The sequence below is a fragment of the Bactrocera dorsalis genome, chromosome 2 (assembly GCF_023373825.1).
Source record: "Bactrocera dorsalis isolate Fly_Bdor chromosome 2, ASM2337382v1, whole genome shotgun sequence".
Lineage (NCBI taxonomy): Eukaryota > Metazoa > Arthropoda > Insecta > Diptera > Tephritidae > Bactrocera > Bactrocera dorsalis.
The window spans coordinates 106,473,854-106,545,942 of NC_064304.1; the positions used below are offsets into that span (position 1 = coordinate 106,473,854).

At 39.1% G+C, this 72,089-nt stretch overlaps 3 protein-coding genes across 10 annotated transcripts in view; 1 reads left to right on the forward strand and 2 right to left on the reverse strand.

Annotated features, from left to right (window-relative positions):
* Nucleotides 1-10,521: 10,521 nt before the first annotated feature.
* LOC115066653 (uncharacterized) lies at nt 10,522-16,755 on the reverse strand. Its single transcript, XM_049447794.1, has 4 exons — nt 16,393-16,755; nt 15,447-16,231; nt 14,847-14,957; nt 10,522-10,999 (listed from the first exon to the last, which is right to left on the reverse strand). Exons 1-4 carry the CDS (start codon nt 16,633-16,635, stop codon nt 10,846-10,848), a joined length of 1,293 nt encoding a protein of 430 aa, XP_049303751.1. The 5' UTR covers nt 16,636-16,755; the 3' UTR covers nt 10,522-10,845.
* Nucleotides 16,756-33,186: 16,431 nt separating this feature from the next.
* On the forward strand, nt 33,187-40,800 carry LOC105232960 (uncharacterized). 3 transcript variants are annotated; one of them, XM_049448226.1, is made up of 5 exons: nt 33,187-33,302; nt 37,024-38,656; nt 39,999-40,210; nt 40,333-40,443; nt 40,511-40,800. In XM_049448226.1, exons 2-5 carry the CDS (start codon nt 37,112-37,114, stop codon nt 40,701-40,703), a joined length of 2,061 nt encoding a protein of 686 aa, XP_049304183.1. In that variant the 5' UTR covers nt 33,187-33,302; nt 37,024-37,111; the 3' UTR covers nt 40,704-40,800. The 3 variants fall into 3 exon arrangements, with proteins under 3 accessions (XP_049304183.1, XP_049304182.1, XP_029409136.2); XM_049448225.1 differs by having other exon boundaries at nt 33,198-33,348; XM_029553276.2 differs by having other exon boundaries at nt 33,200-38,656.
* A 16,853-nt stretch (nt 40,801-57,653) lies between these two features.
* LOC105232961 (uncharacterized) overlaps nt 57,654-72,089 on the reverse strand; it is a 99,642-nt gene continuing 85,206 nt past the window's right edge. For 3 of the 6 annotated variants that reach the window (XM_049449344.1, XM_029553270.2, XM_019992736.3), the window contains 4 exons: nt 66,097-66,637; nt 65,062-65,219; nt 64,884-64,997; nt 57,664-58,350 (listed from right to left, as the gene is read on the reverse strand). In XM_049449344.1, the coding sequence (XP_049305301.1) occupies nt 58,230-58,350; nt 64,884-64,997; nt 65,062-65,219; nt 66,097-66,567 (864 nt within the window). In that variant the 5' untranslated portion in view covers nt 66,568-66,637 and the 3' untranslated portion in view covers nt 57,664-58,229. Of the gene's footprint in view, nt 58,351-64,883; nt 64,998-65,061; nt 65,220-66,096; nt 66,638-72,089 lie in introns of all 6 variants that reach the window. The other 3 variants (XM_029553272.2, XM_011214876.4, XM_049449343.1) reach the window with 3 other exon arrangements.

A 72,089-nucleotide genomic window follows, 5' to 3' on the forward strand; every position in this document is an offset into this window, starting at 1 on the left:
ACAGCTATCAAAAAAGGCAATTTCAAGGTCACAGGTTTACTACAAGCGCGGCAATAAAATCAGTCTCATTACTTAATTGTCAAACCTCGTATATAGTTAAATATACACATATACATACATATGTATCCTCCAAGGCTGCTTGGACGCGCGCGTGAGCGAAAGTGTGCGAAACTTGCAACCCACACACATACATATTTATATAACACTCTGTGTAGATTCCACATGAGTTCGCTTAAGCATGTGTGTGTGCTTGTGTACTCGCGAATATTTGCATATGCAAGTACGCAAGTTTGTTTGCTACGCACACATACGAGTATGAACATAAATTTCCTTGTCTGCTTTGATGAATATTCATTTAAATTAACCAGCTGTTGACTGTTTTGTAGCCACAGACGAATTAATATTCGCAGCTAACAGCCAGGCGTCAATATAATTTACCGAAAGCAGTTATTATAAAGGATTGCTATAACGCGACAGGGCGCATTAATGGGGAAGAAAGTTAAAGCAGAAAGCTGCAGAGAAGTGTCGACCTTGCGATTATAAAGCGGAAGTCTACAAAACTTGATGTTTTGTTTCGGAGAGCGGTTCTTCCAAAGCTACTCCCGAAAGGCAGCATGCTAAGTATGCACCACTGCAGGCATTACTAGAAGTACTGCCTGAAACAGCCATGGCCCGTCTAGATTTGCCTCAGATAAAAGTCTGTCACCCTGTGTTGTTTCTCAATCCAGGCTGGTACATTCCTAATGAGTCTATGCGTCCATCCTCCTTTTTCTGCCGCATCCCATTGTCTTTGTCACTATTCGAGGCTCGCCTGACTCTCCTTTTTTCGCTCATCAGCCGTTAGACATCTATTCATAGCTTTTAATTTTTAGCTCTGAGCCTAGTCCAATTTTTAAAGAAAGGACAAATCTTAGAATAAAAATCGTATTGAAAATGCATAAGATCTTTCCAACCAATCTCTCGAAGCTTATTGTGAGTCTCAATCGATGTGTGTGACCTGGCGATGTCCGAATATAACGCAGTTCCATTTTTTTGCTAAAGTAAGCCACGTCTGGCCGATTGCTTCTTTCAGATAGCCCGAATGTACAGGTCCCATTTAAGAGTTTGCTTATAAGAGAGCAACTCTAAGTATAAAATGCCCTGCCAATCTCACCAAACACTTATAAAAACATTCCTGATCGAAAATCTCCGCTTGGTAACCGTTTGCGCCAGCTCACTGAGATTCGATCTCGATCGTTTTTCTTGAAGTTGTCGTAAATGAACCACTTTTCACCAGTAACCATCTGTTGTAAAAAGGAACGATTTGATGCGATTCGCAGATAGAATTTCAGTCCACGTGGTGTTTTTATCCAGTATATAAGTGGTTCCGAATGTTTTTTTTTTGCATTGTTAAGCTCCTGGAAAATTAGTCTAATGGTGTGATATCACACGATCTTAAAGGCCAATCGACCGGCCGAAAATGTGAAATTATCTACTCACCGAAGTGTTCGATCAATAAATCCATTGATGTGAAATTATCTACTCACCGAAGTGTTCGATCAATAAATCCATTGATTGATGCCATATGTGGAAAATGGCGTCGTCGGATCTTCTTGGAACTTTTCAAGAGCCCTTAAAGCGAAGTGATGTTACTTGGGAAGGTCGAACGGCTTCAGTACTTGCATTAGCTGTATTTTGTACGCGTTCAGTTTAAGATATCGAAGTAAAATACGCCAAGTCGATCCATACGTCAGTCCGAGTTTCTGCGAATCACACTGAATCGACTTTCCACGGTCTTCGCGTAAACTCTCAGGTACGCCTATTTTCTTCACTGTGTGCTGGACGTGGTCTATTCCGTCGAATGTTATCTAGTAATGAATGCTGGGTCTCAAGATGGGTATAGGTGTTGCGAATCGTACGCTCAGTAGGTCTCTTATGTGGAACATAAGTTGAGCGAAACACATTCTTTACGAAACGTGAATTTTCGTAATAAAGTTGAACGATTTATAAACGTTGTGCAGGCTAAGTCTTTCCACGATGAAATCTCAAACAATACTGAACAAAAATAACATAACAGCTTGACACGAAAAAGACTATTGTAAAAAATACCTCTGCTTAGACCACCCGTTACTTATGCAAGTGCTATCAACTTTCTAGCTAGCACGTCGTCTGAGCCGCACGACCCATACCCTCACCAATTTGACTGATTTTTATGTAAATAAATGTGAATAAAGGATTTATTGCGAATTTCCATCAAAGATTAATTTTGACTTTTACTCAGAACCAATTTGTGTTTAAATGCATAAATATGTATGTATATGTGTCGAAATTGATTTGCTGGCCATGCCATTATCAAAATTTAAAATTCACACATATGCAAAATTGTAGATTGAGTGAAAAAAAATTGAAAAATGAACCTAAAATATTATAAATAAATGGCTGAGTGAAAGTTGGCAAATGAATTGATGATTTATTGACACATTAAGTGAACCTTTTATGCCAAGCTATGCACACGAAATTGCAAATAGATATAAACGTCAGCATACATACCAGATATGTATGTGCATGTATGTACCAACATCTGGCAACACTTACACTTATACACTCACTCACTAATACACACGCACACACTTGTGCAACATTGCGCACAAACTGAATATTGAATATGACAGCCATTAATTTGGTATTTGCTGCAAATGCAAATACTGTTTACCGAGTAACAACATCCCAGATAGTGAACCGCATGTGTGGATACCAAATCTAAAGGAAAAGATAAGTAGACATTGATTTTGTTTAATAACATAAAAATTTCACTTGCACTTACCTTTCCGTTTTTCTGGGCAAATTTTGTGCAAATATAGCTTTTCCCCTTCAATTAACGTGCACTCAATAAATTTTTTTTTGTTCTGCCGTTTTTTGATCGATCAGCTGTTCCCCTCCTCGTGTTTTCGTTTTCCTTTTGGTTTGCGAATTGCCAACCATCGGAAACACAATAAATCAGCTGTTCTTTCTTTTGGTTTTGGCATTGCCAACCATCTTTTTTTGTTTTAAAATTTAAATTTAAAAATATTTAAGTAGTTAAGTTTAGGTCAGAACATATACCTCAAAGGGTGTTCCCAAACTATTCTTTCGCAGAGGATATGGCCTCCGAAAATAGTATTGGGCTAACACCGGAGAATCCTTTCCGAAGGAACTCCAAAATAATGAGAACGCCGCCCAATGGCAAAAAGGAGGAGTCCGCCGCTGCTGGACCAAATAAGCGTGGAGATACTGCTGGCCAAGAAAGCAAAGGGGGCAAACATGAGGAGACTGAAAAAGATGAAACGGCTAGCATCTTTTGCAACCTGAGCAAAAAAATCAAAGATTTAGAAATGATGATGGCCGGACAAAGGCATATAAACCAAGCTATGCGCGATTTAGTAAGCAGCATAGTGACTTTACATGCCAAAATGGAAAAACTGGGAAATCAAGCGAGAAGAGTTATGATAGGGAAACCATCGCATGTACCCACCATTGGAAGAGATGAAAATACCCCTAAAAGAACGCGAGAAGCACCAGGCGATTTACCACCTACCAAAAAGCAAAAAAGTGTAAACGAAAAGCCGCAATTGTCGTACAGTGGAGCAGCAAAATTAACCCAAGAGGATAATACGACTAGATGGGTAGACGTTGTAAAAAAGAAGAAACCTTTGGAAAGGAAGATCAAAACAAAACCAGATGCCATAATCATAACAAAGAAGGATGGTGCGTCGTATGCAGATATTCTGCGGAAAATTAAAAGTGACAGCGGGCTTGAAGTGCTGGGTTCAAATGTAACCCATATTCGTAAAACGTTAAAAGGAGATCTACTTATTGAACTTAAAAATCGAGCAGAGACGAAAGCCGAATCTTTCCAAAGCGCCCTGGAGGGGGTGGTTGGCGAAATGGCCAAGATACAGCCCAAGACCCACAACGTCACGATTACGTGCAAGGACCTCGACGAAATTACAACTCCCGAAGAAATCTGCACAGCACTAAAAAGAGAGTGCGGAATCGAAAGTCTGGAGATATCGAGTGTGAAAAGTCTGCGAAAAACGCGCAGTGGCACGCAAATAGCACTTGTATGCATGCGTGCTCAAGATGCCAAGGCCGCACTTAAAATAGGGAAAATAAAAATTGGGTGGTCGATCTGTCGCCTTCGAGAATTTTCGTCTGTCCCCAGATGCTATAAGTGTTTCCACCTGGGTCACATGGCGCGAAATTGCTGCAGCTCGACAGACAGATCTTCCCATTGCACACGCTGTGGAACCGCGGGACATTTAGCAAAGGCATGCACAAACGCTCCGAGCTGCATGCTCTGCAAAGGAGAGCACTCAGTATTGAGCACGACTTGCCCAAAGTATATCGAGATGATGAAGTCTCTAAATAAATGAGGATACTACAGCTAAACCTTAACCATTGTGCAGCGGCTCAGGATTTGCTAGAACTGACAGTCATAGAAGAGAACATTGATGTCGCTTTACTAAGTGAACAATACTCCCAGCGTCCGGAAAGCACATGGACTGCAGACAAATCTGGTAAGGCAGCAATATGGTCCTGCAAAGGCCAACCTTTCAAGACCAGCTCCAGAGAGGCTCATAACTGCTTCACATGGGCCAATATACAAGGGATATATCTTGTAAGTTGCTATGCTCGTCCCAGCGCAACTATTACAGAATTTGAAGACTTCCTCTTACGGCTCTCTTTAGAAACCAGAGGCAAAACTCCAATTGTAATAGCGGGGGATTTTAACGCATGGTCGACTGCATGGGGCAGCAGATATACAAACCATCGCGGGCGCCTAGTCCAAGAATTCCTAAGTCAAACGAACTTAACAATAATAAACAGTGGAACGCGAAACACGTACCAAAAAGGAAACAAAGGATCCATTATCGACATTATGTTTGCAAACGATTCGCTAAGCAGGCACATTAAGTGGGAAGTGTCCAACATATACACAAACAGCGATCACATGGCAATTATAGCACATATTTCGTACTCCCGAGAGCAGGAGCTTCTTAGCAGAAACCCCTCCCGAAGGCGAAGTTGGAAACAACAAGAGTTCGACCCAGACCTGTTTGACCTAGTCTGGAGTGCATCAAAGGCATCTGGTGACAGCGCCGCCCACTTGGTATCAGCAGTTCGAAAAGAACTCGTGGCAGCATGCGATGCAACAATGCGTAGAACGTCACATCACCACAAGCGGCGGCCTGTATATTGGTGGAATGATGAAATTTCCATGCTGAAAAGCTTTGTCACTCAGCTAGACGGCGTCTACAGCGTAACTGGGCGAAACGAATGAAAATCGCCTTAGGGAGGAATTCAAAAGCTACAAGAGGCTCCTGAAGTCGGCAATTACACGAAGCAAAAAATCATGTTTTGAGAAGCTGTGTAAGGAAGCAAACCTTGACCCTTGGGGTACTGCATACAAAATATGTATGTCTAGATTTAAAAACAAGCAGCAGCAACCTAAAGATGCCTCTTTTATGGGAAAGGTCGTTGAAAACACTAGTCCCGAAACACGACCGGATTTCATATGCCAAACGACGAAAGGAAGCTGTAGAGTCACCCCCGTTAGTCACGGAAGACGAACTATTGGCAATAGCAAGGAAAATCAAAAACGCCAAAGCGCCTGGGTTGGATGGGATACCCAACAGGGCCCTGAAGGAAGCTATAAGCTCAAAACCCCAACTGTTCGCTAAAATGTACAACACGTGTATAAAAGAAGAGGTGTTCCCCGACGCATGGAAAATACAGCGATTGGTTCTGCTCCCAAAACCAAAGAAACCACCGGAAGAACCCTCATCGTACCGACCACTGTGTATGCTCGACACAATGGGTAAAGTGTACGAAAATATAATAAGAAACCGCCTGGAGTTAGCAATCCAGAAAGCCGGCGGATTATCAGAGAGACAATACGGCTTTATAAAAAAGAGATCCACTATTGACGCACTACGAGAAGTCGTTGATACTGCGAAATGTGCAGTAAGTGGCAAAAGATGGAAAGGTGGCAAAAAAAAGAGTACTGCGCGCTGATTACCCTGGATGTCAAGAACGCGTTCAACTCGGCAAAATGGGCACACATAATCGAAGCCCTGGATGAAATACACGCCCCTGAATACCTCATAAACATTATATTGAGCTATTTTAAAAACAGAAGGCTACTTTTTGATACAGACGAAGGTACCAAGAGCTACTCTATCTCGAGTGGAGTACCCCAAGGGTCAGTGTTAGGCCCACTATTATGGAACCTCATGTACGACGGGGTGCTAAAAAGACAGCAACCAACAGACGTGAAACTAATAGCGTATGCGGACGATCTCGTGGTGGTAGCAGTGGCCAAACAATTAGCCGACCTAAGAAACAAATGCAATGAGTGCTTAAATGGCCTACGCCATTGGTTCTCATCTGTGAGTCTGGAGCTGGCGGAGCAAAAACTGAAGTTTTGCTCATAAGCACCAGGAAGGTAGAGGAACAAATAGAGCTCTCCATAGGGGAGTGCGATATTACTTCGCAGCCGCAACTGAAGTATCTGGGAGTAATATTAGATTCTAAATTAAAATTTAAAGAACACCTGGAATATACATCCAGTAAAGCAAACAAAATTTACAATGCGCTATCGAGAATGATGACCAATACAGGCTGTGTGCGTTCCAGCCGGCGATTCCTGATAGCGAAAGCAATGAGCTCCGTAATACTGTATGCAGCACCAGTATGGATACAGGCAATGGATATAAAAGCATATGCTAAACAAATAATTGCAGTGCATAGGCTTTCTGCAATTCGAGTAATAAGTGCGTTCCGGACTACATCTACCGACGCTGCTGAAGTATTAGCCAGCATGCCGCCCATTGACATCCAGGGAGATGAACTCGAGCGTTTATATCATCTATCGGCGCCTAAAACAGTATCGGCAAAGACAGAGGAGAGGAACAAAAGCATTAAAATGTGGCAGGAGCGGTGGAATTCCTCATCCAAAGGGCGTTGGACCCACCGACTGATACCTGACATCCACTCGTGGATAGACAGACGACATGGGGACCTAGAGTTTTCATCTGACCCAAATACTTAGTGGGCATGGGTGCTTTAGAAGTTACCTTTTCAGATTCCACAATGACATTAGTCCGAACTGCCCGACATGTACAGAGCATATAGAAGACTCTGAGCATGTATTTTTTAATTGCCCTCGATTTTCAAATACAAGGGAAAAACTAAAAAACCACACTCGGTGGTAGTTTCACGGTCGATAATTTAACGACACTCATGTGTCAGTCGACTGATAATTGGAAAGCTGTCAGCGAAGCGTCAGCATCCATAATGACAAAACTGAGATTTTTTGAACAAGTTAGGCGTCCGTTAGTCCGCACAATAGAGGAGACTTAAATGTCCTGTCCCTCCCACGAAGTAATACTTAATCGGTGGTTCCGTGGGAGAGTCCTGAGTTGGGAGTAGGTTAGGTTTAGCGGATTAAAGTTCCGCACTCCGGCTTTCGATGCTTCCCCCTACTATAAAAAAAAAAAAAAAAAAAAAAAAAAAAAAAAAAAAAAAAAAAAAAAAAAACTCACTAATACACACGCACACACTTGTGCAACATTGCGCACAAACTGAATATTGAATATGACAGCCATTAATTTGGTATTTGCTGCAAATGCAAATACTGTTTACCGAACTGTAACAACAACAGCAACAACAATATGCCATGGCAACCAGTTTTACGCCGTAATTTCTGCACAGAGAGCGATAAAGTGCTTGCCAACTGCAAATCTTTATTACTTTGCAACTCGAAAAAATTGTTAAACTTACGCTGCACACACACACACGTACAAATATACAAAAGCAACGCCGACATGCACACACATACACCAACTATATATAATTCATTTATGCAATATTTGTAATTGCGCCGCTAAAATACTCGCCAAAATGGGTAGGCTTAAGCCGCAAAAAAGCGATGCTCCTGTTGGTGCACACGGTTGACTTTGGCAAACCTTTTAAATAAATACAAATTTGTTGTTCTTTGTTTAACCGTGAAATGACATGCTTTTGAACTTTTCAACTCTCATTTTTTTCTTCCCGAGGTTGATCAACAAAAAACTTGTGCGTTCAATGGAACTTTAGCAACAAAGAGCTTCGTCGAATCCAGTTTATTTGTTATATCCCCTGAAAAAGATTTCATTTTTTCTCAAATTTATTTATTTGTCTTCATCAGTGGTTTTAATATTCACAGTGGAGCAATTTTTATAACAGTGCTCAACAATTGTTTTGTTTTCTATATGAAATCTTGGAAACATTGTGAAACCCTCGCATTGTCTATACGAACATCTTGTCAGAAGCATGGTAATGAAAATCAAAACCCGATGGAACGAGCTATTTTAGTGCAAAACTGCAAAAGTCATGTGCAAAATGATAGATCGGAAGTACAAAAAATTCCTATTGGCACTCGACAGAAGAGACTGAAGGAACGAGTTGGAAATACTAACTGGTCACTGTCTGTTAAAATTCGCGTAAAGTGCAGGCTTCCTAAACGATGACTACTTCTCTTGTACTTAGCCAGTTAACTCCATCTGGTATCGCAAAGAACCAAACTGGTCTATGCGTGGCTTATTGGCCTAACAGATTAACCTAACCTAACGTATTTCAAGCAAAGATAGGATATCTATTATGTCTAGGTAGGATATCTAATATATATGATCGGTAGACAATTATCAAAGAGTTTTCGAAGAAAAAAATTCAAACTTAAACAGGTGCTAGAAGTGGCAGCAGCTCCGAACAACTCATGTTCTGAAGACTGCGTCGCGAGTTCTAGAATTGCTGTGCCAACCTCTGCGCTTCTTCACAAAAAGAGCCTTTACAATCGCCGGTAACACCCAAAACCAACCATTTTGCGGCAATCTCAAAATCCTCGAAATTCCAACTCAAAGCGACCCGAGAATATGAAGTCTAACTTACGATAGTCCGAACTCTCTCACGGCTGGAACATTAACGGCGAACATTAAATGTCATATACATAAAACTTTTCTCAGTGGCATATACTTGAATGTCCAGGACTGTTCTTCACACATGCAGATCTAATGTTGCCTTCCATGACAAGCATATCCCTAGATAGCGATCTGGGCACTACATTAATGTTTTATTTACTTTTTAATCTACAAGGTACAAGGTAGTCTAATAAGTTTTTTCGTGTTTCTAATCAAATTTCAACTTTCATTTTTTATAGTTATAATACACTTTAATGAACCAAATATATACCATTTTGGACGACCATTTTTTGCCATTTTTCCGCTAAAGACGTTATCCATCCGAAACAAATGATAGACCGATGTTGCAAGATCAGAGCTATATGGTGAATGCATCAACACTTCCCTGCCAAGTGCTCCCAGTTTTTGCCAAGTCTTCAAAGATTTGTGTTTTCTAGCGTTGTCCTGATGGCGACGAAGCCCTTTCTTTTTTTCAGTTCTGGCCACTTTTTTCGATTGCTTGCTTCAATCTCATCAGTTGTTGACAGTAAAATGTACAATCAATCGTTCAACTAGGCTGGAGTGGGCTCATAGTGGATGATTCCTTTCCAATCCCACCAAACACTCAGCATAACCATTCGAGGCATCAATCCTGGCCTTGCGACAATTTATTGAGCCTCACCTCGCTTCGATTATGTTTTTTTTGCACATCATTGTCGTATTTGATCCACTTTTCATCTCTTGTTACCATTCGCTTCAGAAATGGTTCGATTTCATTTCGTTTCAGCAAATAATCGCAGATGTTAATTCGGTCCATTAAATATTTCACAGACAATTCATGTGGTATCCAAACATCGAGCACAAGAACTGAAAGCGACATACCAAATCAGCGATATGTTGAAGTACTTTTCCTTGATGCGGATTGTGGCTAGACGTTCATTCATTATCATGAATCATTGCCTAAGCCAATAATGCAATCAACGAAGAATTGGTTCAATTGAGAATTTTTTCAAAAGATATCTTCACGAAGTTTGTCATGAATTATCAACAAAATTAAATCTACAGTCACCGAACAAATTATTGAAATCGAGTTACTGTAGTCTATAGCAGCCACGAAAAGTGACCAATCATGTATGGAACATTTTCCTGTATGCAAATGATCATAACTACGATGCAACCGAAGTTAACATATTTTATTTTTTTTATCAGAATTTTCCATCCGAAAAGTGTGAAGAACTGTGTACTTTTAGTTGTTTGTGGAAATACTACTAAAATAAATTTACATTTTTAACAACACATATCCTCAGAAGCGCTGCAGTAGCCGCTAAGTAATATGCAAAATATAATAAATATATTTTTAAAGCGAACTTTTCTATGAAAAGGGTGGCAGCACTGTCAAAAAGAAAGCAAGTATATGCTTGTTAAGCGACACCAAACGCAGATAATAAAATGAATACAGCCAAATATGGCCTAAAGAAAAAGCGCATAAAGTAAAGGCAACAACTGCAACAACAACAATGCAAACAGCAGCGCGTCAATACTGGCATGCGGATGCGCTATTTTTAATACTTGTCACTTTTATTTACTGATTTTTATTTATGTTTTATTTACATTGCGTATTTTGTATTTTATTGCGCCGACACACACACATACATACATACGCGTATTTAACTGTATTTACATTTCATTGCGATTGGGCGGCCATATTTTATAAAACATTTGCGCTTACACGCCGCTAGTATTTATTTATTGCACAAGCGCTTGTGTGTGTGTGAAATTGCAATTTGTTCACTGCTTACATGTGTGTGTGTGTGTGTGTGTGAATGCTTATACGCACTGCTGTCTCTCTCTCTCTCTCTCTGACTCCTCTCTCGCCCTCACTCGCTTGTGGTTACTGCATAAATCGTCCATGCACAGCTTCGCTGAAATGTTGCAGAAAACTTAAGCCGCAGAGCGTTGCATAGTGTTGGGCGCAGTCGCTTAAATTGTCATGCGAAATCGCTTTTTTATATGTGGCATGACGACGTGCGGCCGGCAATGCGGCACTGCTTGCGCACACACAAACATTTGTGTATGTATGCATATGTACATTTGTATGGATAATCCGGCGGAGTAATCAACAACGGCAAGTGTGACGCGCATGAAAAGAAAGGAGTAGAAAAAGCAAGTAAATAAATGTTGCATAGTTTGTTAAAATTGCAGCAAATATATACACATATACGCACGTACATACATGCTTCCATGGTTTGTAAGGCCAGAAAAAATTGCAGTGAACCGCGTTGGCTGAGAAAATACATAAAATTGAATTTTATTCGAGCTTCTAATACAACACACATACACTTATGCATGAAAATCTATAACTTGCCCCACACACAACATATACGTATATACATTGGGGTGAGTAAAAACAAAGCGGTTTTTCACTTTGAGATACTACGTGCTGATCTCTCCGGCAGGGAGGAGGTCTTCCACTTCTTCTACTTCCAACGGCCGGTTGTGAATCGAAAACCTTCAAAAGCTGTCCTCTTCCACCCGGACAACATGACCTAGCCTGCGCAGCCGCTGTCTCTTGATTCGCTTAACTATGTCAATGTCGCTGTATATCTCGTACAGCTCATCGTTTCATCGACTGCGGTACTCGCCGTTGCCAATGTGCGAAGGATCATAAATCTTCCTCAAAACCCTTCTAGCGAACCCTCCTAAGGCTGATATTGTTATTGGTGTTAATACCGGTTCCTAGATAGACGAATTAAGAAGAAGATGAACATAGACGAAATAATCTACGACTTCAAGGTAATTATTATCAACAGTGACGTGTAAGCCAAGTCGTGAATGCAATGACGGTCTGTTTGATATCAGGAGATATTTCGTCTTATCCTCATTCACAACCAGACCCATATACTCCTTTGTCAGACTGGTGTTGATGTATATCATCGGAGGACGCCAGCAGCTCTCACTCTTATAGAAGATTGTATCTGCTCGGTTAAGCTCTGCGGCCCCTTGTCTGAAACCTTTTTTGGTATCAACCATCTCGGAGAAGTCCTTCCTTATGCTGACGGAGCTTTTGGTGTTCCTGTCGAAGGTGGCTTTAAAATCGATGAAGAGGTGGAGTATGTCGATACTCCTTTCACGGGTCCTTAGATTTTCCAAGTCTAAACACACACTAATTAGGTCCAATTAGTTTGTTGACGGTAGACTTCATTCTTTCACACACTGTGCTCGAAAAGGCCTTATATGCAATATTAAGGAGGCTTAGCCAAAGGTAGTTGGCGCAGATTGTGAGGCCCCCTGTTTTTTGGATTGGGCACACGTAGGTTCCAATCGGCCCCTGCTCGTCAATTCCATCGTCATCGTTTGGGGTATCGGGTTCGCCATGCCCAGATGTTCTTTAATTGGAGGCTGTTATTTCCTTTTCATTAGGAATGGTTTCTACGTGGCGGGTCCCAAACCCAGCATACAACCTCGCTAGGCGATTTATATAAAACTTTACACACATTTAAATAGCCAGCGGCTTGTTTCAAGACCGACGCCCTATCGCAGCCGCAACTTTGGTGAACAGACACTACAATTAGACTTCAGCGAACCCTTAAATCGAATATGTCTGCATGGCTTCACTGAAGCTTCCTCTCATTTCCGTGACCCCAGCCCCCACACGGGTTGGCTACCGCATCTTACTGAAGGGTTACTCACGTTTCCGGGGTGCGCGGGCAAAACGCAAGAGTACGAATTAGGAATAGGTATACTCATACAACTATAACTGCTTACCCAGAAAAATAACAATATCCACCATCGCTTCCAAATGCTTAAAAAAATATTTCGTTTTGTGGGTGTTGAAGGTAATTAAATGTTCTTCAAGAAAGGTCCACAAAGATTTTGTTTAAACCTAAACATTTAAAAGATATTAACTGTGAAAAGTTATTAAAAACAATACTTTTTTGAATTTAATAACCCACCATAACATACATACATACAAGCTCACTTTTTATTACCATAGTTTTTTACATTCTCTATATATTCCCCTCCCAGCATCTAACCTTCCTCACCCACTTCAACCACGTTTAGCTGCGGCTATTTAAAACCATTTTCCGCCTTGCAACTGTCCAGTTGAAAAATGAAAAAATGCACATCCTTTACTTTGTCCTATTCCAGCATCTCACGTAAATTATGAGTGACTGCTAAGTGTAGTGGAAGTGCCAAGGAACAATATTAAAAAAAAACCGGCGAAGAGTTATATAGCACACGAAGATTGCTTGTGGCTATCTGCTATGCGGTTTGGTATATAAGAGAACATAATAAAGTCGCATTTAATCGAGTTTTCTGTCCGAACTGACATTCATTACGTTGAATTAGAATGGACGAGTGACTGCACGCGAACCGGAGATAAAGAGAACGGCGCGCCGAGTGTTTGTGTTCGCGACAGAGTACATGAGGTTAATAAAGTTGTAGCTCAAATGAAATATAGTGCCATGTTAAAATATGTAAAATTCTTTACAGCATCTGTGACATAGAATATAATTAAATTTAAAATAATAGAAACTAATTCTCACAGCAAGACCTTTCTCAGATTAAATACAACTTAAATTAAAGAAATGACAGCAATTATGGTATACTTCACATCAATTGCATTCCGCTACGTAGCCATTGTGGTAACGGGTGATCCAAGTAGAGGTACTTTTTTCAGTAGCCTTTTTTAATAGAACACGCGTGAGTTGTGTCAAGCAGTCACATTACTTTTGTTCAGTATTGTTTGACATTTTATCATGGAAAGACTAACGCCTGAACAACATTTACAAATCGTTCAACTTTTTTTACGAAAATTCACTTTTTGCTCAACTTATGGTCAACATAAGCGGCCAACTGAGAGTACTATTCGCGACACCATCACCCCTCTTGAAACCTACCATTCATTATTAGATAATATTCGACCGAATAAACCACGTTCAGCACGCAGTGTAGAAAATATAGCAGCCGTACCTGAGAGTGTACACGAAAACCGTGGAAAGTCGATTGCCGCATTTGGGACGAAGAGCAACCTGCAGAAATTCAAGAGCTGCCATTTCATCCAGAAAAAAACAACGGCTTGGTGCGGTTTGTGAACCGGTAGAATCATCTGTTCGGATTTCTTCAAAAACTATGCCGGTGAGATCGTAACCGTCAATGCCGACCGTTATCGTGCTATGATGCTATTTGATACCTGAAATTGAACCTCGTGGTTTCGGCGACATTTGGTTTCAACAAGACGGCTCACTTCCCACACATCGCATCAATCAATAGGTTTATTGAGAGAATACTTCGGTGAGCAGATAATTTCACGTTTCAGTCCAGTGGATTGCCACCAAAATCGTGTGATATCACATCGGTAGATCTTTCCTGTGGAGATATGTTACGTCTAAAGTCTATATGGACAATCCCACTTCGATTCAGGCCTTAAAGCAAAACAGCACGCGTATCATTCCCCAGTTACCGGTCGAAATGCTTGAACGAGTCATCGAAAATTGGACTTAATGAATGGACCATCTGAGACGTAGCCGTGGCCGACATTTGAAAGAGATGACCTTCAAAAAAGTATTTCCTTTCAAATAAATTTAAAGTTTCTGACTTTCTTTTAAGTAGGGAGTTTCGAAATGGATCACCCTTTATCATTAGGCAGAGGACCTTCCGGTTACAATTAAAAATTCATACGTATAGAGATTTGCTAAGAGGTGTCTAAGAACCTATTTTCCGAATACCAAACATTTTTTTGTTCACCCATCCTAATAAGTATATATAGAATCGAAATTTCCTAAAACAGATCAAGCGATTTTTCGTGTAACCCCTTTTTCAAAAATGTGCTTATACATATTCCATTTATAATATATATATAATTCTATATACTATATACTATATACTCACTCGACTAGAACTCGCAGCAAATCGTGAAACAGCGATTGTCCACGAGCCAACAGCAAATGGCGAGCTTCACAGAAGGTGCGCATTATACAGTAATGCGATGGGTAATTATGTCTATTGTTTATGCAACAGAATAGCAAGCCAGCGATTCGAGCAGTAGGCGCCGAGGCACACCGGAAGCGAGCCATATGCGGAAGTGGAATGTAAATCGATGAACCAAAAAATGAACAGAGAACCTGTTTGATAAGGCGTAAGCGACTAAAGGGGGCCGCAACTTAATGAAATCAATTAGCGGTGTAATTACAATGCAATTACAAGTACATGACCAACAAGCGCAACAACAACTATAAACGTTTACATTAGGCAAACAAAGAGAGGTATTGTTGTTATTTAGGAGTGTATATGTGCCCATGGGTATAAATGGCAAGCAATTTTGAGGAAATAGTTAGGTGCAAATGGGTTTGGGCGGGCATGGAAAGGAGTTAGAGCTGCAAGCGGAATTGAGGTGCTGGAAGTGACTAGGAAGAAAAATATGTGTGTTTATCAAATATTTTGTTGCTGTTGTTACCTTTTACCTATCTATAAATATACAAAAATACGTACACTTGTGTCCATTGCGTCAGCAAATCAAAGAAAATGCGCTCAGCATTTGTGGCAAAATGGAATTCATCAGGACGCTCATCAAATCGATGGACAGCATCATCATTGTTTTCCTTGTCGCCCGCAACACCAATACCAATACCAACAGAATCGTCACCAGCGCCAATACTCCGCCGCTTGCGACCACGCCCCAACGTTTTCGAAACGGCCTCACACAAACGTCTGTCGACGTTGTTGTCTTGCCAATTGCCGTAAACATTTCGTCGCAGACACACGGAGTGTTGGTGCAACGCCGGATGAGCGGCGAATTGCCTTGACAATATGGGCGGCGCGAATGTCAATGATTTCGCTTCTTGCAACGCCGAAGGAAATCGATGTTGCTGACGAGCAAAGTATTGTTTTTGAGTTTGTTGTTGTTTTCTGCGTGGTAGTTGTTTTCTTTTTTGTTGTTGTTGCACTTGCCACCAAGTCGGCATCGTGGCTGCCGCTGCAGGCCAATCGTCAGTTGCATGCCACGTTGGTAGCCACATCTCGTCGTTGCTGCTGTTGTTGTAATTGCTATAACCGTTACTTCCGTTAAAGGTTCCTAACTTCGGCGTATGCTTTGCAGCGGCACTAGTTGTGGCGTTGTGTTTTATTGTTGTTGTTGCCGACGAATGCGCTTTCGTCCGTTGAGGCCATAGATCGTCCAACGATGCGGGCAATTCATAGTTGGCGGTGGCTTCAAAGATTTGAAACAGACCACGCGGACGCTCTGGTAAAAACGCTTTCGTACCGGCCATTTGCGCCTGGAAAAGAGTACAGGAGAGGGGGGCAAAAATTCAGAGACAAGTGGCACAACGTTTGTGTGTATGTGATTATTGTAGTGTAAATTTATTTTAATGCATTTTACATACAGTACATACAGTAAAGTACAGTAACTTGCCTCAACTGGCCGTTAATAACTCACCCCCACTGTCGAGCCCTTCTCAAACAGCAAATACCTGCGCTGCCGTCGTAGCCAATTGTGTGGCATGTTGCGTTGACTTGCCGTTGCTAGCATGCTGGTGACCGCAGCTGTTGTTGTTGTATGTGTTGTGCCTGCCGTGTCCGCAATGAGGTTGCAACAAATTAGCAGCTTTGCTAGCAATACCAATATGTTCAACATGCTGGGCATTTGCTGCCGCTTCGAGTTACTTGCAACGTTGTTCATTTGCAAATGTACAGATTTCTGATGGTGAATAGCTTTAAAGTGCTGTTTTCCTCTTCGTTAACGCCGTGTAACGGCAATTAGCAGGCAGTTGCATATGTAAGTTGCAAGTAATCCACCGAATACCTCTAATAGATAGAATAGATTTATTCGATACGTTTTGTGCTTTGAAATTTTCTTTTGTTAATGTTGACTTTTACTACAATACATAGAAAAAAATTGAAGGCATTACTCCAACTTAAAAAGCTGATATTTGTCTTATATCAGAGACCTATTTTACAAATTAAACTTTCGTTAAGTTTAAAAACTAAAAGAAGTATTGCTCGAATCACCAACGAGAGGGGAGAGTGCCATAACTGTCATAGATAATATTCCTCACTATGAAGAAATGAATACAAGAGTCCCAAAACTCTAAACCACGGCCATATCGGTTGATTCTGGTTTCAGAAAAATAAGTACTATTACTTCAATATATAGCCCGGTTGATTCTGGTTTCAGAAAAATAAGTACTATTACTTCAATATATAGCCCACCAAGACACAATATAAAAAAGGAATTGTACACATAACTTATTCCAAAACACCATGGGAAATGCCATGGGTGCTAACTTTGACGCAAAACACTAGCAATGAGGTGTTACGACACCGAAGTAGAGAGAGCTCCCTATACCGGCTATGGCCACTGGATACGACTTCATGTATATTGGTAAATCGACTTATAGACATTTCGACACAATAAAATTGCCTGTCTGATCGACTTTCTCATCACATGACAAATATCCAAGGCCACCGAAGACGATGAAAGCAGTCAATGTCCAACAAGGTTGTTACCGACGAAAACATCAAAAAATTCACAAAATAATTTTGGATGACTGTAAAATAAAGTTCTTCGAGATAATATGCACTCTAAAGACATCAACTGAATGTGTACATCATAACATTCACGAAAAGTTGGATAAGTCAATGCTCTGGGCAAAGCACGTGCCGCGCAAGCTCACTTTTGATCTAAAACAATGACTAGTTGATAATTTAGAGCCGTGTTTGGAGATGTTCAAACGTAAGAAACCAGGGTTTTTGCGTCGATATTTGACAATGGATGAAACATGACTCCACCGTTTCCCTCCGACGTCCAATAGACAGTCATCTGAGTGAACTGCAAACGTTGAACCCGGTCCAATGAGTGAAAGACCGCAACAGACCTCTGACAAAGTTATGACGTCTGTATTTTGGGATGCGCATGGAATAATTTTTATTGACTACCTTGAAAACGGAAGGACCATCAATAGCTACTTTGACATAGCGTTATTAAACCATTTTGAAGAACGATATCACCGAAAAACGGTCGCATTTGAATAAAAAGAAAAAACTGTTTCACCAAGACAACGCAATTGGGCTTCGAATATTTATGCTTTCTTCCTTATAGCACTTTATTCTGAATTGTCAAGCTTTTGCGAGATTGAAACATCTTGGTAATTATGGCTAACCTTCCGAAGTGACTAAGACTATTATTATCTACCTAACAAATAAAGGAAGGCTCAAGGTCGATCCTTCGCCGATCTAAAAGGGTCTTGTGATCCAGGAGTTGTGAAAATTACAATATACCAACCGTCACATCTGTTCAAGTGAGATCCCGCTTTACCTTTGTAGCGAAGATCAGCTTTGCGCCTTAACTGAAGCTAACCTAACCCGACATAATTTAATAGGGAGTTCTCATTCTCTTCATAGTTTTAGAAAAATGTGGTTGTTTTAACGGCAGAGTACATGCAGCAAATAATTTTGAAGACTACTGCCGCGTAGACATTCCCTGGGCGAATGAAAATCCAAGTATTTCATAGTAATTTAAGCCTTCTGCTCCCTGCTTCTACCAGAAAACGCCTCATGAAGAATTAAGTATTCGCTTGTCTATGATTACGCTTTTCAAATTTTATATTCTCACCAAGGTATCTCCATTTTACATAGATTTTGACTCTGAAAATATCAAAGATATAGTCAAAATCTGACACATCCAAGCTCTTCGACTAAAAAGTAATAGACCGTACAGTGTTTATTAAAAAATCGTTTGGCAAACTTTCCTAGAAATCTATTTGTTTTTTTAATTATATAATATATATCTACTTAACGGTACTATGTAGAGTGCACGTATTCAGTTATTTACCATTGTAGTTAGCACTTAACGCAAATGTGCCCAATAGTTTTCGTTGTTGTTGTTGTTAGCATTTAGAACAATAAGTGAACCACTTCTGCAATAAGAGGTTCGAACTAATTTAATTAACAACTAAATTATACACTCGACTTTCTTTGTTCTCCATGCGCTCGCATCACGCCTCGCTTGCGTCTGCCATTCGTGTCGTCACGATGCTGCTGCTGCTTCTCTTTTGTGCGCCCATGTTGCTTTTGTTTTACACATGTATATGTACGTCTACAAACAAAAGCAACAACACAGAGGTGATTATGTTCATGGACGCTTGGACGGAGCGACGGAAGGTCGGTTGGTCGGTTGATTGGTTGTTTGACTACTTGCTTTGCCGGAATTGATTGGATTGGTGGGATTTGAATTGTTTTTGTCGTTGTCAACATTTGCGTCATTTGTCGGGCGCAGCGGAGGGACTTGGAGAGTAAGGGTAATGGTGACAGCATACAAAGACGGTAGGAATATTGGTAAAGGAACTTGGAGAAAACTCGACCAAGCGATTACTGGCAGCAATAACAACAACACAAGTAACAACAACAATCAGAGCAACAACAACGATCAGAATAACAAAACAACATTTACAACTACTTGCCTGCTATAAAAACCATTACTTTCCTTACCAATCACAGCAGCTAGTCACTGCACACAACCCCACCAACAACAACAACCAACGCAACAACAACAAACAATTTGTGGCTAAAGTGGCATTGAAATTGTCATGCCAGAAATCGTTTTTATTGTTTTTTTCGTCTCCACGATTTTGTTTTTGCGCTCTAAACAGTTTGTTGTTGTTGTTGTTGCGCTTTAAGTTGTTGTTCGCCTCATATTCCGCCTTCTGTTTGCAGCAGTCAAGCGTGAAACAAAGAAACTGCGCAGCAGTCGCCGGGAAATTGTAGGCGAACGGCTCAACTCGATTCAAAATCAAAGTGACACTCGAACAAAGTGGATTGCCACCAGTTTCGAATAGCGGTACAGCAGAAATTTCCGTGGAGCACAAAGAAAAGTTGGCTGAAAAGTCTGGCGGCAAGTGAATTTGTGACGCATAGAAGCACAAGGCTGCCGCTGTAAACAAACTCCTGCGCTGTGGTCATACAGCAACAGCAACATATGTATATACAACAACAACAACAACATATATACATACAGCAACGGGAAAACACAATAGCGTTGTCGCCACATCATTGTGCCGCGCCTTTGACTTCCCACCGCAGCTCGCTTGTGACAGCTAATCCGCACATTCCGTTAGACAACAGCAACAGCATACCGCTAGCAAAACTAAAATCTCTGCAACAATTTCGCGAACAACAGCAACAACAACAGCAGCAGCAAGTTTGTCAACTGGCAACAATAGCAGCAGCGACAGAAGCAGGCCACCAGCGACGATGTTGCAAGTACTTTTCGCATGCAACACCATTGTAAGCCGACGAATACTCGCGTACGCTTTGTTTGCTTTTGTTGCCATTGCTAATGTCGCCACAGGCAATGCCAAGTCAGTCGAGGCGTTAGATTTTGGTGAGAATTTCGTTGTTGCTTCGCAGTCAAATCAGAAACTTGCGCACTTAACGCAATACAAGTGTGCTAGCTGCAAAAACAACAACACCGGCATTTATAATCTCACAAGTGTGCGGGATGTGGCGAAGACGGAACAACTTTTAACACGTCGCAAGCGTTTCTTGGCATTTCCAGTGGGCTCATCATTTGCAGTGAGTACACTTTGGTGCATTTTGTTTGTGACTCTTTACCAACTTGAAGTTAGATGAAGTGTACGCAACTATTTAATATACAGTTAGCGGTAGAATATATCTCTTTGTATATACTGCTATAAGCAAAAATTAGTAAGACTTTGTTAATAATTTTAAACTACTTAATTTAATTTAAAATTCAATATCGTTCCTTCAAAGTAATCCCTCTTGGCCCTAAAACACTTGTGCCAACGTTTTTTTTTTCAATTCCCGAAAGAGTCGTTAAAGCCAATTTCCAGAGTAGCCTGCAGTGCGCATAGCGATTTACGTTTAATACATTCAATGGACTCAAAACGGACGCGAGGGCGGTCATTTGAGTTTGTTGAAAGCCAGAAGTCACACGGAGTTAAATCAGGCGAATACGGTGGTTGCGGTGGTTTGGCGAAAAACTCACGAAGAATCAATGCAGTATGCGACAGTTCATAATCGTGGTCCAAAATCGAAGAGTTGTCGGCCCTTAAGTCCGACCTCTTTTTACGAATAGCTTCCTGCAAAGGACGAATAACGCTGAAATAGTATTCCTTGTTGGCAGTTTGACCGGTCGGAAGGAATTTGGAGTGCACCACACCTCCATAATCAAGGAAATCTGTCAAAATAACCTTGATTTCTGACTTGGTTTGAAGTGTTTTTTTCGGCTTCGGCTTACCTTTGCCATGTTAAGCATAAATCATATACTTAACGCCAGTAATAATATGTTTCATGACATCCTTGTAGTTGGATATCATTGTTTCACAGACGTTAACGCGACGCTGTTTTTAAAAAAAAATGAGTGAGTTTGGAACCAATTGTGCTTTCGCTTTTATTACACATAAATTATCTATCAAAACCGTTTTCGCTGAACCTTCCGATATGCCAGTGATACTAGTAAGATCTCTGACCGTAAATCGTCGATTCACAAGCACCAACTCCTTTATTTTATTAACGTGTTAATCATCAGTTGATGTGGATAGACGTTCTGGATCTGATCCGCCGCATTTTTCGACTAAGAGTGAAAATAGCTCAAAAATTGCGATTTTTTCAAAAAAAACTTGTCAACTGCGACATCTAGCGAACATTTATTTCAACACGACATTTAGGAAATGAAACCATTTCATTGATATGCTTGCAGGAACGCTTGAACGTAGCTATGACTAGGAAATCGCTAAGAAACACGTCTGCACATTGCTAATAATAATGTTTTGATTTCTGTCCATGATATATATGTACTCCACATATGGGTCAAAATACGTCACAAGAATTTGAATATTAAGTCAAAAATGGGTGAGTTTTGAAAAACGTGGAGTCCCAGACATTGTCGGTCATAAGCCGTTCGAAGTTTCCTGATTACCTCAAAATTATCTTCCATTACTTTCTTATTATCACTGACGATATTTTTGACTGATCCAGAGTACTCTCTAAATAAATCAGTATATGTAACTGACTTAGAATTACTGAAGTCGTTACGAGCTGATAATTATTACAATTAGGCCTATTTCTAATAAGAGAAGTCCCTTGACTTTTTAGTTTGACTTAGAATTCGAGATGTTGAGGTAAAGTCCCGGTTTTTTTGGGTATGTAGGTTAAGTAGCTCATCTCAGCAAATCCATATTATGGATTTCCATCTCTCGGTCATACTTAATATACATTACAATACGGTGATTTTAGATTTATTCTATATGTTTTTATTAAACAGTGTACCATCTGTTTGACTACCGGAGTGGTTGGCAACCCTAATTATCAATATTTGAGCATGGGTCTAAATTGGGGTCTCGCCTATGATTTGCCGAATTCCAGTTGGGTGCTGGATCATGCGAACGCGTTGGGTCGAGGAAAGGTCAATAAAGATATGGAGAAGCCAACAATAAAACGGCGGTATCGCAGGGAACTCTACCATAAAGTCGAAGCCATTATAAATAAGTGAGTGCAAATAATATGGATATATTGGTAAAGCAAGCAAATGACAGATTGACACTTAAAGTATGTATATGTGATAGGTAATGATTACAGATAATCCAATAACACTTACAGGCATTAACGTAGCGGAAACCAATACCAAAGGGTTAATAAATATCCCTACAGGGTGCCTCTAGCGCACAAATATACTACTATTTGCGCGTCAGACTGTTTGTTGGTGCGTGCTACGCGTGCGAGTCTTCGATATCGTTCGCTTAATTGCCTCAAGTATGCTTTACTGCGGTTTGGGCGTAATTTTCCAGCCACTGAATAGTTATATTGCGAAAATTAAAATAAACATTATTACTCTATAATTGCACAAGCAAATGCACACATGCGCAAACAAACATATGTATGCATATGTAGTGGCATGTAGTTACAACTGGGAGCATATCAAGTAGCCGCAGAAAAAATTAACAAATGAAATAAATCACTCGATCAATATTGACTTTGTTGTGGCTATTTAATTTATTTATTATTAAAGTGTTTGCATACATGTAGCGGTATCATAGATACATACTATACGAATGCACACATATAAGTCGTGGTATATACGTACATACTATGTACATACATATATTTTGCTTCAATATACTTTTAGTGAATTGAATTACAATTTCAAATGATTTCACGCGTGAATTGGATTAGACAAATTAGTTTCCATACAAGAATTTGATTTTGACCATTCGTTTTTATGGCAGCTTTATGCTATAGTGGTCCGATCGGGAAAATTCTATCTTTGACCTTTCGGCTTAGGTCAAATATGAAAAAATCCACGTCGTTATTTGCAATAAACTGCGACAGTTGAATTTCACAAGCTACTCTTCAGACGAATTTCTCACCATTGAGATCGTTCGCAATAGACCAGAACAGGCACTACTTGCTTGCTGCCAGAACCGGAAGATAAGGTGGATGTGTTATAAAATTTCAACCAAGTTCCCTTAGCTTCCGCGAGAATTTATCGAAGTGTTGTCATGATGAAATACAATTTTTATCCTATTGGCCAAAACTGGCCACTTCTAGGCGATTGCATCCATCCGACTGCCATAGGGGTGCAGTGCTTGGTAGGAAATTCCCTGGCGTTCCCATAAAACACATAACAAAACCTTCCTGATCGTTAGTTCTAGCTTAAAAACATTCTCAAATAATTGGATCCCGCACATCCGCTGTTTTGCAAATAGTTATTAACCGATCTTGCAGCATGCGGCCAAGCGTTTTAAAGATGGAAAATCCTTGCCTTTTATCTAATTCCGAATTCGCGTTTTTTGGCAATCGCTCGCTTAGATTTTATGAGTTGTTATCGGTAGCGTTTCCCAATAATGGTTTGACTCTGTTGTATAAGCTCAGAATGCAGCACGGCTCCCACCGTTGCAAAAAAGATTTCTTTTAATAGCTGTTTTTGAAATACCAAATCGTCTTTCAACATCACTTGGCTTCAGATATATGGTACTCATTCTTGTTGCTTTTATAGTATTTATGTATATGGCTATTTTGAAATTTGTATTCAAATGGCTGCTATAATGACTCACAAAAGTTCTGGGAGCTCTTACTTTTATTCAGCTTGTGGGCGCTGGAACAGTTGTAGCCCGATTTCGACAATTTTTTATCATCATACCTTAAAGCCACTATTCGTGCAAAGTTTTATGTCGAATGTAATGTAGGAATGACAGAATAATAACTCCTACCAAATTTGGCTGAAATCGGTCGAGTAAGTCCCGAGATATGAGTTTCCAACTAACATATATCGCATTTGACACCGGCTCCTCTAAAGCTCTTTTGTACCACTTCTGGTGTAAAATGGTATGTCTTCAGTTGTAGATTTATCACACTTTTAGTGGCTTTTAATAAAACCGTGGAAAGAGGCGGGGTTGTAATCTGAGATCACTCATTTTCACAGGCTGAGTAGGGTTACCAAAATAATTTTCAGAGCGAATTTGGTTATTATAGCTTGAAGAGTTTAGAAGATACGTACAAGTTAAACTTATTAGAAGTCGGAACCACAACAATTTTTTTCAAATCCAAATTTTAAGCCAACAGGCGTCCTTGGTCACTGCAATCCCCTGTGCCAGATTACAGTTTTACAGTTTTACGGTAGTTACTCACGAAGAATGAATGCAGATTGCGACGGTGCATTATCGTCGTGCAAAACTCAAATAGTTTCGCGCAAACGACGCATTCCACTCAAATAGTATTCCTTGTTAACACTTTCGCTAATCGGAAGGTATTCGAAGTAAACCACACCTCGATTTTTCTGGGTTGTACGCATAGATTCAAAACCCATGGCCGGTAATAATATGCTTCATTATATCCTGACAGTTAGAATGCATTGTTTCACAGATGTTAACGCGACGCTGATTTTCGAAAAAAAGTTTGATTTTGAAACTAATCGTGCTTTCACTTTTCTTAGGCCCAAATGATCTTTCCAAATCGTTTTCAGTGATCCTTCCGTTATTCCAACGATCTTTGATTGTTAATAGTCTGTCTGTCTGTATGTATACGAACTAGACCCTCAGTTTTTAAGATATCGTTTTGAAATTTTGCAAACGTCATTTTCTCTTCAAGCATTGTATGGAAAACTTTCGCATTTGACGTGGTATCTTCACGAAATTTGACAAGGGTTACTCCGAAAAAATTGTTCAGATCGGATTACACGCGTTCTCGACCCTCTTTGAATAATTTGTAGCAATAAAAACACTTGCTCGCGGCAAATCATTACCGAAACCCTTTTCCAAAATACTGAACATTACGGCACCAGAAATTTGATGGAACTTCTTTGCTGAATAATTTCACTCATCGTAAGAGTTGAAGAATGTACTTTATGTACATCACATACAAGTACATTAAATTAAAAAGTCTTACTGTATTTTGACCGCAGTAGTATATGGCATTGCCTTCTAAATAAACTATTACTGAATTGACTTTGTAGCAAATATTTATTTAAAATTTTCATTTACGTATTGCGAAATTGATTTAAAAATTCCTAAAGCAATAAAACTTTTAATTTCCTCTCTAGCAAACGAAATTATCTAGCAGCCTTCTAAGAAGGCGATTTCAAAATAAAACCGGCAATGCAGGGTTGTATCACCACAGGCGTGTGTATTTTACCGCTATACCTATGAAAATAAAAAGTTATCGATAAAACACAACAATATATTGTAAATAACGCCGTGGGCAACAACTAAAATATACACATATGTATGTGTTTGTGTGTGTTTGTATATATGCATGTGCTGTTCTAAAAGTGGCAAATGTTTGGTTGTGTGCGTATGTGTGTTTCAAGTTCGTCTAGCTGGGCTCATCAGCTGGCCCATCGTATGCAATCATAAAAATGCCGCCAGCATTGGTAACCAAAACAACAACAACTGCAACAATAATAATAAAGTTTGGTCACCAATCAGGCAGCCAACTGAACAACAGTTCTAACTAGAAATGGCTATATATGCGTGTGTATGTGTGTGTGCATATGTAGTCGTAAATGAATGCAACTGAAAATAAAAATCGAAATCGAAATCGAAATCGAAATGAGCATACACATGAAAATGTAAATAAAATGGGAAAATAAAATAAATAAAAGCATTTGCGCTTGTATTGAAAGTCGCAAAACGAAAAGTTTACCGCCAACACAAGCACACAAGCAACATGGATTGGAATATATGTATTTTATTGGCTTTACGAGCTCTTCCTGTTGTACGAGGCCCGAACATAGCTAACACATGCACACACACATACAAATTTGTTTGTGTGAAATAGTTTTTGCTTTTATTTCCTGTATTCTTGCTATTGTTATTGTTGTACATTATTTTATTACAATTTTTGTTGTGCCTTGTAAGTTTCCGATTCTGTTTTGATTTCATTTTCGCCTTTGCGCCCGTTTCTTCATTTATTTTTTGTCTGCTTATTTAGTTGCTAAAGTGTGGGTATACATACAGAAGTGTTGTTGCATTATTGTTGTTGTATAGTATATGTACTTCCCTACAGACAAACATTTACATTGCCAATTCTCGCAAGTCGCACTTGTTTTGGGTTGTACTAGACCAAATGCGTGGTTATATAGTGATGGTTGTTGTAATTGAAAAAAAAAAACGCCTTGCTTTTGTTGTTGTATTTGCAACCCAATAACCAGGGTTCAAAGGGACCCTCACCGTCACACAAAGCATAGCGTTTTCATGTTTTTGAAATGAATTATTAATCTATTGTGATTTCTCCAAACCCTTCAAGGTGAGAACTGAAACAAGGTAAATTTGGCGCCCATAAAAAATACTATATTTCGATTATCTGATCGTTGACAAATCGCTGAAGATACATAAATGAGAGGCATTTGTCCTACCCTCAATTATGGGGTGATTTTTGCCTACACAGGCATTTAAAGAATGTGCGTTCAACGTCGTCTTCTATCGCGTCGTTGTATAGGCATGACGACTCTTCGACTTTTCTCTGTGGAGGTACTTTTTGAAGCAACCAAACGGGGTTAGATCGCCGAAAAAACAGCCCTTGGTCGGAGGAAATCCGAGTCAATTCCTGTGCTGTCGGCTGTCGTGGGAATTGTCTAGGGTCCAGCCTTACGTCTAGGTAGCTTACTCCTTTTTGTGTCCTAAGAATATGTGCTTATTTAGTAGCTCTGTTTTTTCCGTACCGAGCTGGAGATTGCGTGAGTCGAGCAATGCTTACGCCCGTGTCATGATCTGATTAAGCTTTTTCGCTCCCATTCTGTGACTCTTGCTGTGATTACTGCTGGAATGTCGTCCGCATAGCCAATTAAGTTCGATTCGTCGTTCTTCATTCACAAAAAGTAAAATTGTATATTTCAGCATGTTTTCATATCTTTATCTGTTTTTGGAAGGAGTTTTATTTGCCAATCCTGTTCTGTCATCTTGAAATAAAATTTATTTAAAGAAGGCCCAAAATGCTTACTTTGAACCGCTTTACCTCATACATGGCACCGCAGTAGAATTACTCGCGTGGTCTCAGAAATTAATTGCCGAATTCTACAACGCCATTAGTGAAACAGATCAGTGCTTTAACCTCGATTAAAAACAATACTCAATATTACACGATGTAAGAATCAAGTTCAGGGAAAAGACCAACAATTTGGTTAACTCTATAAACCTGTGATGCAACAAAAGCTTGAAGACCTTACTGTTTCTATGAAATCATTTTAAGACACAATCTCGAAGCAATAATAAATACTACGAGTACACTAAGGTCAATATAATTCAAGTCTAAAGTCCGCTAGACCTTCATATACGTTTTTGAGCATCTTTAATACTAAATCAGTCTGATATAACATATGTAGATTCTCTTCCCTACAAATCATCGCACTACCTTACTTGTGCCTTTATATATATATGTATATATATCAACGCCACTGCCAAGTTCTCGTTCGCTGGACTCTAATTTACTTTGAACTCTAACAGTTCGCCTACAACAAAGACTCTTTGTGCAGCTGTACACAGTGTGGTTGAGGGAACTTGTAGATAGACGGCGCTAGCTGGCCGGGCGAACCACGCCGCACAGAGCCAGCCACACAAAGTCACAACGAGCAAGCTGATTCGCAATCAAGCAATCGGTCGATACAGCGTATATTAGTGGCACGCCCTGAGGTTAATGAAATTTGGTCGTTGTTTTGAGTAATTTTACGAATTGTTTGTACGGTTCTCTCTTTGCGTGAAAAACGAGAAAAAACACAAAACGGAACTGCGAGCCACGGTATCGAATCGATTGCTTTCGGTATTTTACTGCTTTGTTCCCTCGTCATTCACATCAGGTTTGTAGGCTTCCCCGTATGCAAGTTAAAATAACTTAGTTTGTGCCCAGACCTTTCATTCTACAAATCCGCTTTTTATATCTTCCTTTCAATCTCTGTTTCTCTGTTAACATTTGTGTGTATATTTATCTATTTCATTGTGTATCCTCTTGAGCACCATTAATAGCAGTCTAGTTGTTTGGTTCATTTGTTGTAGGTCGTTGTTGTGCTTTGTCCCACAGCCTGCTTCAATTTTTGCTTTCACATTCATTTAGTTTGATTTTTTATTGCGTCCCCTCGTCCTTGTTTCGTTAAACTATAAGACTGGTATGTGAAAAATACAATGCAATAAAATTCAAATTCAAGTACAGGAGGAAATTACCCACGTATTATAACAAATGTACAAAATTTTTGCTCGAAGTGGTTTGAGAAAGGCTTTTGAGACCATGATAGATTTTATTCAGTAATGTAATATATAGTGTTATTCTTCGAGAATATTAAAATTCCACATGAAATTTTAGAATCATCTTCATTCAGGTTATACATTTTTTCATCAGTGAGCTTAATATGGCGCTTAACAAAACTTGGTATTATTGAACACTGATTGGTAAAGATTTAGTAGTGCATGAAATTTATAAAAAAAAAGTCTTATATAGTAGTATTAGTAACTGTTATATATGCTCTCGGATGATTACCGTGGCAGAACTACAATTTTCAATTTTTACTCAGCTAGCGTTTGTAGCCTCGGTCTACTGTTTAATTTTAGTCTATTAGCTTGAAGAACAAATGTAGAAAATAATTAAACATTTTTTAAGAACTTTCCAGCTAGTGAAATAACTTTCGCATTCTCTTTGCCTTCGTCTCTTTCAAGACCAACTAACTATAACTGAAAATCAATTATTTTCTTTTGTTCAGCGCACTCGCACATACACACACCGTCCCCTGCAGGCTTAAAGCGGCTAATGGCAATTGTCGGCAGCTAATTAACTGCAACGAATGCAAACATAACCGCACACAAACGCACGTGACACGCAAAATTGCACACGCATACTGACACACATATATCTGCAGATATGCACGTGTATATGTGTACAGTTAGCAAAGCTCTTTTGTCATGCACTTGACACTTATGCAAATGCCTGCACGCTGCCAAATTGCCGAATTTGCACGCAACACACTCCAGGAGCAGGAGCTTCTATGTATATGAGTAGTGTACACGTGAGTGTGTGTTTGTATGCGTGTTAGCGCTGGCATGTAGTGAATCCGTGCTGCTTGCAAAGTGGCCATGTGCAGAGCTGATGCTTACACATGCAATTCAATTAGTACCAATTGCACGCTTACAACACGCAACACATGTACCTCAAGTTGTTGTTGTTGTTCCTGTTATTATTGTTGTTGCTGCTACTGAAATTTTCATGTTCTTCGTATCGATACTTGTTTGCCCGTGTTTGGGTTGTTAGCTAGCAGGTGACACACCTGGTCGCATCTCCATCACAGTTGGAGCACTTGCATTCCAAATTGTTTTCGTTGCAGCCCATTTGCATTCAAAATTCTTTCATTGTGGTTTTGAGTGTTTCGCTTCAGCTTTCATAGGTGCTAAGTGGGCATGGCATTGCATCATTTTATAGAGTTATAATATGATGAAATGTAACAAAGAGACCCGAAAATGTACCTATTAATTATGATCATGAAAGCATCTTCAAGAAGAAGTCTACATAGCGAGCTTTAAATTCACTAAGTATATTGTGCTTCCGCTTGGTAACCACATTAAGCCTTATTCAACAGCTCATTGGATATGGTAAGCCTCCTAATTTTTTTCCAGCCTATTGCCCAATATGACTGAAGATATGAAGCATTGAGAGTTTTGGAAAATAGCCCGCACTCCGCCGAACCCATTTTTCAATTTTTTAAAGCGAAATCTTATGATGATGGTGCCTTATGAGGATCTTTACAATATTACTAAGCTCACTTTCGCTTATAAATAGAAGCATTTTGATCTGTCCACTATCAACGCAACTTCAAAGTAACTTTGTGATAAGTCCTGCGTTGCTGGTCTTCCAATACCTGAGATGTTCCACTAAGGTACATTGCTTCATATAACCGTTGAAGGAGGTGAATAGTCAGGGGCAGCTTGGAACTGTGTTTCCAGCTACCCCCAAGCGAGCCACTCGTCCGCATCTTCGACTTCTCTAGATGACAGGCTAACCCTACGATACTAACCGAGTTACCTACTGAGCGTCTAGTTACTGCCTGCTTACATAACTACAAGAAGGTTTATGGACTTACTGATTAGATGGAAAGCCCACTTGACCTCTTGAAGAATTGTAGTCGTTTAGTTTCAAGCTATGTTCTGCGTATGGATTACTAAAGAAAAAAACACGTTCCTGTTCCTGTTTCACCCTTTGATGCATCGGTGAAAATGTAGATTTTACCGTTGGAACTGCCGCTCACAAAACATTGGTCCAGTCTTCTCTACTAAGGAAAATAAATGTTGTGTTTAATTCCTCAATCCCTCTCTCCTTTTATCGGTCGCATTGCCAATTTAGCTCGAGTTCATTAACAAGGTCGAGTATGATACTATTCCCGGCTAGCATCACACTTCACTTAAATATGTATTAACCCGATATTGAGGATAACTCCTAAAGCCTTCACTTAAACAAATAACTTTTACATTTTCTTTATAAACGCAAATTTCTGTCTGACGAATGACTTTTTCAAATTTGGCAGTAAAAGTAAGTTCCACGGGCTCATATCAGGAGAACTCCGTAGATGAAGCAGCCGTCAATAGCCTAATTCGGCAGTGATAACAGCGGTTACACCTCCTCCGATGCGTAGTCATGATGGAAAAGCACTATCGTTTGGTAAATTGGACCATATTTAAGGTTAGATCATATTGCAGGTTAGATCAGTCCAACAATTCATCATTGCAGGACTGTGACCGCTTTGCGTTTCTACAAGTAATTACCGTAGATCCCATCTTGCCAATCCGCAAAAATAATGGTCATCATCTTTCTGATAGAGAGTTTTCCTCTTCTTTGAAGTACATTGTATCGAGTGCCTCAGAAATGCACTCATGAATCCATATTTCGTCGATGGCTATGAAACCACACAGAAACTCTTTCGAATTATGCTAACTAAATAGTACACAGCTTCAATAGTTTCACGAGGATTTTTGATTAGCCAGAGTAGGTGCTTCGAAAACGGCTATAACAAAAAATATAACAAAACAATTAAATCAAATTTCGCTACCGTCGTTGTAGGCAAAGAGTCATCAAATGTCACATTCAAGTGCTATGTGATTTCACAGCACGATTTCGCTTTCCGAGAAGAAGAGAATCGCCAATCAATTTCCCAATTTTTCAAAAATACTACACTAGTCATTGTGGCGTTCCTGGTCCACTGGCATATTTGCCGATTAGACAATGACAATTAGTTTCCTTTGAGCCACGTTTGCCTACTTGTTGGGCCAGTCTGGGATTGATTCCACCAAGTCTTTATTATATTTATAACAATTTTGTCGATCTTTTGGGGAGTCTAGTAGTGGAGTGATGCCTGGTCTCGTACTGCTGGTTTGATAAAAAGTTTCGCCAACACTTCAAAATATTTCTGCGCTTGTAGTTCTTGTCAATTACAAGAGTATAAAATACTCGCTGGCCTTTAATTTAGGACTTTCTTGCTTATTTTAATCCTACTCCTGCTCCTAAGTTATAATAAGTTTGCCACGATGAACAAAGAAAGAAAGTCAGGCCCTACAAAGTATATATCGTCACCTGAAATGCAAAATAACGTAACAACATTTTCAGAAATTTACAGTAGCATGAATGAAACACAATATAAAATGGAACATGAGTGAAACAAAATATTAATATTGGTTAAAGCTGGTTTAAATATGATCGCAGAACGAGAAAATGTTGAACATATGTAATATTATGTATGTAATTTGAAGTAGTGAAGCGTAAGCAATAAGACACTGAATTTCGAATTTTTTGATGATACGTTATTTTGCATTTCAGGTGACGATATATAGATAATCACTCGTCATTTTCTCCCCAAGAAGCTGCTCATTTGTCAGAACCGCCGATATCGGACCACTGTAGCATATAGCTGCCATAAAAACTGAACGATCGAGAACAAGCCCTTGCATGGAATATTTTATATTATGAAGTTGACTTTTTTTTGTTTTTAGTTTTGGTAAACTCGCTGTTGTGTTAATGAAACTCGGCACAATTAACGCCAAAACAAATTAGAACCTTTGCCATTGCTCATTCACTAAACGGATACGCGTTAACGCGTGTGTAGTGCGAGTAGAATGGGCTCACTGGTAACTACAATACAGCGTTAGCACAATTTCCCCGCACCACGCTTTTGACCAACTTTGATATGCCGCGAGGCTGGCCTAATTAACACAGCTGAATGTGTAGTTGCCAGCGCTGAAATCAAGTGTTGCTGCAACATACAAATGTGTATGTATTAGTGCATTTTAGCAACAGCAATTGCTGTAGTACAACATTCACTCACCGTTTATCTGCTGCAGTCGCGTTTTCATCACTGCCCTGCGCAGTGGCTTCAATTGCATTGCTGAGTTTCATGTATACTGAGTACTATTGTTGTTGTTGGTTTTGGCATTTGTTCTGCAGAAAAGAATTCGCTTCCACTCTTGTGTAGCGGCACTGCGGTTTTGCAAGGCTCGACAACACCAACAGTTGGCGGCGAAACACCATCATTGTTCCGCTTGTCAACAACAGCAGTTGCAACAACAACAACAACAATCAGTCACGACAATTGCAATACGCAGTGAAATTAACACTGCAACAACAAGAAAACATTGCACTCAGACACACAATTCTATATGAAGGTATGTATGTACGGCGTGTGAGCGTGTGTTAGTGTCCGAAGCAGTCTCCATATCTAGCTCATTGAGTTGGCTTTCCACGAACTAGAAAGTTCGCTTTCAGTGCCATTGTTACTTCAGCGCCTGAACGAATCGCACAACCAAAGTCAAGTGACTTGAAAAAGTTTGCTGTTTTGAAATTTAAGAACCTCGAAGTGTTGCAAGTGAACGCGTAAATAAATTGTCTCAGTGATTTTTCGGGGTATTAAGTTTAACAAGTACTAGAAAACAGTAGATGCGAAGTGGGCTTCTGCTTTAACCAGCAAGGCCATAAGCCGTCAATTAGACAGCCAAGTCTTCATTAAAGCTCTCCGTAGTGCCAATAGGTCTAAGTCTTCTTGCGATAGATTATGAAAGCAGGCAATAACTAGATTCTTAGTAGGTAACTAGGTTAATATCATAGGGAGTCGAGTTGGCTCACTCGGGGGCGGCTGGAAACACAATCCCCTTAAGCTGACCCAAACTATTCAGCTATTCAGGAATACCTCAGATCTTAGAACATCAGCAACAAAAAGCATACCAAAAAATTACTTTGAGGTAGTGTTGATGATGGACAGACCAAAAGGCTTCAACTTCTAGGCAAAAAAGAATGATCATTGTTAATAGTGCTTTGGGTATTATCGTCACTTCTCTGGATCTTAACAATGAATAAAATGTTGATGGATCTGAAACAACGGCCTACATTGACGATGTGGCAGTTTCGATAAGAGATAAATTCCCGAATACCCTTCCTATACTTAAACAATATTAAATGATCGATGGAAACACAATATACCAGCAATTGCATTGGTACAAGGCTAGTAATAGGAAATAAGGCAAGCTACTTGGGTCTAATTCTGGGCAGGAAGCTTTTGTGTAAATCAAATTTGGAAGCTAGGGAAAAGAAATCAGCTAAAGCACTTTACAAGTTTAAAAGAACGGTGAGGCCCAAATGGTTATAAACGCCTCGGTTAGCTCACTTGCTCTACACAGCAGTTCGAAGACTATTTATGACTTACGATATATTGGTAAGGTGGCCAATAAGTGAAAAGAAATACCCTCTAAGACGAATAAAAGCATACAAAGAGCAAACGGTATTGGCATTAAAGGAGCCCACAGCCAACAAACTTGTTCTGTAGATAAATGTCAGAGAATCCTCTCCTTAAAAAGTTTCCGTTTCTTTTCATTACAACGGATTTTCGTGATACTACAGAGTTGAATCTAAATTCGATTCCCAATATTGCCTTCCCTCTCAGAGAAGTGTGCGATGTAGACAAGGGCGCAGCGATAAGCATCTACATATATAGATGGTTCCAAACAAGATAACCGTAAAATCGCCTTCTGTCTACCAAGGCACTGTAATATCTTCCAAGCGGAACGCAGAGCAATTAAAGAAAGCCTTCTTATTCTGAGAAGGAATTTGCTGACAACAAGGAATATATGTATTTATAACCACAGAGAGCCAGGCGGCTTTAAGATCACTAAGGTTTGGTCTAATTTAGTGATTCTTTGGCCTTGACCTCTTGGTGATTCTAACTTTATATTTCTCGATATGTCTGCAGTGGGTTCCAGGACATACTGATATCCCAGGAAAATGTGAAGCGGATGAACTAGCCAGAGTAGGCACCGCCCTACAATTAGACTCCAGAAAAGAAGGACTTTTTTATGATTATGCCTGCTTGCAGATATCTAAACGACAAATGTCTTATAAGTATATGTGAATCTCGGTGGATGCTCAAAAAGCAGGATTGAGATGGAGTCATGTGTAGAAGTTCACGCAAGTGAGGAAAGTTCTCTGATCGCCATTCACTTGGGAGTGGCCAGAAACGATTCTTTTACATATGACTCAAGCAGCTCACGACTTCCGGTCTTTGACCAAGTATCCTCTGGGTAGCCTAAGAACATCCGGGACCCGCCACATAAAAAACACCTCCAATGAAAAGAAATAAACAGCCTCGGATGAGAGACCCCGCTTTTGATGACGACCATGGAAAACGAAATAAGGACTATGATTTGAGGGCATGCACCTGGAATGTCCGGTCCCTTAATTGGGAAGGTGCCGCTGCCCAGCTGGTAGATGTCCTCGTAAAGATAAAGGCTGACATCACCGCCGTCCAAGAAATGCGATGGACGGGACAAGGACAGAGACGAGTAGGTCCTTGTGACATTTACTACAGTGGCCATATAAAGGAGCGCAAGTTTGGTGTTGGATTCGTGGTGGGAGAGAGACTCCGTCGCCGAGTACTATCATTCACTCCGGAGAATGAACGTCTAGCCACAATCTGCATCAAAGCGAGGTTCTTCAACATATCGCTGATTTGCGCCCACGCCCCGACGGAAGAGAAGGACGATGTGACCAAAGATGCTTTTTATGAGTGCTTGGAGCGCACTTATGAGAGATGCCCCCGCCACGATGTCAAAATCGTGCTTGGCGACTTCAACGCCAGGGTGGGCAAAGAAGGTATCTTTGGCACTACGGTCGGTAAATTCAGCCTCCACGAGGAAACATCCCCAAATGGGTTGAGGCTGATCGACTTCGCCGGGGCCCGAAATATGGTTATCTGTAGTACTAGATTCCAGCATAAGAAGATACATCAAGCTACCTGGCTGTCTCCGGATCGAAAAACCACCAACCAGATCGATCATGTTGTGATAGACGGAAGACACGTCTCCAGTGTTTTAGATGTGCGTGCGCTCGGAGGTCCTAACATCGACTCGGACCACTATATTGTTGCAGCTTGGGAGCCTTTAGAGAAGTGACCGTTCATTCAGATAGCACAGCTACGATACTAACCTTGAACTCATTTACAGTGCGTTCAGGGTTGGTCGAGAAGTACCTAACCTGACTATCAATAGCATAGAGGGTCTTTGTGATAAGACTGGTATGAGTGGCAAGACATAGCAGAATCGCAGGAAATTGTGAAGCTGATGAGTTAACAAGGAAAGGCACACTAGAACCGCTATCGGTAGAATGGGAGCGGATCATTGTCTCCGTATCCTCTACTACTGCATAGCTGGGCTTCGTGGAAGCTTGGCCAGCGCTGGGTCACCACTGGTACTTGCGCAGTCGCAAAAACTTTAAGCCCAAGATTGATCTCAAGAGATCTAGCATTCTCTTTGCCCTCAGTATGGCTAGCCTCTCCCTAGTTGTGGGGGTTTTAACAAGCCATTGCCCTATTGGCGTCCATGCTGTAAGTTTGGAAATCTTACCAGACGCTGTTTGCGGAAGCTGTTTGAAAGAAGATGAGGTAGAAACAACTCAACACTTCTTGCATGACTGCTCCTCGTTTGAGAGGTCAATACTTAAACGCTGGGTAGCGCATACCTTCAGATATCTCACCGAACTGGCTGGAGTTGAAATTAAGCGCCTTTGCAAATTTGTATTGGCTACTAAGCGTTTTTCCAATCTGTAAGTCCGAACACAGGAGTTCTTATTTTCTATGGCTTTACAAGAAATTACGTATGGTATATCAGTCCACGTGTGATCATCGATCAGCCATCTAACCTAACCTAACTAGCAGGTCACTGTCTAATAGGAAGACATGCCACTAGTCTAAAGCCTGTTAGAGGAGGAGACTGTCAGCCATCTTCCATGTCATTGTAAAACTCTAAATAGGAAAATATTCGCCACTATCAGCCAAGGGTTTCTTGACGACGTCTCGAAGGGTACTCAGATAAAACTTTTCGTACAGATGAGCTTCATGAGAAGCATAGTGGTTTAGATAGGAGCTAATAGAGAACTTTAGTCCCGTTGGTATCAAAATGAACCTCCTATAGGTTCGTCGTCAAACAGCCTCTCGACCTATCTGTCTTGGGTGGGAAAGTTAATAGGAAGTTGTTGCAATTAAAAAGCAATAAAAGTCTTAGAACAACTAATATAATAATATATAAAATTCAAGTATTGAATTATTTAGCTCAAAAAGTGTATAACGGTGTAAACGCATTTCGACGACGACCAGCATTCAAATCAAATTCGGCAGCACTCAATCAAATATACGCGCAATGTTTTGGCTCTGCAGCGTGTCACTCTCATTATTCGATTATCGTTTAATCGTTATAAATACATTGATTTACGATTTAATTGCGACGGAAATTGCAAACGCGAATGCGCACATTGTTATTGCGGCCAATGTCATGACAGAATTTGACAAATCAGCAGCAATAGCTGCCACGACACCAGAAACAAGAACAATTCCACCAACCGGTGCCGAGCAACAAAGAGTTGCACACGAAATGTCTATTAAAGGGAAAGCAACAACAATAAAAATACCAACAACAATAAGCAGCAACAACACAGCTGACGTGGCATTTTTGGGCCAAAAACTGAGTGATTGCAGCGATGACGATGAAATAAGTACGAACAACAGCAACAACAAAAGCAAAGTGTCACGAGCAGCAAATGGCGTAAGCAACAACATAGCACTACAAGTAGCGCTACCAGCAAGTGCCAACGTGCCGTTTGTTTCTACTGCCGCAGCAAGGCCACTTGCTATGAGCGCGCACAATGGTATGTACGCCAACAACAAGGCGACCGTTATGCGTTCAATAAATGAACGCGTTGACAATTTTCGCAATGACAAAAAGGAAACGAATGTGTGGATAATAACAACAACAACAGCAGCAGTAAAGGTCGACCGAAGTATGGCAGCACCAATAGGAACAACAAAAACAACAACATCAGCAACAAGCAATGCGGCGACGTTAGCAATTTCAAAGCGCCCAGCAATAAAATCGACAGCAATGCATTTGACGACATCAGCGTTGGCCACGGCATCGGTAATGACAGTAAAAACAACCGTACAAGCAACAACAACTACAAACGCACAAGCTGCCAAGTCAGCAATAGAGCAAGCAGCAACAGCCGCAGCGCATGAAACAAGGTCCAAATGGGCAACAGCATTAGCAACAACAACAACACTCTCAACACCAACAACAACCGGACGTATAATCCATGCAACAGCAGCGTGGCCAACATTGCGCAGTCATGATTTATTATCGTCAACAAATGGGATGCCAAATTGTCGGAATGCAACGTGTGTGTGTGTGCGCACAGAAAAATCGCAAGACGCAACAAATATTAATACAGCAACAGCAGCAACAATGACAACAACACCGTTAGCACCGACAACGCGTGTACCAATAACGACCGCCATGGCATCGGCAACAACATTATTGCGCACATCAACGACAGTGGCGAACACAACGCTACAAACCACAAAGGCGGCGGCTACTGTGCGGCGTGCAACAGCAACAACTGCAAATAAAGGCGGTGCGTTCGCAGGATATGTAGCGGGCGCGGCTGGCAGCACAACTGGTGGAGTTGCAGCAACGCCAATGAGGTCTCTAATTCCTTGTTCCACTTACAGTTCACCCGCAACGCCTGCAGCGCCAACTATGTCAACAACAACAACAACAGCAATTCATACAGCTAACATAACGGATAGTGCAGCTGGAAAGTCAACAGCGGGCCCGTTGCAAACGCAGTGGCAACGCATACTGTCGCGTCGCAAGCGTTATCTGGCCTTTCCGGAGGGAACATCATTCACCGTATGTGGCAGCAAATTTTTATTGCTTTATTAATGATTGGTTAGGGAATTATAATGCGCTGAAAAATGCTTGTCTGCCAACATTATAATTACACACATGCTTTGAAACGGGCATATAAAGGGTGCTTTTTTATCGTTTCAAAACTTTGCTGTCAAAATTGCCGCTTCCTTTGTTCTTATCACACACATTTCATAGCATTTAGTGCTGGAAGGTAATGTATGACTGTGTCTTATAAAGACTAACCTCTCACTGCTATCCAATTTTACGCAAATTCAACTTCGTCGTTCGCAAAGGACTATACTGATCTTCTTCTTCTTCTTTACTGGTGTAGGAACCACTTACGCGGTCATAGCCGAGTTAACAACAGCGCGCCAGTCATTTCTTTTTTTCGCAAGGTGGCGCCTAAAATGCTCTACATGCTCTACAAGGGTTGTCCGGAAAGTAATAAGTACTTCGGAGCGTGCGCGCACCGACTGGTTTCGGTAGAGAGCGTTCCTAGCTAATGACTGAGAGGCTGGTCAATTGTCTCCGAACACCTGGAAAGTCAGGACAAACATTTTCGAGTGACGTGTTTCTGTGTTTCGTTAGAGCAGAGGCACGCGATTAAATTCTGTGTGAAACTCGTTAAATCTGCGACAGGTGATCAAGCAGGCTTACTCAGATATTGCTTAAGCAAGAAATGGTGTGTTTCGGTGGCAGCAGGCTTCCCAACACTTCCCCAGCCGCCCTACAGCTCTGATGTGGCCAGTCGGACTTTTTTTTTATTTCAAGGTTATTCCGGAGAACGTCTTCAATGCTTTGAAATCGCGCTGGCAGCGTTGCATCGACGCAGAAAGAGCCTATTTTGAAAGCTTTTAAAGAATTTTAACGATTGGTTCAATAAATTTATTACTTTCCGGACAAACTTTATCCTAAAACCTCTAAAAAACACCCTTTATATTATACGTATCGAATTGCAAATGTATTTGTTCACTTGTGTGCAAAGTTTGAAAACAGATTCGTATTTATTTTCAAACTCTTCGCATTCTTGTGGCCTTTGCGTGATACAAAAACCATGGCATGGCAACACGCTGCAATAATTAGGAAATTTGCAAAACGAGAAACTAAAATTAATTCAACTTTAAAAAATGTGAAGTTTAGTGGTTTTGGAGATTACACTGGTTAATAAAATTTACATTTTTTCCGTACTCTCAAAACAAGGTCGTCACTATTAGCAAGCAACTCAAACTTTCCGAAATCCATTTGCCTTCCAAATCTTGCGAAATAAATTTTCTTTCACTAGTAATTCCTTAATCTCAAACTCTCGTTTGGTCTTCGCCACGTCAATCGTTTACCCTTTTAGACATCGGTCTGCATAACAGTCGGCATCATTGGTAACCCCTATTACAGTTACATGAGTTTTGGTTTAAATTTTGGCATGGGATATGATTTGCCCAACGCCACATGGGTACTCAATCAACTGCATGGCCTTAGCCGACGTCCGGTGCCGATGGCTGTGCATCACAGACGCAGCAAGCGTGCCATCTATGAGCGTATCGCCGAAGCTGTGAACAAGTAAATGAAAAAATTGTACTCTCTTTATAGTTTGGCTTGCTTTTCATTGCAATTAAAATACAAATTCTTTTGATTTATAAGATAATTACTAAATTTACTACTCTTTTCTTATTTACCTTCAGCATGGGCTATAGCGGACGTGACTGTGTGCTACGCGCTTTGTGTGAGAGTCGTCAGTACTTTACTCGCAGCAAAATGGGCATGATTGGTGAGATCCTGCGCGTAATATTTAGGTGAGTCACCTTTTGAGTATTTTCGGATGATAAATGCAAGCTTCTTAACAAAAATATTTGCATACAGTTTACCCAAGCAACGCTTATTCAGCCGGGAGTTGCGTGAGGATGCCGACATAGCCGCTTATGACCATGCCTACCGCAAAGCTCATTCGCAGGTTTGCGTCGCGCAGTACGACTGCCCGTTTTCACTACTTGAATTGGCATTTGGAAGGTATTCGACGCCGTCTATTGACTTCTATGGCGAATCTGGCATGTAAAAGGCAACACTTTCGGCATTGGAAAATGGTTTAATCATTATTTAATAGTTGCTTTAAAGAATTGCTGAAAGAAAATAAATATTAACTGTTACTCTTGTCAGAACTTCGTTTCATTATTCCGCTCCAAAATATAACCTTACTTTATATTGATCAGTCTCTTGTTTAACCTAGTTCAATCTGGTTGAAGACACATTCTGAATAAGCCAAGACTTATAGGTCGTGTAAAAAATGTAAACTACGATTGCAGCGATTCCCTTCACAATTAAAAAGATACCTTCCATGATCTTGATTTAGAAAACTGTTTGTATAACAGCTATATTGGATAGAGATCCGACCAGAGCAATTTCCCTTGGACAATAGCACATGACAAATTTCATGAAGCTATCTCGTCAAAAAAATTTCATTAGAGCCATTGTTTCATTCGTTCAGTTTACATGACAGCTATACACTGTAGTAGTCCGATAAAAATCGCTCCGTGAAATGAGCGGTTTCTTGGAGAAAAAATGATGTGTGCAAAATTTCAGATCGATATCTCAAAAACTAGTTCGCGTATGAATAGATGTTCAGATAAACGGGCATGGCTAAATCGAGGGTCTATGACGTTTCCTTCTGAGAAACTTAATATACTCAGCCTAGGTTATAAATATAATTTTGTACAGACTACCATGAAACCAAAATCGCAAAGTTACACATACAAGTTTGGATATCGACTGAAAGTGGAACAGAAACGATAACCCATTTTAATTATATATGTAGTATTTCGGAGACAACTGTTATGTGGTTGTCAAAACGCAAGCTTTGACTTTAACTATCTCGGGTTAAGCTAGCCCGAAAAAAAGGAAGATCCAATAGGAATTAAACATATCATTTTTAAACCACAGTTGACAGAATGGAACCAATGGTTTTGTAATCGACAGTTCTAATGACGAAATATACATATTCGCTGACAGATCAAAGAGTAAAAGAGTGAAAAGGGTGGGGCTTCAACTAAATTACTACAATTCAGTCTTTCAGCTAAAATTGTGGGCATAACAGAAGGTGCCAAGTGAGCATCTGATCATGTCTTTAATGCTATCCGTAGTGCCAATACTAGGTCTCACTGAGTTAGGTTATGTAAGCAGACAATAAATATATTATTAGTAGGTAACTAGGTTAATATATTCTGGGTACCCAGTCATAAAGGAATGAAAGAAAATGAAACGACAGACTAGCTGGCGCTTTCGGAATTATTACTAATTTTTTTCAATACTTCGGATCTTACTAAGAAGACAAGTAAATAATTTAAAATAATTCATGAGTAACTGGAAAATATTTCGACGAATTCGCAATCAGCTTCGTTTAGAATGGGTGAGGCATAAAATCTGACACTTATGCTACCGAATTCGTTCTCGCAATGTAAACATATTGGCTCCATCCTTGTTCGCAAAAGAAATAACGCGTCATTAAATTAAAAGTTTTCCAAGTTATCGATGTTTAATTTAATGGTGAAAAATTAATAGCCATTCAGAATCGCGTGTGTAAAGAACGCGAATGCCTTGTAAGCGGCATATCCGCAACGAAGACCGTATGCAAGTGAACGAATCACGGCGAACGAATGACCATTAAAAGTGAAATTCAAATTTTATTGAATTTTAATTACAGAAATTTTTGCTTACTCCGCTTTCATGATAAATGGCGCTCTCACTCTCGAGTGCCTCTTTGCTGTGAGGCGAAAATTTATGCGCATTTCTGCATTTTCAATTAGGGTAATTAATTCGACGAATTGACTACTCTGAAATTTTGGAATTTTCATCACATACAGGATTGCAAAAATTTACGCTCAGGCAATATGTAAGTAATTTTCCTACAGAGTATATTAGTTTTGTTTAGCTAACGGTTGTACGTATCACCTAAAACTAAGCGAGATAGATATAGCATATATGTATATATTGGGTTGTCAAAAAAGTCTTGCGGTATTTTTATTGAATTTTATTTATTTTTATTTTTTTATTTTTTTTTTTTAATTTCTTTTTTTCTACTATGCCGGTCTCTTTCGACCAATTCAGCGATTTTATCGCAATTTTCGACGACAGGCCTTCCGGACCGTGGCGCATCTTCGAGCACCTCTATACCAGAACGAAAACGTTGAAACCATCGCTTGTGCGGTGGAAATGGAAACTGTATTGAGTCCATAAACTGGCGGCTTGAGATGCATTTTTGCCTTTATCGTGGTAGTACTGTAAAATATGCCGCATTTTCTATTTATTTTGCTCCATGTTTGCGACGCTATAACTCACGAACGACTTAAAAGAAACGACAATCAATCAAACAGGTGTTAGCGCGTGAAATGAGCTTTCCAAAAAGGTATAGCATGACCCGATGCGACGAATAAAACCAGAACTACGCGCTTTCAGCGCCAACTAGCGAAAATACCGCAAGACTTTTTTGACCCAATAGTATAAGATTGATCAGGATGACGAGAGGAGTTGAAATCTGGGTGACTGTCGGCCTGTCCGTCCATGAAAGCTGTAACTGTGCAAAAAGCGAAACGTATGAGTCTGTTTGTAAAAGAGGACAATACGAAATATCTCCAGTGCTTGCAGTCACGTCTTGGCTCCACCATCACTGTTGACAATCAAAACTTTGAAGTCGTAGATAATTTCGTCTATCTTCTAATCAGCACCAACAATAATATCAGCCTTGAAATCCAGCGCAGAATCGCTCTTGCGAGTGGTTATTAATTTTCGAGAGAAAGGTTCTGCGGAAGATTTATGTCCTTTGTGCATTGGCATCGGCGAATATCGCATTCGATGCAAAGATTAACTGTCCGAGATACACGACGGCATGACACGATGCTGTTCGGATGAGAAAGAACACACCAACTTTGAAAGTTTTTGATTCAGTATCGGCCAGTGGAAGCAGAGAAAGGCTTCCACTCCCTTGGAGAGATCAGGTTGAGAAGGACCTGTCTACACTTGGATCTCTAATTGGCACCAAATAACGAAAAGAGGAAACGACTGAGACGGTGTTGTTAACTCGGCTATAACCGCGTAAGCAGCGTTGTCTACTTTCATAAGATATACTATAGCTTAACACCGAAAAATCAACCCACGAATTTATGATTCTTTATAAGACCGAAATATTAAGTGACACAATGTTCTAAGAGCCCTTTAATGTTCAGTGAAGTTATGGAAATTATGAACCCTTCAAACTAATTACCTTCCCACACCCAACCCTCGCCAACTCATTTACACCCTGCCGTCGCTAAGGGTCCTTTTTAACGCTCACTAATATTGGCTATTTATTACCTACGCTGTGCTCGCATTTACGACTGTACCATGGCAAGCATTGCCTCCTTAAATCCGCACCACATTTCCCGTCTTTTCACACTTTCTCGCATTCATTGCGAGAACTTTTTAAGTTTGCGTAGTTCTTCTTTTAAGATCTTAAGTGTCCATTTCCGTGGATTTTGCAAATAATTCCCAAAAGCTGTCAGAACACTTGTAACAACAACTATGCGCGTACTGCCGCGAAGAGCAAAAAGCAACAGAAGTGTTGCCGAAACGTCAGCGCACGTCGCGTCTTGATGTTGTAACATTTTCGTTTGATTGCAAGATTGATGAGGCGAGCTTACGTGATGCCATCGCAAGCCGAAACTTTTTCCATTAAAATTGCCAGCATTAAGCGACGCGCGAAGCCTGCAACACGGTGTTCGAATGTATTATTTGGCGTTCAGTATCTCGGCCCCAACGCACACGCTGTGACCCTCTGTCTCCCGGTCGCGCACTCGACCGCTAATACCAAGCACCCTTTTTTGTCCAGAAGACAATACCAAAATCTCGCCTCCCCAATGATCTCCGCAACTTTGGCCGCGCAATCGGCGACCACATAATAGACACCGCCGCGCCGTGCCGCCCCAAGCAATTGTGCTCGTAATATACGCCAAGCACGGCGCTTTGTGCTAATATCCAGCGCAAACGAAATCTACCGGTTCCATCCATATTGGCTGGCTGCTCATTGACCCGTTGCGCTGATAGCCATATTTCAAAAATGTTGACGCCACAATTGTAAGTTGTATTGCATGCACAACAGTTGGTGTGTGTGCGCGCGAGAATGGTGAGCTTGGCGAAAAAGGAGAAATTTCCAAGTTGTTAACAACAACAGCAACAATAACATATGGGCAGTACTACAATTGCGGCACGTCTGAATGCTAAATTGGCGTACGAAACAAAAACGAACAAACGGCTGCGGCAAGGTGGCGGAGGGCGGCGTGCGACGCTGCAGTACACAAGGACAGACAGAAAGTTGTGCTAACTTATTGCCAGCAGGACGGTTCTACGAATGCGCGGTTGTATGGATGATTTGTTGTAGTCACCTTTGGGCTGGCTGCTGTTGCATGCCGCATCGGTGGTGGTTGTTGCCACGGTTTTCGCTTTAGTAATGGCGGCAGGTAAACGGAAGTGAGAAATGTCCACAACGAATGTTGAATGAAAATTTATGGTGGCAGCAGTAAGCCAAGGAAAAAGAGCAAAACGCGCGTAAGCAGCGGAATAAGCGTGTGGCAACAACACTACACATGCAACATACAATATATACAGGCTTTGTTTGCTGTATTACTCGTATTACCTTTTTCGATTTTCTTACTTACCTCTTCTCTTTCTTTTTATTTTCCGCTTTCTATTTACTTTTTTTGCGCTTTTCTTACATTTATTTGCACTCGCACTGGCCGTTGCTCGTCTAGTTTTCGTCTAGCATCGTTCATTTTTCTCTTGGCGCTCCGCTTTCTTTTTCATCTCCGTTGTAATAGGTTCTGCTGTCATAACTCAATCCAGTCGCATTGTTAACGATGTTCTGTCTGTCCAGCATAAGCCATGGGCCGGCAACAGGTGGTCGGTCAATCAACGCTGGCAAATTATATCAAAACTGAGTTTTATAAATGGAAGTGACTTAATTGAAAATAAAGCAAAATAACAGTGAAACCAGTTCTTATATTTTGAGATGATGCAAGAGACGCTTTTTTTTCTTATTTCATCAATTGAGAGAAACTCTGAGGTATCGAAACTCAGAACTGTTTATCCTTCTATAAGAGAAAAATCTCACTACTTAATTTTCTTAATTTCTCGGAAATGCTCACTCTCCCTAATACGAGGGCTGCTATATATATTTCTGGCCTAATAATGAAAATAGGCATATTTATCAACGAAAATGTTTTTTTTTTCGTTGGATTTGGCTCGTCTTGGGAGACCCACACGGTCGATTGCTGTTTTGTTTCGGACTCATACGCATAGATCCATGATTCGTCACCTGTGACGATCTTATAAACGTCTTTTGAAGCACCGCGATCGTATTTTTTCAGCATTTCTTTACACCAATCCACACGAGCCTTTTTTTCCGCGATTGTCAAATTGTGCGGGATCCAACGAGAACAAACCTTTTTTACGGTGTTCATGCAATATCGAATGTATGCTGGTGGGAGAAATGCATAGGCATGCCTTTACTGAAGGTATGTTACATGATGGTCTTGCATTATCAGTTCACGTACGGCATCGATGTTTTCAGGTACAACGGCTGTTTTTGGACGACCTTCACGGAATTCGTCTTTGAGCGAGCGTCGGCCACGAGTGAATTCGTTGTAACAGTTTTTCACAGTGCTAAAGGATGGTGCTTCATAGCCATACAAAGATTTTAGTTCATCGATGCCCTCTTGTCGTGATAATCCACGTCGAAAGTTGTGAAAAATGATCGCACGAAAATGTTCACGAGTTAATTCCATTTTTTGGCCGAGATGAATTTTTTAATTCCCTCTAAATAAAACAATTCACGATTAAATGACAAAACGTTCTGAGTGATGTTATGCTAAAAAATGTCAAACTCTCCAATGGAAATGTCAGATTGCACCTGGCAACACTTAGTGTTGCCTAGTCCAGAAATATATATATAGCAGCCTATGTATCAAATGTGATTAATTGTTTATAACTTCGGATTTAATTCCACTAGCTACTGCAAACTTACCAAATTTGAGCGTCTTCTGAATTTTTAAATATGATGCCGGCAGTCGCTTCGTCTATTCTTGTTCCCTACCAAACTCATCCGTTTTACTTCTTTAACCAAGTTGTAACTAATGGCGAGTTTAATTTAGGTCAGGGGCTACAAAAGCGTTTGTATCTCACTATGTAAGATTTATTTAATATCGCCGATTTCGACGATATTCCAGTATCAGCTACCATCTTTACCGACTCTCTTCCAATAAGTTTGGTTCTGGCAGTTAAACCACTAGTTATTGCAGATAAGAAAAAGATTTCTTCTAGAAACCAGAGTCATACTTCCGCAATTAGCCGTAATCGTGATCTATACTGTACAGGTATTTATATACTAAAACTTTCAGACCCGAAGAACTGTGTGAGACAAGGCAAATAGACATATTACACAACAGCTCTGCAAAATACCGAAAGACTCCCCGCCGCTTACTTTCACCGAGGGGACGGTTTAGAGAGTCAATACCTAGGCACAGTTGTCTAAATTCCTCGATCCAAACGGAATTAACATGCTGATGCAAAATCTAGACTCGGCGGGAGTAAGATACCCAAGGTCCTCTACCGGTCGCTAACCATTCTTCATATACACGAATTGTGGAAATTCGAAAAAATGGTCCTCCTATTTCCTACCCGGGAAACCCACCACTCAGTGGAGTTCATCGTTCGAAAACTCTCCTTTCGCCAGTAGTGTAAACACTTGTAGGCCTTCCGACCTTCACTCAGATCAAGATTACCAGATCAACATGACTTCCGGAAAGTGCATAGCACCGCTGAAGCACTTAGCGTCATAAACATTCAAATAGTTTGCGGCTTAAATCAAAAAATCACCCTGTTAGAGAACGATCCCACGATCGGGTCAACGTATTCGGAACGGAACCGAATTTTTTATCCGATCACGGATCCGATATAATTCTTTGGCTACGATATTAGCAACAACAGGAAGAATGATCTCAGTAGTGTTGGACTAGTCATAAGCTTTGGACATAGTCAACCATACTGCGCTACTAGACGACATCCATCAATCTGCACCCCCCATGGCTGAATAGGTGGACCACGAACCATCTGACCGATCGTCACTCAGTCGTACTATTGCGAGGACACAATTCTATGTTAAGAAGATTTGAACAGGGGACTCTGCATGTTTGTTTTCCACTCCATGTAACTGTTTAAATTCTATACATTTTTATACTGCCGCAACAAGCAGAGGGAATTTCCATCACCTCATAGACAGACTGATGAACGATATTGAAGTCAGGCAATGGAATTTATGGCGTGTGTTCAAAATAGTCAGCTATCTCACCGATCTTTCTCGCTTTTTCTCTCCACTAAACCCACAGCGACTATATTGCGAACTGAGGAAAAGATAAACAAGTCTCGTTGACAACGAACCAAGCAATCGGTCGGCCGGTCATCAACTACGCAGCACCAATATGATCGCCGCGATATAGTGAAACGCAAAAGAGGTCATTCCTTGAATACGTCGACGACATTGCATATCACGCCGATCAGACTACAGACGCAACAAACTTCAGACACTCACGAACCGCCATTCACTGAGAATCCATTAACAACTTCACCGATTCCCTCCCAGTGAATGGCGTACTTGGAGTCAAACACCCACAGCAGACGTCGAGCTCAAGTTTCCCCGAGAATCCAGATTGCATCTTCGTTCTAAACACTGTAACATGTTAAACTTCTAAATATCTGGAATTGACCCTGGCATAGCAAATACAGGTCTGCGTGTATTTAAGTGCGACCTCCTCGAAACAGCACATATTCTAAGTCTGCCGTTAGCTGATTTCGTTGACAACTAACCTGAACCTTACCACTCGAACGGGGATTCAATAACCACTAGAAAAGCAACAACATAGGCCAGATTCTATGTATTTTAAGGAATCTTTGAGATTTTTTTCAAGTATCCTGTCATAGCTTTCATGTAATTACTCGTACAGTTCCAAAATAGCTCTTTATATTCTTATAACTCTTTCCTCATTTTAAAGTAGAGTTTGTATTTTACTTGCGCAACTTGAAGCAACAAAACCGTATTTAAATAAAAATGCAAACAGTTTTTTTTAAATAAATACTTTCATGCACATTTCGTAATTGTAATCGTTTTCGCAATAAGAGTTTGCCAATTACTCATATTACTTAAAGCATTCTGCACTCCATTCCCCGTAGTTTCACTAGCCACTTATTAAAGCGGAAAAATCGAAATGATGATAAATAGCTTTGGCGCTGCGAAAACTTCTCGAACTGGCATACAAAGTAAATTGTGGCATACTTGAAGGCGCTTTGCAGCATGCCGCAGCATAAAGACCAAGCTGGCGTTTAATTTTTATCTACGAAGTTTATATGTGTATAAGTACATATAGTATTATATATGTAAGAACAAATCATAATTACTTCACATCTGCTTGGTAAGTGGCAGTCTGAGTGTAGACTTGAAGTTCGAAACACCAGGTTTCTAATAAATAGTATAATTATTACAAGACTAAAAATATAATTATTTTATAATAATTTTTGAAAAAAAAAAGAAATTCCTAGCAGTTTAGAACCCTAGCATTAAGGGTAAAATATTTTGTGGGCGATCTGTGGTCTGGAAAAGGAAGAAAGTGGCGTGATTGAATTTTTAGGAGTTCAGAATGGCGTATTTCGATATCTAGCGAAACTACAAGTCCTATATAAAAAATTTATAGTGTAAATTTGTAGGTAATGAAAAGATATGTTACATCTACTTATAGACTTTTTTCAAGTCTCAAGTTAAGTGAAAAGTTGACCTAACCAAAATTTTAAGTAGTTTATTTTTATCTTATACAAAAACAAAATGTTTCAAAGTTTTTTGGAAACTGAGCTTCTTATGCCCCAAATACACTGTAATTGTTTTTATTTAAAATATTTATTTTTTCTTCCTATATGGACGAGTTATCGAAAAGCACCCAAATTTTCAATAAAACAAAGTCAAGTGAAAACATCAACTGCTTTTTTTTTATTCAATAGGCTTTATGTTCGTGGAAGTCCATACTTTCTTACGGCATAAGTCTTTTGAAAAAATATGCGTTACGTGACAGTAACTTATAATGTTCATCTCGGCAAAAAATTGAAATTGAATCGCGAACATTTTCGAGCAATTGTTTTTTTACAACTTTCCACGAGGATTAACTCAGCAACAGTGCATCGAAGAACCTAATTCAATTTTTGGCGTTAAAGCTCCAACAAGAACCAGTGTTATGCTAAATCAAATCGACGTCATAGATTGTTCCAAGATGAATTTCGTGAAGATCGTCCAAAATCTATTGTTGTTCCGGAAATGATGTGCGCAAACTAAAATTGCAGGATCGTCAATAGGTAATAGGCAATATCAAGATCTTTTTCACAGACGCTCACAGACTTTAATTGTCGACTCTTTCTATTTGTTAAAAAAAATATTATCTATGGATCAGTGATGATCAAAACAATAAAATGAAGATCGATTGTCAGGAATAAAAAATTGATTTTTTGCTACCGAAATATTTGACTTTTGTTCATTAACTAAGCCAAACCGTGCTAAATGGATACGATGACTCACTTTTAACCATTTTCAATGTTTATTAACCGCTAGTTTTTTCGATATTATTCATAAATATGATTATACTGAAATGATGCTTCCCTAAGAAGACTAACCAACTAAGTCGGATAATAAATATCTTTTGAATATTGAAATGCTGACTCACTCTGTGTTTGTACAGTTTTTGTCTCTCTAAAACTTGCAATTAAAGTTTTCAAAGAAAATCAACTTTAATTAAGCAGAAAAATATTACCAACAACAGTAAAAATATATATGAACACATACATAGTTCTTTTGATGTGAAATCAGAGTTGTCTTAGGCGCATAAATATTGCACTTGAGATTCGAGAAAAGCTGTCAAGCAGAGAATGCGTGTCGGATTCATCATAAAGTAAAAATGAAAGTTCTTAATATACAAATAACAAAAACATACTTCAATGTTCATATTAAAAATAATACAGTGGCTACGACCATCACCACGACAACTAGGGCCCAGTGAGCCTCCTATGCACTATGTCTTTCTGTCCTGCTGTTATTTCTGACAGCTTTACGATCAAGTTTCGCTTTAATATCAATTTGTATGAAGTACTTAAAATATTTATTGTAAAGTTACATTGATTTAAATGAAGTAGAAAACGGAAGGAAGCGTTTTAAGTTGTAAATCAATAATTGGTAGAAAAAGTATAAACAAGACGGGAAAGGATTAAGCTTGTCAAAGACATAACAAGTAATCAATATCTAGATATCTAACAAGTCAATTGAAAAGGTCTGGAAATTCAACCATCAAGAATTGTTATGCTGAGTTTGGACGTGGTGAAATGAGCACCGAAGACTGTGAACTCAGTGGATGATCAAAAAAGATTGTTACCGACGAAAACAACAAAAAAGTCCACAAAATAATTTTGGATGACCGAAAAATGAAGTTGTTCGAGATAGCAGGCACTCCAAAGATATCAATTGAATGTGTACAGCATATCATAAACGAATTTTTGGATATGAGAAATCTCTGTAAAAAGTGGGTGCCGCGAAGACTAATCCACAGTCAATATACGGAACAGGATGAACCCGCTCCAAAACGTGGAAAATCCCAATAGTCGGTTGGCAAGGTTATGGCGTCTGTATTTTGGGATGCGCTTGGAATAATTTTGTGAACTAACTTGAATAAGGAAGCATCATCAACAATTGCATATCGTCATCGTGTCTTTGTGTCTTAGGATGAAATCGGCAGAAAAACCCCGCAGCATTTGAAGAAAAAGAAAGTGCTGTTTCATCAAGACCATCCACCCTGTCAGAAATATGAAAAGTATTCACCAGATTTGGTTCCTAGCGACTACTTCCTGTTCTCAGATCTCAAAAGATTGCTCGCCGGGAAGAAATTTTCGTCGAATGAAGAGGTGATTGCTGAAACTGAGCCCTATTATGAAACAAAGGACAAATCGTACTACCAAAATAGTATATAAGAGTTGGAGAGTCATTGTAATAAGTGTATCACCAAAAAACATTTTTTTTGCTATGAAAACCTGTGAACTTTTCAACTGACCTGTTGACACCATGCTAATATTCATATATTCCGCCCAGGGAACTGTATTAATTGTATAGCTGAGCAATGTGAGATCTCACCCCACAAAAGTCCTCAGCCTATCATGACTCGGCCCAAAGTAAAGTGGAAATCCTACGTAGATTAATGCGGACGTTGAAATTTTGAGGAGTAGTTATCCAATTTTCGTAGTTCTTACGGTCCCCGGTACCACGTAACGGGTGCATTTCTAGACGTGTAGTTTTCAATGACGTAATGCTTTCTTCGGAATTTATCTTTTAGACAGCTCTTACTGATTAATATACAGTTTGATTTGCCATCTCATAGTAAACAGACAGCATTTGCAAATCGTGCAAATTTATTATCAAAATTATGGTTCGGCTGCGCAGTACCTCGCGTTGTGCATCCAATATTCGGTCGACATAATCACCCAGCAAAGTAGGTAACCGAGCAACCATGGATCGGTTTCGCACCTCGTTCCTTCTAGCGTATAATCCTCATCTTCAGAGACGCTCTACAGAGCGCGCGGAAGACACTAATACTGATATGGACCAGAGTATCGAAGATTAATCTCACTTTTGATTAATGGGTACGTTACTCAAAAAAACAATTCTCATTTACGAGGTATGACAATTAAGTAATGAGACTGATTCCATAAAAACCGTATATTTGAAAATTATTCTACAACTCTGCTATCCCCTTCAAAGTAGTCCCCTTGGGCAGCTATACAGCGATTCCAGCGCGTTTTCCATGCTTCGTAACATTTCTGGAACGCTACGACTGGGATGTCAGCGAGTACCCTCGTCACGACCGCCTGGATGTCCGTAATCGACTCAAAATGGGTTCCTTTGACCACCAATTTTATTTCAGGAAACAAAAAAGTCACAGGATGACATGTCGGGCGAATAAGGCGGCTGTTGCAACACGACGAGCTTTTTTCAGTCGGGGAGCGCGCGGGGAGAACCATTGTAAGCTTTGGCGTTTGGCGTATTGGAAAAACCAAATACACTCTTACAATTTTAGCGTACGTTCCAAATCAGAAAATTAGCATTTGTAAATTACTTTCTAAACAGTTCCCTAAACTTTTCACTTTTGCCAGTAAAACCTGTGTGATTCTTACCACATTTCTAATTACTTTTGCACACCAAATTTAAATTTGTCGTATACCTATTAGTATGTGTGACCAACATACAAATATGGTATGGTGTGGTACTACATTTTGTCCAGTCATTTACGCAAAGGTATTCGCTTTCATGCTTACGTATGTACGGGTATGTGTCATACCCACCGCAAATCCTTAAAGGAGTTCTTTAAATGCACCATGAGCATGTGGTGAATGTGTGTACTTGTGCATGTGTCCGTGTAGGTGGTCCATTTTATTCCTCGATTGCTGCTTCAGTATTCAGTCACGTACCATGTTGGCGTTTCCAATCTACAAAGATACGCCTTTGTTTCCACCAAACATACTCTTGAGTTTCCCCCTTCGGTAAATGTAATTAATGAGCAACCGACAACAAATTGCATACAAATGTAAATGCTTTATTGTATGTACATGCGCTTGTGATTAGGAAGAAAGCCGCAGATTGTATGTACTCGAATATAGATATTTCTTCATGTGTTGGGCCGTGAATAGAAATTGGAATTCTGTCTGATGACACTGTGTTTTCACTTCCCAAAAAAAACTCTTCAGAATCCAAATATAAGATAAAAGGCAGTTGGTTTTATCTGAATAATTTCAAGATACATTCCTAGATTAATATAATCAGGGTCAAAAATCGGCCAGTTTAAGTGATACGGGGCGCCATCCTTATACTCCTTCTTTAAAAATACTAACGTACAAGATAATACAATTTCATAGAGTCTGAACTGAGAGCACATAGAAAGTTTTAGACAAAACTTCATTTCAGATAACACAACATTACAATAACGTTTGCTCTTGGCTTAAGGCTACATCCATGTACGCTCTGTAAAGCTTCGCTAAACTTCTTCTGTTTGGAAGTAAAGATAATAGAGAACTTAGGTTGTGGTAAAACGACTGACCAGTTGTACCATACCATTTTTGTAGTACGATTTATCCTTTGCTTCCAAAAAGGCCTCAGTTTCGGCGATCAGCTCTTCAATCGACGAAAATTTTTTTCCGGAGAGCATTCTTTTGAGATCTGAGAACAGTAAACCACCAGATCTGGAGAATACGCTGGATGCGGAAGCAATTCGAAGACCAAATCATGGGGTATTGTCATCTCTTTCATTGACTGGCATGGTAAAACAGCACTTTCTATTTCTTCAAATGCAGCCGTTCTTCGAATGACTGTCGTTTGACTTCGGAGTAAAATTATGGGGTAGAATTTCATTCATTGTTTCATATTGACGCAAAAGCACGCATTTCTTACGTTTTCAAGCACAGCTCCGGATCATCAACTCGTCGCTGATTTTGGTCAAAAGTGATCTCGAGCGGCACCCACTTTTTACAGAGATTTCTCATCAGTTGATATCTTTTGGAGTGCCTGCAATCTCGAACAACTTCACTTTACAGTCATCCAAAATTATTTTTGAACTTTTTTGATGTTTTCATTGGTAACATCCTGTTTTTGTGCGTCCAAAGTGTTCAGCGACTTCGATGCTCATTTCACCACGTCAAAGCTTAGCATACCAATCCTTGATGGTTGATTTTGCTGGGGCAGTAACCGGAAGCTCGTCATCCAACCAAGTTTTTTCTCCAATGTTATTTTTTCTTTTCAAAAAGCAATGTTTTATGAAGAAGCCAAATTCCTTTTTCTTAATTTTTCACAAAAACTAAAGTTGCTTCACTCAAAATGATATAATTAACTAACGAAAAAAAGTTAGCGAAAATTTTTTGAGTTGAAAGATATCTATGTGGTGTAGAAATCTAACTGTGGTATACATTTTGGCGATTCCTTATATTTTTCAAACATTTTACCTGGAATAATTACTCTAAACCTCTTTTTCAGTTTTCTGATGGTCAGCACAACCGCCGCTTGAGCTTCCATTTAGTATCTCTCTTTTATTTTACATATACAATATTAGGGTCTTTCATGGGTTTCTACAAAGCAAATATTTTAGCTTTTCTGCGAATTCAATCCTCCACTAGAATTCTGTGCAACAGAAAATTTGAACCCAGTTAAATAAGTGACAATGATAGGACGTCTCTCAAGGTCTTCTGTAAATTGAAGCATGTTTCTAAGTAATTACCGTGCAATTGAATGTCATTTGATTACCATTTCAGCACTTCTATATATTTTATGCGCATTCAAAGTCGTACATTTTCGATTTGCTCTTGATCACTTCTAACCAATGTGAAGCATTCTTTCTCAGCAGAAAAATAAATTATTTGCTCTCTGTAAATGGCTAAAGATTAACTAGACTTTTGCTCACGCCCACCGTCTCCACAGCGAGCAGCACGTGTACTCGTTCACCCCCACCAAGAGATACGGCTTTAATGACCAAAGCTTGACGTGTAACACACACTTTGGCGCTAAGTTGCACAACGCCTTTCGCACAATGGCCACAGACACCAAGACGAATGTGCCACAGGCAATGAATTCGCAGTAAACAAGTGTGTATGCATGAATAAGTGTATGTGTATGTGTGTGTGCATATGAACAGGCCTTTAGGTTGCTTGCGAATTTATGTCTTTGTTGGCCGTTGGAGAATAGTGAAAGTTGGAAAATTTTAATTAACTAATTTTTCTCTTTAAATGCTAAATGCCAACGTAAGTGCAATTTTAAAATGAAAATACGATAATTATGTGCGTACAAACTGTGTTAAGTCCCGAAGTATGCCGCGAGCAGTTAATTTAGATTTGTTTGATTGCATAATAAAATGGAATTAATATTATTGCCATTTTAAAGAGCATATTCGCATTCAAGAACTCGCATAAATAAATAGAAGTGGCGGAGAAATAACGGAAAATTTTGAAATTCAATAATATTAGTAAATCAAAATTTCTTATTTCGTTGCAAAATTTTGAACAAAATTTGAATCAAAAGTGACGGACTTTTCTAACGCAAAACCGTTAATATTTTCACCACAGTTATCGACGATAACACCGAAGAAGTAGTTATTATTAATAAAAACAATGTTGCTGTTGAGCAAAGACAGTCCTAATGTGTTCAAACCTGAAAAAAAGGTACTTTGGTTCCGCTCCATCGCTGAAAACGAATCCTCTGTAGTTATTGCCGTTGTGGTGTCAAACAAGTCAGGCACTATAACGGAAAATTCTTAGGGGAGCATCGGTAGCGGACTAGATTCTAGTATATCGGTCATTATAATTAGCAATTTTTAAAAGTCTGTAGAAGAAACTGCGAAAAGCTAATTTGATTTTTCACAAGGTGGGTTTTATTTTGATAAACAAAAAGGAAATTTTGCAAAATGGCAAACTCGATAAACTTGACCAAGCAATGCTCCGACTGCTTTAAACCGGATGACGAATACGTCTTCTGGAGATTGTCGAAATTGTAGCGGTAACATCCTAAACTCGAACTGAAATTTTTGTTCAGCGAAGAATTTTTTCAAGTTTGGAAACAAATAAAAGTTGTAAGTTCATAATTTAAATTTGGTTGTTAGACATGTTGTTTTTAAGAAAAAATAAAGGAACAATTTCGGAAAAGAGACCGCCGTTGCTGGCTCGAAAAAATTCTAGCGGAGAAGTCTAATTTTCGACCACTTTCTGCGGCATCTCAACAATGGCTTGTGGATTATCATCACTTCAAATGAGACATTTTTTTTTATTGACATACCTATTTACACAAAAATGAGCTTCATCGCTGAAAAAAAAATTTCTTGTGAAAATCGAGATCGTTGACCATCTCGGTTGGGGCCCATTCACGGAACGTGCGATGCGATTGGTGGTCGTTCGGCTTCGATTCTTACACGAGTAGGATTTTCTATGCCTGCAGTCCAAGAATTTTCCGTAGGTGAGCCTAACTCCAATAGAATCCATCCGCAATAGCATACTGTTGGGCCTCTCTGAGAACACACATTATCCCTTAGAGTAAACGTGGTGCGAAACCGATCCATGGTTACTCAAATTAACGACTCTGCTGAGCGATTTTGTCGACCGAATATTTATTCATTCATCCTGAAATGGCAAATCAATATGATTAAAATGAATTAACAGCTGTGAAAAAGACCAACTCCTGAAAGGATTACGTCATTGAAAAACATACGTCCAAAAACAAACAGGTGCTTTGTTATGATGAAATAACGCTTCTTTCTGCGGCATAGGATACTAATTTTTTGCTATTCGTTATCTAATCGAAAAAATAATTTAGCATAGCAGAGATCTGTGACACGTATGCTCTTGTAGATTTTAGTTAATGAAGCGTCATATTCCCCATATGACAAGTTCCTCGAGTGAAGTCCACTGTTTCGTCAATTTCTAAGTGTTGATGTTTAACATTGGATCCATATTTCGCCCCAATGATTGTGAAACGCTGCAGAAACTATTTTTCACTCTACTAAGGAATGGTCAGCCTCGTCTACAGACTCACAGCGCTCTTTGACTCTTCTGCGCGAACTCGCTTCCAAAACAAAAGAAAAATCTATCGTTACAAGATGACGCCTGCTTCCACAAGGGATCGAAAGCCAATTCCAATTGGCTGAAATTGTAACAATTTTAGTACTATATACTCGTGCATTAGTGGCATCAGAAGGCGGCAACCCAGAACGTGTTGGAACTTACTCACATTGCTTTTATCATTTTTCTATTTATTTAAAGTAATTGCATTTTAAAATTCATAAACAATTTATTACATTTTCTCATAAAATTATACAATTGTAGATTTACGCCAAAATGTATGCTAATAAATAAATATATGTAATATTCCTCGAAATATATTACGATGAAAGCAACATCGTAAAACAAATCAAGCAAACATACCTACATTTGTATGCACAAACAAACATAAACCATTAGCATTGTTTATTTTCAATCAATTTGGCTTTTAACATGCAGCAAATTAATTTGTCAATTCGCCGAAGGCATAAAACTCACACAAATACACATATATAGAAATTGAATTTTTTTAAATACGATAACAATAACAACAAGAAAAAATGCCCATTGACCTTCAAACTATTGCACATTCATTGATTAACCACAAAAAATAAACAACAACAACAAGAACACGAACATACATTTACATTTATGCCATTTTATTGTACTTTGCATGCTTTTCAACGCCCATAAATAGGCTATAGCTTTTTTGTTGTCTAAAAAACCATTTGCTATTGTTTAATTTTTGCCTTCGTGTGTGTGCATAAATAATTGTGTTGATTTATCACATCACACTTGTGATGAAAATAGTGAAAATTAATTTTATTTTGCAAAAAATAACAAATTTATTGCGACTCTTATTTACACGCAATCAAACATTTGTGTGAACAATTTATTTCATTGCACTCGTGTATCCTCAAACATCATCGGTGTATGGCGATATACTGTCGAAACTCAGGGGACAATGGCTGTGTAATATTTGTTTGCAATTTTCTAGGCGCAGATAGGAGAAGTGGCGTTTGTCATGGTCATGCAGGCTGTAAATATTAAATTTGAAATTAAAACTTATTTACACTTTTGTTTAAAGATAATTAAATAAATATTAATACTATAAATATATAATAAAACTATAAATATTGTGCATCTCAGCTGCACGGAAGCTTTAATACCCTTCACAGCGGCATTTTTATAGCATAAGCTTGATATTAATTGATGAGTGTGTATGGCAGCTGCATGATATAGTAGTGCTATCAATAAATTCATTGATTTTAGTGTTGTCCTGGAAAATAATATGTGCTCAATTTAGAATATATATAAAATAGTGTTCCATACAAGGACTTCATTTTTACCGATCACTTTGTATGGCAGCTACATCTTTTGGTGGTTCGATATAGGTGGTTCTGAGTAATGAGCATTTTTTGCGATTTACATTTAATGAGGTCAATGACCCTTTTTCTTACTCTTAACAACAACAACCTTTGTTTACATTTATCAAATACAACTACCTTTGTTTACTTTTAGCCAAGTCAACAACTTTTATATACATTTGTTTACACTTTATAGGGGCTCTGACCCTGTGGCCATTTTAATGAGTCCATGACCCGTTTGTTTACAATTTAACAGGTCTGTGATGCCTTATTTTATTGAGTCAGCGACATCTAATCAAGTCTACAACCTTTGTTTACATTTAGCCAATACAATTCCCTTTTCTCACTTTAATCAAGTCAACAAATTTTATTTAAATTTATTTATACTTTACGAGGTCAATGACACGTTTGTTTACAGTTTATAGGAGCAACGACCCATTTGTTTACTCTTAACCAAGTCAAAAACCTTTGTTTGCATTGATCTCAATAACCCATTTGTTTAAATTTTTTAAGGCTTCAAGGTTGCTTTTGTTTAGCTTTAACCAAGTAAACAACCTTTGAGTACATTTAGTCAAGCAAACAACCTTGGTTTACTTTTAGCCAAGTAAATAACCTTTTGTTAATAGTTAGATCAATGAGCGCTTTGTTTATAAGTATTTATTATGACTTATATACATTGTACATTAGGGTGTGTCATTCTGAGGCAACCTTTTTTTTCAACTAAAAAACAGGCTAAAAGCTTTCGAAAATGTGAAAAACAACGTCACTCAAAAGATAAACTCTTAATATTAATATTAAGAGGTGCCTCTTCATTTTTTTTGTGATGGTTATTATGCGGAGGTTATTATAAGTGCACGCGATGGCTGCCAGTAGGGATGGTAAACTCGATTCCGATTCTACTCGAGAATCGAGTTTTCTCGTAAAATACCACAATTAACATCAAATGGTAAATTTTTGGGGATGCAATAGCGTTTCCTGAACCACGTGACCTGCAACATTAGTGACCCCGCTAATGAGCCTCATCTGAGAAGATCAGAAGGTGAATTTGCGTAATGATCATGGAGAATTTCTAAGCGTTGCACCAAAGTGAAACGTGACATGATGAAACGAAAATGAAAAAAAAGCAATGGCGCCACGAGCTGTTAAAATAACGTCCTCTCTATTGGTATATAAAACCCTCTATTTGCTGAAGTAGACAGTGTCTACTAGACACACAGTGCTGATCTGATTTTACTATACCTTCTTTGACAATTGACTACCGATAAAATGTTTGACCATTATGCGGTTACAAGTCTACATATGGGGTAAGATGAGCCTTGCTAAGAGCAAGTAGCACAATAGATCTTAGGAGATCTCTACTCTAGCCCCGAAAGTTCTTACAGGTTCGGAAATACTGGTCTGTGTTAAACCGAAGAAATACTAAGAAGATTTGGCGTTGCCAACGTGAGAAGCGGAAAGAGATTTCCTTTTCCTCTACTCGAACTGCTCATCAACTTTTCAATTTTCCAGAAAACAAATAGCCGTAAAGTTCGGAGCATAAACTATGCCAGACTTACCGAAATAGGACTGCTCTCAATAGCTTAAGAAGAGGTTTGTTATGTCTGTCATATTCGTAAATGCGTCCTAGTGAGGATCCAAAAAATGATTTTGGATGACCGTAAGTTGAAATCGATCGATACAACTTTTAACTCTGAAGACCATGTGGAAGCATGTTGGATAGATTATTGAGGAATCTATTAGGATCCAAAAGCTTTTTGATAAGTGACTGCCACTATTAACCGATTCACCGTGTCAAAAACTAAGGAAAAATATAAAAATTCTGATTCGAATTGTTTTCACGACTATCGTTACCGCCGATATGAGGAATATAGGATTGGAGAAGTATTGTTTAGACTAATATCGAACTAAGAAGCCTCTTTCAATCGCTTAAAAATGGCTTGCCGTTATATCTGACATATTACTAAGTGCGTCTCAATGGAGATCCAAGTGATGATCCAAAAATTTATTTTGGGTAACCGTAAATTGAACTCGGTGAAGACATCTGTTAGTCCTAAAGGTATGCGAAAACATATTGAAGAATTTGTTAAGGAATATTTCGGGATACGAAAGCGAGTGTTGCACGTGCTTAGTGTCGAGGGTGAATCACCGTGTCTCCAAGCAATGAAGATGTCGGAATAATTGGGGTTTGAATCGGTGTCACATCTTACATATACTACAGATCTGCTCAGACTTCAATCGCAGAGACTCAAACCTCTTTTGAAACAAAGAACCATTCTTACTACAGATATGATATCGATAAGTTATAAGATCGCTATAATCGGTGTATCTACTACCAAAAAGTTATTAAAATAAATTGACTGACTATTATGCTATGAAATTTATTTCAAAATTTTCCTAATTAGTCAATGTAAAGACAGTCTCTATTAAATGCTTAATTACCCTTACAACACACTTCCCGAACAACGAGGCAGAAACATTGCCACTGGGATTCATTACAATTGGCAATGTCACCACAATTACAATAACAACAACATGTACAACCTTGAAATGAAGAATCCAAAAAACAAAACAAAATACGCCAGACATCGAAAAGCCATCAACGTCGTTGGACGCACACACTGCACAGTCGGTTAAAAATTTGCATTACATGGCATGGCATTGGCTGGCATTGCATGGCATAACACAGCACGGCACTGTCAAATATTGCATTCGCTCGTTCAATTGTATTGTTGTTACACTCGTTGTGAGTAAGTTGAGTGTCTGCCGAATTTAAAAGCGCAGCCTCTTAGCAACACATTTTACCCGAATGGCATTATGTGCTTTACGCTCGTTCGGCTTTTTTGTCTTTGCCATGTTGCGCTGTCATTAAATTAAAATAAATTGGTTTAAATTGAAAATAAAGCGTTGCACAAAAATTCGCTTTATGTAACTTAACATTTTACGATGCGAACGAGTTCGCGAAATGTTGATTGTAGGAGAATTTCGTTGTGTCTGTGTGCGCACACTTGGCAAACGCTGAGAGAAAATACGTATACCCGCTCGCATAGGGTAGCGTGAGTGGGTGCATTTGCAGTTAAAGGGTGAATTTTTAAGGATAAGTAAATTCTAATTCACTATTTATTTTCTTTTTTAATATTATAATTTCAACAAATTTATTAAGGGCTTACATGGGGTAACGGGTTAAAAAAATCGATTTAATTTTATTTTATTAAATTCTATAACACCTTTAGAATATCATCTTAAAGTTTAACCGATAAAAAGTCTCGGAGATACAGCGTTGAGAACTTATGCGCTCGAGGCTAGCAAGGCTTAGTGCGCCGTCTTTAAGCGAGTTTTTCTCGAAACTGTGTTTTTGAAGCCGGTTGACAAGATTTTTCTCAACTACTCAACTGATTTTCATGTAATTTTACACAGTTCTTTGACATATTCTTAAAAACTTGGGAAAAGGTTTTTTTTCGATTAAAACTATTTGAAAAAACAAGTCGAGAAGTTTTCACTGAAAGTTTAATTTTTTTGTAAAAATGTCTGGAAAAAATACAATTTTCAGTTTTTTTCTCCTTCGCCCAAGTTTTAAGTTAAGGTTGTAACTAAAACAAGTATATTTTTCATTTTGGACGTTCCTCTAAAGAGTTATCCTCCGGAATGGCCGAATTTAAAATTTTTTTTTCAATAATTTTAGAATTTCTTTGTTATTGGTGTATGTATGTATGTAACAAAAAAAATTGTAATAAAATATTTAATTTTTTATATTAGAAAAAAATTGTTGAAAAGTGGCTGGTTTTTACCCGAGGAAACTATGTGTACACCCAGCTCTAACACAAACCAGACACAGAATACTTGGAACCTTGGAACCAAACCTTGAATGGCTGTCCACAAAATGTATAAGAAACATAAGTAGTTTCACTGAGTGCACCGAATGGTTTGAGAGCAACGATGAAACGAGATAGCAAGTTTATAAAGGCCCGACGATAGCAACACTTCTACCTATCTACCTACCTAGGGCTGAAGAAGGTTTCAGACTTGGCTGTAATCAGTCTCAACTAAGAATTTGACGAGCTTTCTTCTCGTTTGCTAATTTGCAGTTCCGTTTTCTCGATAGGAATCGGTCAATAGAAATTTCGTTTTAAAAAATAAAACGTTTTCAGGCTTGTTCTCCAACTCTGCCGGAATCAGTAAGCGCTTAAATGTTGTTGTTGTGGAACCAAAAATGTCAGTCTTAATTTGGCTGATAACGTTAGTTCCTTCTACAGTTCTACAAAAGTATGAACCAACATTGCCTCCATCGTACAAACCACACACAGGACTAACTTTTTGTTGGATTAAAGAAAGCCTTAAGGGTGTGTGCAGGATTATTCACACTCTGACTGTGACACTTCAGGTATTTTACATACTCGTGACGTGCACGAAATGCTCTGTAAGCTTGTCGCAGGGAACCCGACTGTTGAAAATAAAAATCCTCAATTTTCGAATATTGTTCCAGAGTAAGATCTGATGACACTACTCAAATCTGAAGGAAAAATTTACAACTGATGTGCTAAAAAGTCTGTGAGGTTTTTGGGGTGGTTTGACTATGAATTTGAGTTCAAGAATTTTCCATTATGTACAGCTATTTTTGTCATTTAAATAAATGGTGATGGTTTAGCCCTTACACCCACAGAAATTTTTGCCAGTATTTTCTGTTTTAGCCACAAAAAATTATCAAGAAATAGCCTCTAACATAACAGTCGCAAAATGGGCCTAAACTAGGCTAATTTTTCATAATGTATACTATATGTTTAAATATGTGTTCATTTTGACAGCTTACGAGACTAAAATCTCCTCCTCCTCTTAAACCAGCACCCTTTATAGGTGTCTATATACATTAGTATATATTAGAGCGGTTCATTCTGAACAATTTGTCCGAAAGGCTATCTATATTTTAAATTTCTGTCGGATATCTCAAAAACGGACGAAGAAATCTTTATGAACCCTAAAAATTACACTTAACTTCAAAAATCTCTGACTCGATACCGGTTTTAGTCTCTTAGAATCCTACAATATTACATTAGTTCAGAATGAATCCTACAATATTTCCCACAAATCGCTTTCTTTTGTTTTTTTTTTTTGCTCCCTATAAATCAATCCGCTTTAGTAAGTATACCATACATATGTATTTACAGTTCAAGTTGCTCAGAGTACTCATAAAAACCATACAAACCACGTCCAGGACGGCCATCAACATTAACTACTGATCAACATGTCAATAAAGTAAAGGAACTGGTGCTTGAAAATCGACGATTAATAGTAAGAGATCTTACTGGTATCGTTGGAGTATCGGAAGGATCAGTGAAACCATTTTAAAAGATCATTTCGGTCTTAGCACGATTGGTTCCAAAATCACTCAATTTTTTCGGAAATCAACATCACGTTAACGTCTGTTCAACAATGCTTTCCGACAACCAGGATGTCATGCAACGTATTATCACTGACGATGAGTTTTGGAACTATTCTTCATGTGTATACTAATATTTAGAACATAAATTGTTAAAATATTTGGCCAAATTTTCAGTGTCAATTCTTTTATTGCAATTTGCAAATTTACCATCGTATTTCAGCTGAACTTCAAACATTTTCTGAAAAAGTAATTAACTTATTTAAAGAGCGTTAGCTGCCCCTTCAATTTATATGACAATTTTTAATGGTGAAAATGCCTAAGAAAGTGAGAGACTTAACGCTAATTGCATTGTCAAGCTTTAACTTTATGACCTCAGCACACTTTGGCTGTCATATTAGATATGTCATCAAATGAGAAATAATTATCTAAACAAAACTAAAGTGCTTAAAGACAGTTCATTCGCTAATAAATTTAAAAAAATAATTTGAAAGTGTTTGACTAACTTTATGATATAAGTAACTGATATACTTATACAACAGCAAGTCAGCAGCAAAGAGATACTCATATTCGGCATGAGAGAACTAAATGAATGTAGTTATAAATTAATTTCGACGAATTTTATGGGTCAGAGTTGTCACATGTCAAGAGCAATACATACCATATACTAAAAATTTTTTTTAATCATTTTTAATGATTAATTATGAGTTACCGCATGACTTATTTGACTTATATCGATTTCATTTTTGATCCATCAAAAATGCTTAATTCAATTGATCCAAATCGTCAAGTTAGAAAACCAACCCATAAAAATCCAATTCAATTCACTTACGTAAAAATCAGCTTCAGCATTTTAAACAGCATACCGCCACTAATATTTGAGTCCACATCCAAAGCTGCTGTACAGTATGACTTCAACACGCAAGCGCGTCCATCCAAGCCGTGTCTAAGCACCCAAAAAAAACTCAAATAAAAATCGTATAATTGAAGATTTATCCGAATATGCAAACCCATTTAAGACATCCTCGAGTGAGTGTAGCACATCGCGTTTAAAGTATTTACGGCGTGACTCATCAGGACCGGGAAAGGGAAAATTAACTCGAAATCCATATCCATAAGCCCAAAGAGTATTGACATTTAGGATATTATTTTTGCCATTTGTACGCCACTTGACATGGATAATTGTGAAAATAAAGTAAATAAAAATTCATTAAAAAATATTAGTAGTTATATATACAACTTATAATAAGATATCCTCAGGATGGGGAAGGACCTCAACCAAACGAGATTTCAGATAAGGCGACTCCCTCTCAATCTACTACCGAAGAAAATAATTCGAACTCAAACAAAGTTTAAAATCTAAAATCCCTGCGGATGCGGAGGTATGGGCGTTAACAGTGTTCGAGGGAAAGGTTTGTGGATGATTTGTGGTCGCTTTTACAAAGGCGAATATAATATTCTATGGAATGATGAGCTGTACGAGTTATACGCCGACATTGATATAGTTCAGCAAATTAAAAGACAGTGGCTACCCTGGCTAAATCATGCCGTACGTATGGATGAAAACACACCAGCTCTGAAAGTATTGACACAGAAAAATATCATGTAAACAAATATGCCTGAAATATATAGGGAGATAGGGTTTACCATCTGAATAAATTTGAGCCGGGTGAGTTCAATTAAACTGGATGGGTCCATTTAAACTTAATTGAATTTCGATTTGCAAAAACAAAATAGATGCTTGACAACATAGATCAGGACCCTACATACATCAAACAAGTCGCGTAATTTGAATTAAAATATGTGAAAATTTAGTTTTTTTTTGTTGTTAGTCGGTTCCAAATTTGACAAATGGTACGTATACAGGTTTAAGCAAGGCTATCACTGACTACAGCTTCAAATGGCTGATGGGGAGATCTGATCATTTTTTTCCTTTAACAAAGCTGAGTTTAAAATGATAATACCTTCTCCACATTGAACAAAATAATAATATAGCAGATATTATAAAAATATATACATATATTCTTAGTCCCCTAATTACTTACCGAAACACGTGAACCCTTGGCAAATTCCAAGTATCTTTTGCCACGCCGTAGAATACGCTCACCATCTGAGTTCTTTAGCAATCCTCTCTTCTCAGCAACTGCGGCAATCGCTCTCTGATGGCGCGGCAACTTTCTGTATGAACTCGGCGGAGCATCTGTTAAAATCAGTTCATTATGATCATCACTGGTGTTCTCATTGATATTATTGCTCTCACTAGGTTCAACCACAGTTTCCCAATTAGAGCTATTACTTATGATAACAGCACTGTCTAAGGGATTGCTGTTATCGTTTATTTTAGGAATTTCACTGTTATTTAACGTAGTGAACGCTTCATTATTGTTTGTTTGGCGATTGAATAGCTCATCCTGACTGCTTTTTCGAATGTCGATTGATTCTTCACTTTGATTTTTGCTGCTGCTTACGCCGGCTACTGCTATAAACAAAATAAAGGCAAATGTTTGCAAACGCATCACGGACTCTTTTTTTTTGCGGCAATGTCGTTTTGGAACACCGCTTCTTCGAAGTTCGATTTAACCAGAGCTACAAAGAATAAAAACATGAATTTATTAATACTATATTAATATAATACAGAGCGGCAAAATTAGAGCTGAGCTCGCTAACTAAGCGCTTAAAGCTAGTCAAGGAGCGTCTATCTTTACTAAAAATATTAATAGCATCTAGCGAACTTATCATCAGACACGTTTGGGGGTCTGGGGCCGTATCGCTGGCAACTGCAAAGCCAATGAGCTAGTCAGTGCTCACATCGAAATGATACCGAGTTGGATCTCCATTCGTGTCTTGTTTCTAGCATTGAACTAGATAATCAGCTATTCGCAAGACCATCACCTATCTTGAGACGCAGCATTCATTTTTGGATAATATTCGACTGAATAGACCACATCCAGCACGCAATGAAGAAAATATAGCAACCGTAGCTGGGTGTGTACACGAAGACCGTGGTGAGTCGATTCAGCGTCGGTCGCAGCAACTCGAACTGACGCATGACACATTTAACTTCGAGATCTTAAACTGAAAAGGAACCAAATAGAACTTGTGCTAGAACTGAAGCCGCTTGACCTTCACAAGCGCCATCTTTTCGTGAAGAGCAACCTGAAAAGGTTCAAGAGCTGTCATTTCATTCAGAAAACAATAACAGTTTGGTGTTATTTCTTCAAAAATGATACCATGATTAGTGCCTCTTTGATGACTGAAATTGAAGCTCGTGACCTCGGCGATATTTGGTCGGCACCACTTCCCACACATCGCATCAATCAATGGATTTATTGAGAAAACACTTCAGTAATCAGCTAATTTCACGTTAAACTTTTTCCTGTAGAGATAAGTAAAGTGTCTATGCGACCAGTCGAAATGCTCGAACAAGTCATCGAAAATTAAACTCAACGGATGGATCATCTTAGACGTAGTTGTGGCCAACATTTGAAAGAGGTAATCTTCAAAAAATAAATGCGAAAGAATGTTATTTCGAATGATAATAAACATTCTCTACTAAATTTGAAGTTTCCGTATTTTTTTTTAAGTCGGGAAGCTCGAAACTGGTCACCGTTTATTATGTTGGAGTTTTAATCAACACTGTCAGTGTTCTACGCTGTCCAAGCGAAACCTCTGTTAAGATCGCCCTTATGACCCAACCAAAATTCACACATAAAATACCCGGCGCTCTCCATAATCTCAAACGGAACTGAAAAAAATCGACTTATAATATCTTAAAGTTTACATATTCCGGAGACTTCAGTGTCCTTTCGCATTCCCTTATGCTATTTTATTACACAATTTTGTGTCCACAACATTTTAACCAAATAATTAATCATTTAACCGACAACTAAAATTAAATTTTTTCCAACAAATTGTGGCCAAAAGAACGGAGCTAAGTAACCAAGAGAAATTAACTACAAATCATGCAAAAAAAAGTAAATAAAAAGAGATTATCACGAGCAAGGCCAACTAAATTCTCAACAGAAGTAACAACAATAAAACAACCATAAGAACAACAATAAAAACAACGCGTGCAACCACAACAACATTATGCAGAAATAATGAGCAACATAATTCTAGGTAACAGCAACAAACCGACAGTGAGCGGCCACAAATGCAGCCAGAAGAAGACTAAGTAGAAGAAAACGATAACAAGAACGAAATTGTAAAAACAAAAGAAAACCGCATGCATTGGAAATTTACAAGGGGAACAGCGAAACACGTGCATTTCACATGCATATATGCACGTTAGGGTGGTACTTAATAGTTGAAAATAAAGTTTTGGATGAACTTTTTTCGATACTTACATGATAGTGCTCTAATTTTTAGTTTTGTGTGGTATGTTCAGGTGTTCCCACTGTTAGTTCATGGTACCGAGTTCAAAATTCAAAATTTTCGAAATTAGACAAAATTTATGTGGAATGTTTAAAAAAGCACATTCGACTGTAGCAACGTCTATAGAATTTGTGAGGATTAAAAAAAAAAATATTACAAACTTGTCTAAGTACCACCCTAATGTGCCAACCTGTTTACACACATACCATGCTACTGCCATTACAGAAGCTATGCATTGCGAATGAGGTCGTCCCTATCGCCATATTCGCAATGCTGCCGGGCTCACCTAAATTCGTTGTCGCCAGAAACAAGTACAAACAAGCGACCGCCACATTTTGCAGGCAAGGCAGGCAGCTAACTAACTACCGTTGTCGTTACCGCTGCCGTCGCCATTGTCGCTTTTGTTGTTGCCACTGGAAATGGGACAGTAATGCTCTGAACACAAAACGACGACAGACGACAAACGACATCTGTCAAATATTACACACGTTCTTATGGACACTTATTTTGACGACGACACGAATACACGACTGTAGGCCGAAAGTTGTCATTCTCGCTAACTCCTATTTGCCAACGACAGTAGAACGACAGTAGAATGGAAGAAGAGAGATGAGAAAGAGTGGTGATGCCACTAATATGTAAAATGTAAAATTATTCACAGCTCTTACAAACTTGACGTTATTTTACAAATAAAAGCATAAAATTTTACCATTTGTAATAACAATTGATAATTTAAAACAAATAAATTTACCTATTCACTTATTTTTTGCATAAAAAATTTCACTTTGAACAAAATATTAAAATTTCATTGAAGTGCAAGGTATTAGTATGGCCACAACGAAATTGTGTACATGCAAAATGGACAGCTGCGTTGTTTTGTGTACATGCGTTGTTTTGTTTTCATTTCACTTTCGTACTGTCGTTTGTCGTTTGTCGTCTGTCGTCGTTTTGTGTTCAGCATATAAATCGTAGCAGCAGCAACAACAGTAGCGTGCAACTTGCAACATTAGCACCACTACATTTGGCGCTGACGGCAACTTGAGTGCGAAAAATGCGGCATATTTGATAAATTGTTGCAGTTTGTCGCGTCTACTGATGTGTTGCCGTGCTCCAACTGTTGTTGTTACTTTTTTGTTGCAGCAGTTATTTATTGTTGTTGTCCCTCGAGCTAGTTTAGCGCGCTTCGTTTTTTTTTATTTCGGTTGGTTTGTTGTGCGTACACGGTAATTAGTAATTTTCGCACATTAACACACGCACACACACACACACACACATGCACGCGCACAATCGCGTACGAGTAATACAGTGCAATAATACAGTGCAATAGTACGAGTAATACAGTGCAATAGTCATAGAGTAAATAGCGTGAGGAGACGGAGTTAGGGTTTAGTACGTAGGCGTTCTACTCCACAGGTTCCGCTCTTGGTAACAATGGCGGCACATGCGCGAGTAGGATGAATCATGCATGCCGTCCGAAACCCCCCCCCCCCCCTACGGCATCAAAAAAAAAAAAAAAAAAAAAACCCGCACAATCGCGTACGAGTAATACAGTGCAATAGTCATAGAGTTGCACTTTTAATTCAACTTTATTACACTGTGTGCTGGCAATTTTTCACTTCCTTCACCTTTCGTATTAATTCGCTCGTTGCGGCCTTCGGAAGGACGTCGCTGAATGCTATGTTGTGCTACGCTATGCTATGGTATGTTAGGTTGTGTTTGTTTTTAATTTGTCTGTTATTCAATATATTTATGCCGATTCAACCTTAATAGAGTTAATGACACGGCCGCGACCAATTTTTTCTCGGCAGGCCCCAATGTATAAGTAACTGTAAACCAGAACCTCCTTAGTTTCCCGTTTTTGGTCGCTACCGCTCTATGATAACCGACTATTTTTGGCCGAATATGATGATATGGACTTGGACAGTATGCGGTTCCAACATAACGGCACCACAAGCCACACAGCGAATGTCACAATCGATTTATTAAAAACCAAGTTTCGTGAATGTGTTATCTCACGAAATGGCGCAGGCAATTGGCCAATTGTACCGTTGCTTTGGATAATAATGAAAACTCCATATAAGCACTTACATAATTCTGATCGTTCAGTTTATAAGTAATCCGAACTAAACAATTTCTTCGGAAAATACTATATTCACAATATCCAATGACTATGTAATCAACCCTGCTTCAAAAAAGTACATATCGCCCTCATGATTTTTTCAAGAAGAGTACCAAATAAAATCCTTATCTTAAAAGTTATGGACCCGCAATTGACGGTTCGCTGGCTAGCGTCTGTTAGCTTCGACGATTAGGACAGGAGCATTGAAATTAGCTGATCCGTTAAAGCCGCTGTAACTGTGGTGAATCACGGTGTTGATAATAACGAGAAATAATAAAAAAATCCAAGAAGGAAGGAAGTGCAATGGACTGCTCCCTGCTCATCGTCAATAAGGTTAGGCTGGTGGCATTATCCCACCGGTTCACACCGTGTCGCAATTGGAGTTCCTTGAATTCTTAACAATAACTTATCTATTGTCTGGATTAAAATAATTGCCTGAGTTTGCTCTGACTAGATAGCAGCCGCGATGTTTATTTGTGACCAGAATCGAGCTCTGGTCAAGAAGTGTTCTTAGTGCGTGTTGGTTGCATGCGCTGATTTGTTCGTAGCTTTGGATCATCGACACCAAAGAGATTGCGAAAAACATGCCATAGGTCGGATGCCACCAAAAAGAACAAAACCACCCATGACGAGAAGACACGTAAAGCAATTACATATGAAAGAAGAATGCATTAACACGAATTAATGAAGGAAACAAAAGATGGTAAGACAGAGATCAAAAGAAAAATGAAGGCGGCATACAAACATCCATCAAAGTCATCGCGCGAAATTTTGAATATGTTCAATAGCGACATCCAGAACATGTCAAAAATTAAAATGCCTTCCAAAAACTCGGCAAACAACAATCATTGCATTCTCAACCTGACTCGCACGTCACTGTTGACAGTGAAAACCTTGAAGTCGTAGATAATTTCGTCTATCTTGAAACCAGTATTAACACCAGTAACCATATCAGCCTTGAAATCTAACGCAGAATCACTCTTGCTGACAGGTGCTGCTATCGACTGATAAGCAATTCAAAAGTAAAGTCCTCACCGACGAATAAAGGTCAAACTTTACAAATCTCTCGTTATTCCCGTCCTGCTGTGTGGTGCGGAGGTATGAACAATGACAACAACTGATGAGTCGGACTGTTCAAGAGAAAGGTTTTGAGGATGACTTTTGGACTTCCGTTTGGTAACGGCGAATACCTCAGTGAAAGGAGCGATGTATCGTAAGATACATACATATGTACGGCGACATTGACATAGTTCAACGAATAAAGAGACAGCAGCTGCGCTGGGTAGGTAATGTTATCCGGATGGATGGGAACATTCCAGCTCTGAAATTATTCGATTCGGTACTACGAGAGGGTAGAGATGAAGAGGAAGACCTCCACTTCATTGGAGAGACTAAGTTAGGAAGGACTTCGCGGTACTTAGTTCATCAGTACATGAATTTACAAAAGCTCAATCGGATAATCCTCGAAAATGTGGCATATGATGGTATCTGTTCCGGATCGTTATAATAGTGCATGGACTATTATATGCACTGCACAAACTAATA

What these genes read in the sequence shown, in the direction of transcription:
- LOC115066653 (XM_049447794.1), bottom strand. Translation starts at nt 16,635, where the DNA reads ATGAACAACGTTGCAAGTAACTCGAAGCGGCAGCAAATGCCCAGCATG. An exon ending in CTGACGCAATGGACACAAGT is followed by an intron (nt 14,958 to 15,446) that starts GTACGTATTTTT and finishes CATAAACAATAG; the next exon opens with ACATAATTACCCATCGCATT. An exon ending in TTGCTGCGAGTTCTAGTCGA is followed by an intron (nt 11,000 to 14,846) that starts GTGAGTATATAG and finishes GTGCGCAAGCAG; the next exon opens with TGCCGCATTGCCGGCCGCAC.
- LOC105232960 (XM_049448226.1), top strand. Translation starts at nt 37,112, where the DNA reads ATGTTTTGGCTCTGCAGCGTGTCACTCTCATTATTCGATTATCGTTTA. An exon ending in CGGAGGGAACATCATTCACC is followed by an intron (nt 38,657 to 39,998) that starts GTATGTGGCAGC and finishes TTACCCTTTTAG; the next exon opens with ACATCGGTCTGCATAACAGT. An exon ending in ATCCTGCGCGTAATATTTAG is followed by an intron (nt 40,444 to 40,510) that starts GTGAGTCACCTT and finishes ATTTGCATACAG; the next exon opens with TTTACCCAAGCAACGCTTAT.